The sequence below is a fragment of the Gopherus flavomarginatus genome, chromosome 3 (assembly GCF_025201925.1).
Source record: "Gopherus flavomarginatus isolate rGopFla2 chromosome 3, rGopFla2.mat.asm, whole genome shotgun sequence".
NCBI classification, from domain to species: Eukaryota; Metazoa; Chordata; order Testudines; family Testudinidae; genus Gopherus; species Gopherus flavomarginatus.
This window is the reverse complement of record NC_066619.1, coordinates 182,129,022-182,201,110: the sequence shown is the minus strand read 5'-3', so window position 1 is coordinate 182,201,110 and position 72,089 is coordinate 182,129,022. Positions and strand designations below refer to the sequence as shown.

Here is a 72,089-nt window from a genome sequence, read left to right as displayed (position 1 = left end):
TCCCCTTCCTGTTTGCTCAGCCAGGTGTGGAGTGCAATCAATCATTCAATCAATCAGCGACCATGCCTCCACGCACCAAACGAGCCCCAGCATGGAACAATTCAGAGCTGCAGGACCTCATCAGTGTTTGGGGTGAGGAGGCTGTGCAAGCACAGCTGCGCTCCAGAAGAAGAAATTATGATACCTATGGGCAGATATCGCAGTCCTTGCTGAGAAGGGGCCATGAACGGGACGCGTTGCAGTGCAGGGTCAAAATAAAAGAGCTGAGGAGTGCTTACTGCAAAGCCAGTGAGGGAAATCGCCGCTCAGGAGCTGCCCGCACAACCTGCCGTTTTTACAAGGAGCTGGATGCCATACTTGGGTGTGACCCCACTGCCAATCCGAGGACCACGATGGAGAGTTCACAGCAGGGAGAAGTGGGGGAGGGTGTAGAGGAAGCCGACAGTGAGGCTACTGGCGTGGAGGGAGACACCCTGGAGTCCCAGGAGGCATGCAGCCAGGAGCTCTTCTCAAGCCAGGAGGAGGCTAGCCAGTAGCAGCAGCTGGAAGTTGCTGGTGAGGAAGAAAATGAGGATCGTGCTCGGGGTAAGTAGATTTTTATGTTTTGGGAGAGGAAGGTTGGGGTTATGGCTGCCTGCATGCATGCCTAAACGTGGAATAGCCCATTGATTTGCTCTATCACGTCTCTGTAACCTGCCTCGGTAATCTCTTGAAAAGTTGCAGCCAGAGCATTTGCAATTTGCTTTCTCAAATTGATCGGGAGAGCCACCGTGGTCCTTGTCCCGGTCAGGCTAACTCGTCCGATCCACTGTGCAGCGAGGGGTGGGGGGACCATGGCTGCACACAGGCAAGCTGCATAGGGGCCAGGGCGGAATCCACATTGCTGTAGAAGACCCTCCCTCTCTTCCCAGGTAACACGCAGCAGTGATATATCTGGCAGTAGGAAACCCTGTTGAGAATTTAGGGATACTTGAGTGCAGGGCGCCAGGTTCACGGTCCCCCCCCCCCCAGCCCCGCGGTGCGCTCTGGTAACCCCCCCCCCTTTCCCAGCACGTAGCTAGCCCAGCGGTGCCCTCCGGTCTCCCCTCCCCCTTCCCAGCAGGCATCCAGCCCCGCGGTGCGCTCCGGTGTTCCAAGCACGTTGGTAGCCCCGCGGTGCGCTCCAGTGTTCACCCCCCACTCCCAGCAGGCATCCAGCACCGCAGTGCGCTCAGGTGTTCCCCCACCCTTCCCAGCAGGCAGCCAGCACAGCTGTGCGTTTCCCCCCCCTCACCAGCAGGACGGCATTAACGTGGGCCCTCCCCCGCCAGCAGCTCGCCACATTCCTGTTCACTACTGTCCCCTGTGCAGGACACCAGCTACGTCCTGTACCCAGTGCAGATAAACCCCAGTGACTCATCGGTCAATTCCCCCTCCCAAGGGGAACTCGGGGGAAAAACACTCACCCCATTGCTCGCCATGACTTAGCTTCCCTGGCCTCTCTGTGTTATGTGAGGTATGTGAGAAGGATGCTACCAAAAGTCTAAAAAGTCCTTCACTGTGTGATAATAAACAAGGTAGCCTCTGTGTATTACATGGTTCTATCTTTCTTTTTTCTAGTGACCTTGACTAATGCAGCCGGATCACCGGCCTCACGTAGATTGCAGAACTTGAGAAGAAATCCCAGAAAATCAAAAGAGGAATTGATCAAATCAGTTATGAATTACTACAACAGAGAAAGTAGGAAGACACAGGAATGGAAAGAGAAAATGTATGAATGGAGAGAGAAAATGCATGAATGGAGGCAAACAGAAAGCAGGAGAAAGGAATCGGCTGCCAAAAAAACCTTAAAGTAGATGATAAGCCTCCTGGCTCGCCAAACTGAGTCTTTCGAGTCTCTCGTAGCCATGCAGGCAGATATGTACTGTGGTAAGCCACAGCCCTCCCAAAGCTCTCTTTCTTGTTCCCCAGTATTTCCACAAAACACCTTTCTCCAGTTTCTTATTACCCCAATCTGCCCCCAACACCTGTACGATCACCTACCAGCCCTGATAACTATAATTCTTACCCTGTGCACTCCACCCCCATTACCCTGCAGCATAGTAATCCTGAAGTGCAGCAGACATTGAACAGTAATCAAAATAGGACTTATTCAAACCTCTGAATGTACAGTCCACTACCCTAACCCCCCTTGCCTTTTATGTACTGTATGTTGAATAAAGGATTTTATGTCTTTTTCAATACGTTATATTATTGCAGGAAGTGGTAAATATTGTACCCCAAGGTAGAACAAAGCACAGCAAAGGCACCAAACATTACTGTTGGCTCTCAGCATCAAATTGCTCCCTTAAAGCATCCCTAATCCTTGAAGCCCTTTCCTGGGCCTCCCTAGTAGCCCTGCTCTCTGGCTGAGCAAATTCATCCTCTAGGCGTCGAACCTCGGAGGTCCATTCCTCACTGAATCTTTCACCTTTCCCTTCACAAATATTATGGAGGGTACAGCACGCGGATATAACAGCGGAGATGCTGCTTTCCCCCAAATCTAGCTTCCCATAAAGACAACGCCAGCGGGCTTTCAAATGGCCAAAAGCACACTCCACAGTCATTCTGCACCGGCTCAGCCTGTAGTTGAACCGGTCCCTGCTCCTGTCAAGCTTCCCTGTATACGGTTTCATGAGCCATGGCATTAAGGGGTAAGCGGGGTCTCCAAGGATCACAGTGGGCATTTCGACATCCCCTACTGTGATCTTGCGGTCTGGGAAAAAAGTCCCAGCCCTCAGCCTCCTGAACAGGGAACTGTTCCGAAAGATGCGTGCATCGTGCACCTTTCCAGGCCATCCTGAGTAAATGTCAGTGAAACGCCCATGGTGATCCATAAGCGCTTGCAGAACCACAGAGAAATACCCCTTGCGATTAATGTACTCTGATGCCAGGTGGGGTGGTGACAGAATAGGAATATGCGTCCCATCTATTGCCCCTCCACAGTTAGGGAAACCCATTTCTGCAAAGCCATTCACAATGTCCTGCACGTTCCCAAGAGTCACAGTTCTTCTTAGCAGGGTGCCATTAATCGCTGTGCAAACTTGCATCAGCACCATTCCAACGGTGGACTTTCCCACTCCAAACTGGTTCGCCACCGATCGGAAGCTGTCTGGAGTTGCCAGCTTCCAGATTGCAATAGCCACTTGCTTCTCCACTGGCAGGGAAGCTCTCAATCTCGTGTCCCTGCGCCGCAGGGTAGGGGCGAGCTCAGCACACAGTGACATGAAAGTGACTTTTCTCATCCGAAAGTTCTGCAGCCACTGCTCATCATCCCAGGATTGCAGGACGATGTGATCCCACCACTGAGTGCTGGTTTCCCGAGCCCAAAGGCGCCGTTCCACGGTGCTGAGCACGTCTGTTACTGCCACAAGCGATTGAGTGTCTTCAGCGCCAGGCGTTTCAATATCATCGTCTGACTCCTCACTGTCACTTTGCAGCTGAAGGAATAGCTCCACTGCCATGCGTGATGTGCTGGCAACATTCATCAGCAAGGTCCTCAGCAGCTCAGGCTCCATTTATAACAAAAATCTCAGAAATAGCGCTGCAGAATCACAATGCCGCCAAACTGCTCGGAATGTGTAGCAAAGCACCACGGGGCGTTGGAACAGGAAGCGGAAAGACCCGCACACTTCCTTCCCCATCCCACAAGCCACAGCGCCAAAATGGGACGAGGTGCTCTGTGGGATAGCTGCCCACAATGCACCACTCCCAACAGCGCTGCAAGTGCTGTAAATGTGGCCACACTGCAGCGCTGGCAGCTGTCAGTGTGGCCCTACACAGCTGTACGAACACAGCTGTAACTACCAGCGCTGCAAAACTGTATGTGTAGCCATACCCTAGTCAAAATCCAAGCTGTGCCTAGTCTGTTTTAATTGGACATATAGCTTCCATAAGGATGATTTTATTTTCTGATTAGATGATGGGGAACTCTCAGAAATTGGTTTCAAGCTGCAGATAACAACATTTACAAGTTCAACATTTGTTTTCCACTATTATTTTCAAATAGATGCTTAAAGGTCACTGTTTTTTTCCAAATATTTGTCAGTGAACTTGTTTACTGGAATACTGGCAGAAAAGTGAACAACAAACGCATAGTTAGCCAGATTCAATTTTTTATTTCAGTGAACATTTGCAGGATTTCTTTTTAAAGAAAAGAAATAGACAGTACATTTTCAAAAATATTTTCACAACTCTCATTTTAGATCTATGAGGCTTGCCATTTTCCAACTCTCAAATCCTCTGATAGGTTTTCTTACATTAAAATTTATATAATTCCTTGTGATGGGTTGAATCACAGAACCCCCCTTGGGAGCTGCCACCTGATGTGCCAAGACTACTTCTGCCCCTGCTTTCCCTGCCAGCTTGGGACCCCAGCATTCTATCTTGCTGAGCCAGACATGCCCATCTGCTCCAACACAGACCCAGGGTCTGAATCACTTGCCTCAAAGTTGCAGACTTAACTGAAAGCAGCTGACAGAAGTTTTTTTTTTTGTTTTTAACACTTAGATGCCCAACTCCTACTGGGGTTTAAACCCAAATAAATTCATTTTACCCTGCATAAAGATTATACAGGGTAAACTCATAAACTGTTCGCCCTCTATAACACTGATAGATATGCACAGCTGTTTGCCCTCGCACATGTATTAATACATACTTTGAGTTAATTAATAAGTAAAAAGTGATTTTATTAAATACAGAAAGTAGAATTTAAGTGGTTCCAAGTAGTAACAGACAGAACAAAGTGAGTTACCAAGCAAAATAAAATAAATCACTCAAATCTAAGCCTAATACAGTAATACAATTGAGTACAGATAATATCTCACCCTGAAAGATGTTTTAATACATTTCTTTTACAGACTGGATGCCTTCCTACTCTGGGCACAATCCTTTCCCCTGGTACAGCCCTTGTTCCAGCTCAGGTGGTAGCTAGGGGATTCCTCATGATGGCTCTCTTTTTTCTCTGTTCCACCCATTTATATATCTTTTGCATAAGGTGGGAATCCTTTGTCCCTCTGGGTTCCCATCCCACAGTGGAAAAGCACCAGGTTAAAGATGGATTCCAGTTCAGGTGACATGACAATCACTGTAAAACTTCATTACCCACTTGCCAGCACACACGTATACAGGAAGACTTACAGCTAAAACAGAGCCATATGCAGTCAATTGTCCTGGTTAATGGGAGTCATCAAGATTTCAAACCACCACTTTGCATAATTACAATAGGCCCTCAGACTTGTATTTCATATTTCTAGGTTCAGATACAAGAGTGGTACATTTATACAAATAGGATGATCAGACTCAGTAGATTATAAGCTTTGTAGAGACCTTCTGCACGAAGTATATTCCAGTTACATTAGCATATTTTCATAAAATCATATAGAGTGCAATGTCATATTCCTATCTTAACCACCCCAAACTTTATTTATATTGTCCAAAATCTCATTTAGTTAGAAGGTGTGAAATTAGGCATACCTATAACATTCCACTGCCCAGCAAAGTCAACACCTAGGTAGCTGTGATATCATCCTACATATGACAGAGTGAAATGCTGAAGCCAAATAAAAAGGTGTTTTCCTTACTATTTTGAGGAAAATTCTATCTCCCACTTCATCTCAATGAACAGAGCTGTTGATCCCCCTCTTTTCTCCAACTCAGAGGTAATACTTCAATAAAATGGAATAGATATGAGTAAAATCTCAAGCACAATAATGCTAATAGCTTTGAAAGTCGTACACCATTATTGCTGCAATTATGAAAACATCACTCAGCATTAACTTCCTACACAAGGCATCATCTGATTTTCCTTCTCATTTCAACAGTAGTGCCTACCCAGCTAAAAACTGATATAGACAGTAAGTTGAATCAATGCCTCACCAACCCTCCCTAAAATTGTAACAAGTCCATAATAGTAAAGGGAGAACGTTGGATAATGTTAGCACTTGTCAGTTTCTTTTAATTTTTTTATAGACATTAAGCCCACAAGATATAAGACAAGAAGTTGCCAGTGTTTCTTTTTTAGAATGTTCTGTGATCATGTATACTACACCACCTGCACATTCCTAAATTCTTTCATATCAGCTATTTCTGCTCTGATCTAAGCTTCTACTGAGTTAGAGTGAATTAGAAAGCAGTTAAAGCCCAGTACCCTCAAAACTGCAAAGAGATATTTCTGGCATAGAACTCTTTTTTGCTCACATATACATGCCCACTAACAGTTCTGGAAGCTCTGGATTCAATTTTACCATCAACTACCCACTCCAAAATAAAAGGTCTTCCAAACCAACTGAGAATAGACATGTTACTTGTGACACTGGCACCATCTACTGGAATGTGAATACAAGGGAACATACGAAAGGACCCAGAAATGAAACATTCAAGGAACATTTCCCTCATTTCTTCCAATATAATATTGCACCTTGAAAAATTTTTAAATAATTTTCTCATCTCCTAAAAACTTTCCATTTACATCCTTACAAAGTTTTTTGTTTAGAATTTTGTTACTGTTGACATTCAACTGCATGCAGCGATAGGTTTTAGGATCTTTCCAAATGTATAAGATTGCCTTTTTGGTTTTGTACCGGTTCTGATTTGGCACATAACTATTCACCACCCACACACTGAGGAGGAGCAAGACTGTCAGCCATGTTCTCAACTGTGCAAAATCCATTCAACTATGGTCACACATTAGGAAGAAATATGACCAGAAAACCAGAGTATGTAGCTTTAGTTCAAAAGGAAAATTTCCTATTTTTGCTTTTCTAGATATTTTATCCCCTAGATAAAACACATTTGCTATGCAGACATCATAATTAACCAAATAGTAAATTGTAGAATTTGTGATGAAAAATGAAGTGGAAAACTTTTGTACATAAAAAAACTTACAGGATTGGAGCTTTCCACTAGGTTTGCGTATATGTAGGAAATCACTAAATGGAGCTTTGCAAATTTTTACCACTAATGGAAAGTCAGTTTCCCAGAAAGGAAACAATTTGCAGCAACATTTTACAACAGTACTTGAAAAGGGCTGTGAAAATGAAGGTAAGATTGTGAAATCCATGACAACCAGCAACATTTCACACTGCATATTGTTGCATTTATTCTTTTCAATCTACACAAATTTTCTGCAGCAAAAGGTCAAGTAGCTCACAAGAGACACTGTATGGTATCTCTGTCGCATCTTGTTTCATTTGTGGTAATACAGAATCCTGAGAAACATCCAGAAGAAACTAAAAAGATCAAAGTGTATTTAGAAAAAGTAAGTAGGAGAAAATATTAAGAAAATTTGCCTAGGACCAAAATCTACACACAATAATTTCACATCAGAGGGAAAAAGAATTCACCCTGTTACACAAATCAGTGCTGACCAGTTATGGTTTTGTCCACATTAAGGCGGTGAAAGCACTCTAAGAAGATAGTAAATACAATTCCAATTATTATTCTGGAACAATAACAAGAATTGGTCATTTGCAGCTCTGAGCAAAGAAATGAAGTGAAGGGAAGGGATATGGATATTGTCTGAAGCCTGCTGGACACTGGAAAGTACAGAGTTGTCATTGCCACTAGGGTTTGCTGATTAATGGTTGGCTTGAGCATAAGATTTATTGTATTAGACCTGCAGTGGATAATTGGATAATCCCTCTAAAATGCAATAATTTCCATAAAGTTCATAAAGTTAATATACTCCAAACCTCCAAGCAGCAGAATAAAGACAGCTAAGAATTTGGTTTCAAAAGTCATTGGCAGAAGTGTATAAATGAGCATATTTCTGTTAAAGGAAGCTTGTATCAGGATTATATTAACACACGAAGAAAAAAAGAAAAAGAATTTTAAAATACTTCCTCCACATGTGCATGCGCTGGATCTGATTGAATGGGCAAGGGGCAGTTTCTGATCTCATCATTTTTGCACCAGAGTAATTCCACTGATTTCATTGAATTATACTGTGGGATCACTGGTTTAAGATCAGAAGCAAAGCCAAAGTCAGGTCTAACAAGAATATTGCTGGTGTTTTCAATTTGGCGAACAATATATCTAACTGTTGTGTAATCTGGAGGCAAATTTTTGATGTAATGCTAAGGCTTTGTGGCTCTTATTAAAGTCAACAGGAGTTGTGTGGCTTACACCTGACCCCACACTTCTAAAAAAGACCACCTAAATAATGTTAGAGATGCTAATGCCAGAAAACTCAAAAGTTTAAAAGAAACTAAATCACACCATGTTCTTCACTCTCCAAGTTATCAGGTGAGAAGGAAGGTACAGTTGGGTTAGATAACAATAAAATTATTATTTGCATTACAATAGCACTTATGATCCCTAATCATGGACCAGTGCCCCATTGTGCTAGGTGCTATACAAAAACAGAACAAGCAAGTAGTCTCTGCCCCACAGAGCTTGTAGTCTATGCACTTGATCTTTTTCCTGGCCTTTGTCAAATTTGTGTCACATACTTTAACTTAAGAAATGCAATTTCTTTGCATTGTGGTCATTGAGAGTATTCTTCAGAAATTTCCCTTTACCTATGTTAATATCTATGTACAGAAAATAGTTTCTAAATGAAATACTTTTAAAAATTTCTCTTTTTTCCTTCATTCCCAATACCCAAGGGCTTTAAGGCCACATCATCTCAAACCCCAAAGCAGTTAAAACATCACCAGGCTTCATGTAAATTTGTCATATTTAACATGATTTCAATGCCAACTTTAAAGTTGTCCCCTATTTGCTCAAGGAGGGCAACATGTTTGATGGAAAAGTCCGTGACTTCCACTGAAGACGGTGTAAGAATGGGCAGAGTTTGTTGAAAATATTTTGCAGTGTCATAGTTCAACCTGGATGGTTGTCACAGACTGTGGAATGTGTTATGGTATATGAAACAATCCAAATACAGGAGGAGATGCTGTGCGCTGGATCTTTAAATATATAACACTGCCCATGGGGGAAGAGAGAAGAAGGCTCTGAATCAATTTCAGATGGCTGTTCCTAGAGAGATACTCTCCATTTTCTATCCAGATGTAACTGTTAGAGAGTGAATAACAAATGCTTCTGGTTTTTTTTCCTGTTAAAAATAAAACAAATAAATAATTTTATTTGTTGTCTCTGTTTGTCTTAATTCAAAAGAAGTCATTCAGACTGATAGCACATCATTTGCTCCTGGTATGTACAGCTGTAACAATGAATCAGATTATCCTTTCACAATCCCTGATCCAACTCTCAAAGTCAATGGGGGTCTATTTACTTTACTAGGAGTTGGATTGGGCTCATAACACACATTTTATAATCCCTAATATAGTATGATGTCAGTTTTATATTTGGCATGATATGTCATCTGATGACACTGCCCAGATTTCTTCATGAAAATCATTTCTGGCACCACCACCCCAAACACCATTATACTGATTAAGACGAGGAGTCCGGTGGCACCTTAAAGACTAACCGATTTATTTGGGCATAAGCTTTCATGGATAAAAAACCCACTTCTTCAGATGCATGAAGTGAAAATTACAGATGCAGGCATTATTATACTGACACATGAAGAGAAGCAACTTTGCATCTCTTGGTATTGACATTTCCTCATCAATTATTGGGAGTGGACTACATCCACCCTGATTGAATTGGCCCTGTCAACAATGGTTCTCCACTTCTCTTCATGTGTCAGTATAATAATGCCTGCATCTGTAATTTTCACTCCACACATCTGAAGAAGTGTGTTTTTTACCCACAAAAACTTATGCCTAAATAAATGTTAGTCTTTAAGGTGCTACCAGACTCTTCATTGTTTTTGTATCTTGTGGATATAAACCCCCCGATACCTGACATTATACTAGTAAGTACTCAAGTATGTTAGTTTTCTCAGTAGGGATTTACTCTGTGTTTACAAACAAGAAAGCTTCCTAGGTTTATAATAGCTCACTTATGACTGAACAAAAAATGCCATGGTAGAGCATCTTTAAGTGAATTATCTCATGACTCTCACTCTGTGAGTCTTTGCCTTTTGGCTTCCCAGGGATTTGACAGACTTCTAATAGAAGGGATGGGTTATCCCATCCCACTAGAGACTGATTCACATGATTACAAGAGAGGACACTCCACTGAAAGTAGCACACTGTTACCACACTGAACCACGAGTACTTAGACTTGTCTCATCAGAAGAGAAAAGCATTAGAGATTAAGCATATCTGAATGCATTAAACGACGACACCAACTAAAAAATAGTGGCAGTTGCATTGTGATCCATTTTTTAATCACTATCCTTTTGTATACTTGAGAGCGGGCATAAGAATGATTTTTGGTGTGTCTTTTTAGAAGGTAGATTCTTCTTTCTCTATTATCCTTCTTCCACACAGAGAGCATTAGTTACAACATAAGGAGTAATCTTACATTTGGTGGAAGTCACAAAGCTGTTCGTGATTTGTTGCTGGATCAGTTCCAAAAGGTGCTATGAATCAGCTGGGAATTTGTCCAGACAAATCACAGAAGACTTTATAAAACAAATAGACCATCAAATATAGTCTGTAGTGTAATCAAGCTTCAAGGTTTACGATGAAGAAATGGCCCCAAATATGTCAAATGATAATCCCTGGCTAAAGGATTCCCTGTATTCTACCTTGAATGGAGAAGTAATGAGACTATCTTTGTTTACTTTGAGAGTAATTGTTTCACAGTTGGGTTCATTATCTACAGACTGATTGAAAATCCCTACAGAAATTCCCTTGAACTATAGTTATGCAGTTGGAAAGGGGGGGGGGGGGTCACTTCTGCAAAACTTGTTACTTTAATCTCTTTCAGAACATTTGTAAAGAAGAAGTAGCTAGAGTAAAACCTGGAGTCTTCTACTATATATCATAGCTATTCTCTAAACAGTGAATCCTTTTGCTGCAATATCCCTTTAACTGTGCATGCTTCCAGTCTCTTCTAATTGTAGCCAGTGCAGATGAAAGGCTAAAAGGTCCAGTGGCCAGAAATGAGACATGGGGCTCCAAGAGGCGCAGGCAAGGGTTTAAATTAATGAGGAGGGAGCGAGGAGCCAATCCACTTCCATCTCCCTCTGTCTGGTCAATAAGAAAGCCAAGGAGAGGAGGGGCCTGAGACAGGAGGAGCAACCCTTGTATCCTGGTGGCTTTTGCTCCCCTTTCTCTCTGAATATTCATTTCCACCCATTGAAGTGGCACTCTAGGTCTGATTATTCAAACTGTAAGCTCTTCAAGGCAAGGAATATCTTTATGTCTTGTACAGCACTAAGGGTGAGACAGTAACTTTGTGCCCACTCAGGGGTGTAAGGTGTACTGTCACTCACCTGTGCTGGATAGCTGTACCCCAGGTTGAGTATGGGGTGGGGAGGGCAGGAGGAGGGAAGAGAGCAGTTTCTATAGGGCTGCAATTCCCCAAGCCCATGCAGATGAGTTTGGAGGGGGTGGAGCCATCCACATCTCCCTACACCGGAGCTCCAGCCAGCAGTGCAGAGCGGGAGAACTGGTGCAGATTACTTTTCCCCTGGAGCAAAGGGTAGTGCACAGTTGCAATGCCCCAGGAGCAAGTAATAAAAACCACTATATAAGAGCTACCTGTCAGTAGATCTCAAACTTCTTTACAAACGATGTCCATGTTATCCCCTGTTTTACAAATGAGAAATGGAATCATAGAGAGGAGAAGTGACTTGCTCAAGGTCATCCAGCAGGCTAGTAGGAAAGGTGGGGATAGAATCCAATTCTTCTATCAATGTCCACAATTGTTTGTATTGTGGTAGCACTGAGCCCTAAACACAAGTAAGCAGAGTTTGGTCCCAAACCTGTATTTCTTTCACGCCCAATTAACTGAAGGGTATTTTGGAGTTCACAAGATATATGAAATCAGACCTTTTATTTGTGATACTAACTGATATTTCTTAAAATGTACAGCATTATCTGAAATAAACTACAATTATTTTCATAATTTTAAGGTTTTCAGTGTTTGGATCCTACATACACAAATTCCTCTCTTGTACTGTAAATGTGTGTTGTGTATAGCACAAACTTCTGAAATAAAAACCATAGACGCTAAAAAATAGCAAAGCCACTATATTCTGTCATATTGATAGATATCATCTGTTTTAAAAGCATTTCACATATACAAGGAGATAGATGAGAACAAGAATACGGGAGTCTAGCCATATGTTATATATTTTTTAAAATGGAGATCACACTAGGAAAAAAGAGCCATCTAAATGCTACTATAGGGAAAACAAACTTCTCTATTTGTACTGTGCCTTCTGGGATGCATCAGTCCCTAAAATACTACAAGGGAAGTTGGCAGTGATTGCTGCTCTATGAAAAACAGTACTGCTAATTCTGAACTGTGGGGGATGGCTGCTCCTTTAGAGATATCATTGTATGAAACAGCCTGTGCTTGCAAACCAAGCAGCTAGCTGCACCTGAAAGACAGTTTGTTTGGTTCAAGGAAAGAGATCAATCTCCCTTTTCTGAAAGTGACCTTAGAGATGCAGCCTGCCTGCCACAAATCACTTCCAAAAAGTCAGAGTTTGTTTGAGGTCTTAGTGAACCAGCTGTCTAAAAAGTGGAAAAAATGATGCCAGAAATGAAAGGCAATTTACACTGAAGACCGGTTCAATGATTTGAGAGACTTCAGATCTAGGAAGATATTTCGGCTTGGGTTTGATCTGGAATGCTGGTCTGTGCATCATCTGCATCTTCTCTCCAGGCTAAACTTAATCCCAGTGTTAACAGATGCAATCCCATTGACTGATTTATAGTTGAGCTCGATACAGTACCTGGAACCAAATGCAGCTGGTTGGTTGAATGGTTCCAAAAATACAAATACTGGAAAATACGACCCTGGTGTTAGTGGACATAACTCCACTACAGTCAATGAAATTGTACTCATTTCAACTACATTGCAGAGTTGTAAAGTGTTTATTTGTGTTGAACAAATAGAGAAAGGTAACAGTCTCAGGCTTTAAGAGTTCTTAAAAATATTGAAAGAGCCATAGAATAAGAAGAGTTAATCAGTAAGAGCCTAGAAACAGAATAATTTGTAACAAAATCAATAAAACCTCACCCAAAAAACAAAGTTCCCATCTCTCAACATCCCTGAATACCTCTCCTCTCATCACCACACATCGCAACCCTCTCCCAATGACTGCAATGTTGGCCTTTGTAAAGTGAACTGAAGATCAACAGATTCAAGGCATTTGGACCAAGGACAGAAGACTGAATTCCAGAGCTGAGGAACTCTTAGAGAATGCTCTGCCAGCAACCCCCAGCCGTTAAATGGAAGGTCTACGTCTCAAGCACCTTCACTGATGCCAATGTCATTGAAGAGAGAAGCAATCCCTCAAACAGGCAGGTTCCAGACCATATTATGTCTATACTGTCACTATTTTAGTAGGTTTTTCTGTGAAACTGCCTTAACGTGACACTTAAGAGATCCTCAAATGTATTTCTAGGGCCAAATCTTCAGCTGGTGTAAATCAACATTCCACTAGAGTCAATGGAACTATGACTATTTACATCAGCTGGGGATTTGGTCCTTGGTTTTAAATCTTTATTTTTCACCCGGCACTGACAACAAAATGGCTTTCTGGCTGGGACGTGCAACTCACACTTTTAATATTACCCTCCAAGGATCAGAGTTGAAAATGCTGTGATTCCATTTTCATTAGTGAAAAATTTCTCAGTCTGGGCTGCTAGTGATGCAATACATTTCAGGCATTCTTATTCTCTGAATTAATGCACGTGGGAGCAGCTAATGTTGTTCTTTTCACATAAAAGAGATAGTTATAGAACAAAAAGCACAGCAAAACTACACTAGCAATGCCACTGGAAAACTGGAATTCTGCATTCATCGATAGCTTTTGTACTGAACCACCTGGTGTTTTCAACTTTGTACCACTCTAAAATGTGCACAGAATTATGGTACTCCAATATACATTCAGGATGCAGAAGTGAATTTTGAAAATCCCAGACAAAAGCATTCTTAAACAATGAGGAATATTTACATTTAGAATTTGAATAAATTATAGATGACACATGCAGATAGAGCAATGAAGAATGAGGCCATGCTTTTTGTATTGGAGTTTACTGATGTAGACTGTAGGGCTACTGGTGGGTATGTCTACACTACAAAATTAGGTTGATTTTATAGAAGTCCATTTTTTAGAAATTGATTTTATACAGTCGATTGTGTGTGTCCACACTAAGTGCATTAAGTTGGCAGAGCGCGTCCACAGTAGCGAGGCTAGTGTCGACCTTCGGAGCTGTCATAAACAGATGGTTAAGGGTTAATGCCTCTTTTACCTGTAAAGGGTTAAAAAGTTCACCTAGCCTAGCTAACACCTGACCAGAGGAACCAATGAGGGAACAAGATGTTTCAAAAGGAAGGAGGGAAGTTTTTCCTTTGTTGAGAGTTTCAGTTTCAGCCGGAGTGAAAAAGATCAAGGAACCAGCCTCTTATCAGAGTAGTAAGTTTTAGAAAGGAATAAATAGGTTTATGTTTATTTCTTTGTTACCTGTCTTATGCAATGAGAGGTAGAATCAAATTTGGTATTTGGGTATTTTTTTGTGTAACTAAATTTTTGCCCAGGGGAACATCCTCTGTGTTTTGAATCTGTTGTCTGTGAGAGTAGCTGGTATGCTAATCTCTCCCAGAGGGTTTTCTTTTACCTTTCTTTTCTTTAATTAAATGCCTTTTTCTTAATACCTGATTGATTTTTTCCCTGTTTTTAGATCCAAGGGGGTTGGATCTGGATCCACCAGGAGTTGGTGGAAGAAAGGAAGGGGGATGGTTAATTTCTCCTTGTTTTAAGATCCAAAGGATTGGATCTGGATTCACCAGGGAATTGGTGAACGAGTCTCTCAAGGCTATCCAGGGAGGGGAAGGTTTTGGGGGGGAAAGGGAGTGATCCAGACACTGAAAATTCTGGATGGTGGCAGCGATACCAGATCTAAGCTAGTAATTAAGCTTAACAGTGTCCATGCAGGTCCCCACATCTGTACCCTAAAGTTCAGAGTGGAAAAGGAACCTTGACAGGAGCATTGCACTGTGGGTAGCTATCCCACAGCTCCTGCAGTCTCTGCTGCCCATTGGAATTCTGGGTTGAGCTCCCAATGCCTGATGGGACAAAAACATTGTCGCAGGTGGTTCTGGGTACATGTTGTCAGGCTTCCCTCGCTCCTTCCCTCTGTGCAAGCAACAACAAACAATCGTTTCTCACCTTTTTTCCTGGGTTACCTGTGCAGACGACATACCCTGGCAAGCATGGAGCCCGCTCAGCTCACTGTATGTCTCCTAGGTGCTGCTGGCAGACATGGTACTGCATTGCTACACAGCAGTGGGTCCTTGCCTTCCCGGCAGCAGAGGGTGCAGTACAACTGCTCGCTGTCGTCGTCTCCTGGGTGCTCCTGGCTGACCTCGGTGAGGTCTGTCGGGGCAACTGGGTAGACATAGGTGCTCCTGGCAGAGCTCGGTGAGGTCAGTCAGGAGCACCTGGACATAAATGGAAGTGACTCCAGGTCATTCTCTTCTTTAAGTTTCTTCTCATGGAGATTCAATCCTGCCTGGAATATCATGCGAGCTGGAGGCTTCTGCCTCAGACTGCTCTCCCAGCCGGAAGCACTGCACGGTCGCACCTACCCCAGCCTACCCCTTGCTCCCATGGCTCATGAAACCTGGACAGTAGTAAGGAACAGTTCAACTATAGGCTGAGTAAGTGCATAATGGTGGTAGAATGTGCCTTTGGACATTTAAAAGGTCACTGGCGCAGTTTACTGATGCTGTTAGACCTCTGCGAAACCAATATTCCCATTGTTATTACTGCTTCCTGTGTGCTTCACAATATCTGTGAGAGTAAGGGGGAGATGTTTATGGCAGGATGGGAGATTGAGGCAAATTGCCTGGCCACTAATTACGCATAGCCAGACACCAGGGCAGTTAGAAGAGCAGAGCAGGGTATACTGCGCATCAGAGAAGCTTTGAAAACCAGTTTCATGACTGGCCAGGCTACGGTGTGAAAGTTCTGTTTGTTTCTCCTTGATGAAACTCCGCCCCCTTGGTTCACTCTACTTCCCTGTAAACCAACTGCCCTTCCCTTCCCCCTTTGATCACCGCTTGCAGAGGCAATAAAGTCATTGTTGTTTCAAATTCATACATTCTTTATTAATTCATCACACTAATGGGGAGATAACTGCCAAGGTAGCCTGGGAGGGGTGGGGGAGGATGGAAGCACTGGGTGGGGTGGTGGAGGAGGGAAGGACAAGGCCACACTGTACTTCAAAACTTACTGAATCCCAGCTTTCTGTTGCTTGGGCAGTCCTCTGGGGTGGAGTGTAGTTCTGATAGCATGGACTCCTCTCCCCATATAGCAATCAGATCCAGTACCTTCTGTTTGGTCCATGCTGGAGTTCTTTTGCAGTTCTGGGAGTCCATGGTCACTTCTGCTGATGACACCTGCATGGTCACCTATGAGCTTGCCATGCTGACCAAACAGGAAATGAAATTCAAAAGTTCACAGGGCTTTTGGCCAGTGCATCTGAGTTGAGAGTGCTGTCCAGAGCGGTCACAATGGAGCACTCTGGGACAGCTCCTGGAGGCCAACACTGTCAAATTGTTTCCACACTACCCCAAATTTGACCCAGCAAGGTTGATTTCAGCACTAATCCTCTCATCGGGGATGAATACAGAAATTGATTTTAAGAGCCCTTTACGCTGACAAAAATGGCTTTGTCATGTGTACAGGTGCAGGGTTAAATTGATCTAATGCTGCTAAAGTCGACCTAAACTCGTAGTGTAGATGTGGCATGTTTACAGTCATTTTGCCTGGGGTGTTCCATACAAAAGACCATTTAAATTCTGAGATATTGTTCCAAACTAGATCGCTGGATGAACTGTTCATTGTGGCTCCATCAGAGTAGACCATTAGCACTATTCTAGTAAATGTGAGTGTGTGGCTGACCTAAGCCAGAGAGAGGTGGAGGAGAGAGGTCATAGGGAAGCAACAGGGCCTTCAACATAACTCACGGACTTCTTTTATTTTGAATAAAGTGTTGGTCTGCGAAGCCCCAGATGTGTTTCAGAGAAAATTGAGGTTTAAAAAAAAACAAAAGAAAAAGGGAGCTCTTTACAGGAAGGACAGCCATACCCAGAGAAGTTAACATGCACCAGGAGATGGTATACTCAGTGACTGAGTCTTACTGTAATGAAAATCTATTCCACTTCTCAAGTGGGCATTTCTTTGCCTGAATATTCCTCCCAGTTCTTCCATCTGAAAAGCAACACGTTCTAGGTCAAATTCTGCTCTCAGTTAGGCCCCAGTTCAGTAAAAGATAAAAGTATGTGCATATCCTTAAGCACCTTGTGGAATCAGGCCCTGAGATCAGGCTAACTCAGGAGGAATTAAACTAATGGAATTAATGTAGAGCTAGAGAGAGATCAGAATTAGACCCAAGAAAGGCAAGATGAGGATTTCTGGAACAGACACACATCTTAACAGTACAGCCCTGTGGAGTATAGTCATCATCCAGCCAGAAAGTAGGAGAGACTTCTTTTTTAAAAAAGAGTGAACATTTGTTGAAATTGTACAAGAATTGTAATTCCTTAAACTAATAAAATGAAACAAACTGGTGGCTAATAAAAATATGGACAGAGGTAGTTTGGAACTAACTGAATGTTGCACACTTGTCCTACTAACATTGCATTCTGCGTTAAGCCAGCAAATACGAAATCTACCATCAAAAACGGAGAACTTTGTAACACATTGTGTTATGTAGTAAGAAGTTCTATCACGACAGACACTAGCAGACAAGAAAATGGAAAAAGGAAGTGCAGACATGGGAAGCAAGTTACAATGAGCCACATGGGGAATTATATAATAGGATGGAAGTTAGTAATGGCTGATTTTTTTTGCAGAAACTTATGTAAAAAAATAAAAAAAACCTGAGGAGATGTGAGATACCAAGTCTTGCCAAAATTTATTTACCTCTGAACTAAGCAGGAGAGATCTTCAAATGAAAAACTGTTCGTAACAGTGTTGGCTAATAAAAAGTAAAATTTATGGCCTTCTCATTGTAAATGTTGCCCCAGATGTTCAACCACAAAGTACATAGATTAATCACCCAAACTAAAGAAGCGTTTTATTGATCTTTCTTCCAATGTCAAAGATATTCTTTTAGCAAAGAAAGCATAATATTCAACCAAAGAGCAAGCAGCATATGGGATCTCAGCTGACACAAATATCTTGCTATAGAATTATTTAAGCAGTTGGTATGAGAATTGTAACAAGACCAAGGTCTATTTCATACTTTTCTTTTACAAGAGCAGAAACAGAGCAGTTTTCAGAAACTGGATTGGATGCTGATACTATCACTAATATGAGCAATATGGAAAGTTCACATAATATAAAATCCTAAAACATGAAAGTCCTAATCTGTGAGCATCCTTCCACAGAATTCTACTGTACTTGTATTTTATCAGATACAATTTAAAGTGGAGTTATGTTAATGTTATAACAGTAGCCTATTTTCTGAGTTTCTAGCTAGTTAAGACAATAATAGAATTATTAATATTCAGTGCTGCACACGGGAAGGCATTAAAGTGCAATCCTTCACATCATCCAATCAGTTGCTTTCAAGACACACAGCTGCATTTTGATACATCTTCTTCATTTCTATGTAACACTTGTGCTCTATAACCAAGTGCATCCCAGTGCTGAAGTTGTTGACATGAAATCCCATGCTGTTAGCTCAATAAGCTTGATAAAGCCTAAGCGCTCATCTCAAAATGCCTGTTATCAGTTGTAAATTGGATTTTTGCTGTGATTTATAGGGTTTAAGCTAGAAGGGATCATTACAATAACCCTCATGGTAACATACTATAAAATGGAATCTAGTAAAGATGAATGGAACCCACAAAGGAAGATTTTTGGATGCTTATAGAAACTGAACAGTCAACTTTTTCATTGCCCCCCCACCCCCAGTAGTTTTATATGTAGCTCTTCAGTGTTGTGGCCTGTTTCCTGTGTGCTTTTACATCTATCTCAGTTTTAACGCTAAAGTTTGCACATCATTTAAAAATTATATCACCCTTGCAGACCTAGAAATAAGGCAAGAATTATGTAAAAGAGAAAAGACTTATTTTACTCCAGGGGTCACACTTGAACAAGGAAAATGTGGAGAGTATAAGATAGGCCTATAGACCAGGAGTCAAAAGCCAACATTTTTTCACCTCATCCCAGCTCTAGTTTTTGTATCTGGCAGCTACGTAAAAAAAACCCAGAACATGATTGGGCAGTAGTTGCCTCATTAATTTCATTTTATATATATATTGTCTCTGATAAAGGTGCTCTACACTTGATGGCATCTACTTTGGTGGCCCTTCTCCTTTGGTGGGGCACAGGGCTGGGCATGTAGGTGTAAGGCAGAACACACCTTTCTGTACATTACAGTAGTTCTGGTGTGTGAGTCAACGCCACAGCTAATCTCCTGCCTACCTTCTGTGCATTAAGAGTAATATGTGGAGAGGCAGTGTCGAGGGCACCAGAATGGACGTCAGGAGAGCTAGTTTTAGTCCCAGCTCTGCCATTGACCTGCGGAGAAACACTGGGTAAGTCACTTAATTTCTGTGCCTCTGTTTTCTCCACACCCACTGTTTGTGCAGTGCCCAGCACAATGGAGTTAGGGCGCTATACACTACTGTAATGCAAATAAACATGCTCCATTCCTCATCCAAGGAAGACTTCGAAACCGGAAGATCTCTGCCTCATTGTGCTCTTCTCTCAGCTATCATCTGCGTCCTCCTCTGCTGTCTTCCTTCTTTCTGGCAACTCATCCCTGCCCCCCAACTTCTTCCTTTCTTCTTCTCAGTCTTGTTATACCTTTACACTGAATAATACTTAACACCATGAACAGATCAGAGATCACATCCCTCATGTTTTATTTTGTTTACATGACAGTATACGTCCAAACTAGAAAGATGATGGATTGCAGCATTTAACACAGACCAAATAAGGATTCATCACCATTGATTTTTAAGTTCTAGCAATATTGGTGCTGGTAAACATTTAAAGATAAATATTGCTACTTATAATGGACAATGTAGGTTCCTAGTGTGATTTTTTTTCTTTTTCAATAAACATTTTTGGTGCTGTAAATAAGTTCCACACAATTGTTTTGAATCTGACAATATAAGGTCATGTAATTTAGACTTTATGGACTCAAATTAAAACATATAGCCAGCCTACCACCTACTGTGTTTTCCTGCAAGATTATTCTATGACATTTGTAACAATAAAACTGTTAGCAACAGTAAATACAATCCAAATTTCACTTCCTTTCACATTCTATTTTTGTTAAAGGAAAATAGCTGAGAAAAATACTGAAACTTTAATAGGAATAATCTTATGCAGATGGAGGAGGTCCAGATACATTTAAGCAAAGCAATTCTTTGCCAGTCAGGAGGAGTCCAGTGGACAGATGGGTTGTTTGCTAGTCATTCAGAACATCCTTGGGACAAGAATCTCTTAGATCTGACAAAGCAAGCCAACAGAAAAAAGATGCACAATACACCAGGACCATGGTGTTCCCTTAGGGAAAAGAAGAGCTTCCTCAGCCAGAAATCAGTAAGAACAATGTAAATGAGATTATGCATAAGAGTCATATAGGCTACACTGGGGATGGAAAGATTTAAGTCCCATAAATCAAAGAGGAAGACCTGGTAAAGGGCAATATTCAACTATCTTACAAGTTAACAAGGCTGGAAGAAAAGCAATGAGAGAATTTCCTTTAAACTCTTACCCATGGAAAACAGAGATTGAGGCTTGGTCCTACACTAGCAACTTATGTCAGTATAACTGCATCGCTCAAGGGGGTGACATATTTATACCATCCTAACCCCCGGTATAGACAGCATTATGTTGATGGGAGGGCTTCTCCCACTGATATAGCTATCGCCACTCGGGGAGGCGGATTACCTGCACCGATGGAAGAACCTTTCCCGTTCGTGTAGGTAGCATCTTCACAGCTGTATCGGTGCCGCTGCACCTTTTGAAGTGTAGAAAAGCCCTTAGAACTAAGCTAGTAAGTTTTGACTCCAGATAAAACACAAGTGGAAGACAGCAGCACCAGAACCCCATAAAAGTCATGTTATAACCTCAACAGAAACTACTAATGAAATGAGTACCAGGGAGCAGGATAAATAGTGAGTATACAATCAGAACTGACATTAGTGATAGGCAAAGATTATGTGGAATGTGGAAATTGCTGAGCATGTACTGAAATATCACACTTGCCCAGTTTTCACTAAAATACCTGCACTTAACATGAGTCTGAAAATGGTTATGGTTAGAGAAGGCTGTTTTTTTTAAACCCAGCATCATGATTACAGTAGCAAAACAGCACATGTTCCTCATAGTTCTGAATGCTAAAAAGGCAATGTTTAGTCTAACCACCATACAATAGCTTTCAAGTCATTTCTTCAAATATTGAAAACCTAACTTTCTCCTTCCCTGCTATCTTGCTAATTTGCTTTCAATAACTAGTTCCATGGGATGGATGAGACTTCAACACGCACCTCTTATATTCATCCCTTGCTGAAGGGAATACCTAGCCTCCCGAGAACAACAGGTCAAGCCCAGTGAGGTTAACTCACTCCTTTATTGTTCTGAGGTATGTAAGTAATTTTACTTATTCTCCAATGTGAACAAAATCATTTTTCATCCACTAATTGCCATTTGATACAGAGTTCTGGTGCAATGAGTAAAGTAAATGTAGATCAAGTATTCAGAAAGGAAGTGTAAGTTATTAGGTGACCACTGGGAATAAAAGCAGAAGATTGCACTCAAACAAAGTTAAAATTGGATTGATTCCTTGCTACTCATCCCAACATTTTGGTTCTCATTCATTTGACACACTGTTTGTAACAGCAATTATACATGCCAGGAACACACCACCACCAAATAATTTTATGCCAATAATGTATATTTTGTTATATTGGCTAACAAGTAAATTAATTTACATTTCTATCGCTTTATTGTGATATTGTTAATACACTGTAGTGGACAATAAACACAAAGTAAGCCAATATGATGATCCTGGAACAAAATATATCTTGGAAACAGGACGAAAATATCAATACACTTAAGCCAACATTTAGCTCTCACTTTTGGTTTTAACCAGCAGTGTTGCCAGCTGTCTCAAAATGTATAAACAGTTCATAAAGTGTAATAGTTCTTTTAGGCAGCTGTAAGTCCATTTTTCTTTCTCAAAAGCCTTTGTGAAACATCACGGTTTCCAGAGTGAGTATATAATTCACAAAGGACATACAAGAAATGCAGAAAAAACATATTTTCTCTCTGTTGGATTAAATTTGGGTTTGTAGAACATATCTGCCATATATTCCCAGAAATCAGTCCTAAAAAGGGCATATTTGCTAGATATATAAGGCTAGATTCTAAGGTAGTATAAAACAAAGTAGTCCCATTGCCTTTAATGGAGCCACGTCAATTTTCACCAGCTGAAGATCTGGCCTGTAGCCTTTTAGGTATTTGGCTTTTTTCCTTTTTCAGAAATGCAGCACTGAATCCAGACCCATACGTTTTTTTAAATATATCATTTCTTTTATTAAAAAAATAAGAGTAAAAATATTGATTAATTACAAGTGGGCGAAACAGTACCAGTTTTCAAAGTCTATTTGTCCATAAAAACAGTACCATTTATACTTGGAAAGAGGTTCAGTCCTTTTATCCTTCATGTCATTGATGTTCATTACAAAGGGCTATATTTTACTTCCCCCAACTGCCTTCAGAGGAGGGAAGCATATGGATATAAATGACTCCAAAAACCATAGCCACAATGATTTCTATATATAAATTATAGAGCATAATTTATGCCATGTGGGGAAAATGGATAGTGGACCAGTAGCAGTGGGGAGGAGCAAAGGAATAGAAGGTCTATATGGCATGCGCCCGTGGCAAACTAATAGCAAAAAGATATTCAGACGTTCGTTCTGCTCTATGTAGCATTTACTTCCTCCTTACAAGTCATGTGACTCCATCAAAGGAGACATGAGTGTATGTCACAGAACTACTAAGGCAGCAACAGCATCAGCCAGATCCTAGCATCTGGGGGAAGGGGAGAAAAGGAGAAGGGGAACTGGAGAGATGCCTGAGGGCAAGACATCTGGCCTGGGATCCATTGTTTTGGGGCCTTTTTCACCTTTGGGTCTTCATCTCCTCAGACTCACGAGACCATGCCTCCGCACCTTGCTAGTGATGATACTTCCTTACAGATAGGAAGATCTGACAAACCTTGGAGACCGCAAAGCTATAAGTGAGTTAATTCTTCCCTGGCATGTATTTTTCCCATATAAAGTGATATACAAATATTAGTGCAGAATCAAGGGGTTACAATCTCAGATCCTCTCCTGATTCTATAAAGCAGTGAATTCATAATGATAAATGTATGATATAAGAATAAAGTTAATTGCCTCCATATTATATAATTTCTTTTTCCAAGTTTACTGCTGCTTCAGATTCTGCTGTAATCGATATATCTAAGTGTAATATCTCAAGCTGCTCATAACAAGTTTTCACCTTGAGGATTCTAATGCGTCAGATTTTATCACTATTATAATGCAGTAGTTTCTAAAACTCACCTATTCAGTAAATTACAGGGCAATAAAGTAAACTGCAGCATATACCACCCTAAATCAGATAAACAGTAGCATACAAACACACAGCTAAAGATTCAAAACTGACTAATGAATGAGGGCCTTTTTTTGGCTGCCCAACTAAAGACACCTTGAAGGATTTTGATTTTCAGAAGCGGTGGGTGTTTGTCCTCTAAAAAAATCAAGTCCAATAAGATGTCCAAAGTTGGACACCTAAAAAGACAAGCCCCCAAAACACTAGCCTTTTTTGAAAGTTAGGCCTACATTGACAATCCTGGTAACACGTACAACAGAAAACCTAATAGGTAGATTTATGAAGCTTCTCTATCTAGTTATTACATGTTTTAAAGCACTCAGATGCTTTTAGGTATCTGACTACAACTTTATTCATTAAAGAAAGATTTAAAATATCACCTAGAAACTGAGCAAATAGTCTCTGCAGTTCACAGTCAGAAGACTCAGGTCTGAAGGAAAGACCACCATAATAGCCAGAGTCCCTTTGGCCTTTTCTGTAGGAAGATCAGCCTGCCATTCCCTAGGTTCCTGCCTGACATAAATCCTGCAGCTAATACTAAGGCCCTCTTTCTGTAAAAAGATAACCAAAATCTTTGTCCCCTCTTTTGTCCCACTCCAGGGCAAAAAGGAACCCTTATCTTATTATATACTAAGAACCATGTCAAGTTTAAATATAATTGTCATGGGGTCACCTTAGCCAGTGGAACATCTCACAATGCTCACCTAACCTTACAGCAGTCCAAATAATCAACTCAGAATGGCCCACCTGGGCCTTACAACCCACAAAGCAAATAAAACACTCCCATTGATTCAAACAAAAAGGTGCAGCCAGAATTAAACCCTGACCAGGTTAGGCTTTTTAGGCTAAGACAGATAAAAGATCTTTCCTCCCCTGCCCCAGCTTCATACAGAACTAACCCCTTTAAGAAGCAGTCAGCCATTTTTATCCTACCTACTGGGCCCTGATTGATTTATGCCTGCTCTGTAGCCTTCTAGCCAGTGGAGAGGATCAGTACTCATTGGTTCTACCCACAGCTGATCCTGGCACTTCTAGACACCTCCTGGAAGACTCAACTTAGTGCTCTTTCCCCCCAAAGACTTTGAGGCAGAAGGTGACAGGGAGCTTATAGACAATATTTAGAGGATGCAACAGAGCCATGTCAAACTTGGTAGTTTTACTTTGCAGGGCTTGTGTGAACACTTTCTTTTGTTTCATATTCCTGAGATTTTTGCATCTCCTGAGTTTCAATTGAGATGCACAATTGAACAATCCCAAATTCCCATACAAAAACTTAGTCAAAACTGCCAAGTCCCACCTATCTTTCACATCGCTACCAAGCAAAACACAACTTTTTCATGACTTGGATGCAAAATCAGTGGCCCCGATTAGCTTGAATGGCTTATCAACCATAATGATTCTTTGACCAACACAATTTCAGCATCAAGTTTTCAACAAAATGTGAAACCTACTAAGATTCAATGAGTTTCAGAATCTCTTGTGATTCTTTGCGTGGCCCTAGTTCTGAGAGAAAGTGAACATGAGAATAGGATTTGTTTGGTGACTCTGGTATAACATGCTCCCCTTTTGTAGTATAATATAAATATGAATTCCTCCACATTCGTCCCTTCTAGATACATTAATTAAGGTCATTAATGGAGGACATAATGTTATGAATGTTCTGCTTCTAAGAGCCTATTCCAGCTTCTACATGGCATGCATCAAAACAGATTTGTGGAATATCAAGCTGTTGATACTGTGCCTCATTTAATTTGATGGCTTTCTTTGCAGTAATAAAGGTACTTAAAATTTATAGATGAAGCCAAACTTTATAGCCTCCGAAGTTCAGGTTTCAACCTATAATAGGTGTTCAATTTCAGGTATTAAAATTTCTACTTTATTTTTCAGTAGCACACTCTCAATGGCACATTTTTATGGCTACAAATGTACTATTAACTTCAAATTAAATACCTTTCTCTTTTAAAATCATCATTATTATATAATCAGTGCCAGAGAAGAATTAATAGAAGTCTGCTAGGAAAATCATGACTGAAATGTGCATGTTTTTACTAAGATGCAAACAGATTAGAGGAAATAAATTATGAAACTATGTGCATCAAGTGGAAAAGTGTTTGGTGACACCTATTAAAATTGTTGCTGCAGGAGATGGCTTAGTCATGTTTGAACAGCCTACACTCTCTGAAACTGCAGGTCCAACACCCAACAGTCACCTCAGCATTTCATCCTTCTAAGATACAGAAGATACACTGATACTATGTTTCTTTCAGCAGAGACTTTGATAGAGGCGGTTTTGTTTGTTATGCAACAGAAGTTTGCCCAGCCTTAGACTGTCTTAGAAGGTCATTTAGAAATTACAATTGATTACATAGCTGTGAGCCTGCTACGTGGAGTAATGAGATGGTAGAGCACAACACAATAGTGCTCCATGCTCTACAAAAGCTACCAATGCAATTCTGGAACCAATTAAAGGTTCCGTTTCTTGTCAAGAAAGTACTCACAGGCTAACGTTCGGATACTGAAGAGACTGCAAATGCTTCTCTACTCCAGGTCGACAGCTCCACTCAGTACAGATGATAGTGTTGACTGAGCCCAGGTCAGAAAGGTGGAGGTCAGTGACGAGGCTTTCCCAATGAGGAGTCCCCAGCTGTGGAACTCACTACCACTAGAAATCATGCAAAGCCTGAGACTGTCAACCTGCTGAACATATTGCAAAGCTAATTTAATTCTACCTTTATAGGCCCCTTGATGTAGAAAAGTGAAAAACTGTGCCCTGGCAGTATGTGGTTCTAGTCTGAGTAAGAAGGGAAAAGTTCAGTTTATTTCCTAGAAGGAAATGCCTTTCTAAAGTTATAGAATGAAGCCTAAAGAAGGGGTGAATGTGAAAAATCATAAGTGAAAAAATGAAAGTCTCATGGTACTTCCAATGAGAGTTTTTTCTTCTGATGTCCTGGGGCAAAACTACTCTGCTCACCACTGCTGTCCAATACCTGGTGCATTAATTAGCTCCCACACACAGGTGGTGAATTTTGGCAGTTCTGCTTGTATACTGGTACAGGCAAAGATTCTCTAGGCTGTTCTTTAGGGACTGTTCTAACTCCCACCAGTCAAGCATAGGTGAGGTACATAAATCTCAGCCACATTCTCTGCACTAGGGCCAAGCAGAGGGCTAGGGGTGCATGGGCTGTATGTCCAGGGAGACTGAAGTGTTCTACTGGCTTTTTATGTTACAATTTCCGATGTCTGATTTGTGTCCATTTATTCCTTTACGTAGAGACTGTCCAGTTTGCTCAATGTACATGGCCAATGTACATGGACGAGAGGCATTGCTGGCACATGATGGCATATATCGCATTAGTAGACGTGCAGGTGAATGAGTCCCTGATGATGTGGTTCATGTGGCTGGATCTTCTGATGGTGTCGCTAGAGTAGATATGGGGACAGAGTAGGCAACGGGGTTTGTTACAGGGATTGGTTGCTGGGTTAGTGTTTCTGTGGTGTGGTGTGTAGTTGCTGGTGAGTATTTGCTTCAGGTTGTGAGGCTGTCTGTAAGCGAGGACTGGCCTGCCTCCCAAGGTCTGTGAGAGTGAGGAATCATTTTCCAGGATAGGTTGTAGATTGCTGATGATGTGCTGGAGAGGTTTTGGCTGGGGGCTGTACGTGTTGGCTAGTGGTGTTCTGTTATTTTCCTTGTTGGGCCTGTCCTGTATTAGGTGACTTCTGAGTACATGTCTCGCTCTGTCAATCTGTTTCCTCACTTCCCGAGGTGGGTATTGTAGTTTTAAGAACGCTTGATAAAGATCTTGTAGGTGTTTGTCTCTGTCTGAGGGATTGGAGCAAATGCGGTTGTATCTTAGGGCTTGGCTATAAACAATGGATCATGTGATGTGTCCTGGATGGAAGCTAGAGGCATGTAGGTATGTATAGTGGTCAGTAGATTTCTGGTATAGGGTGGTGTTTATGTGACCATCACTTATTCGCACTGTAGTGTCCAGGAAGTGGATCTCTTGTGTGGACTGTTCCAGGCTGAGATTGATGGTGGGGTGGAAATTGTTGAAATACAGGTGGAATTCTTCAAGGGCCTCCTTCCCGTGGGTCCACAAGATGAAGATGTCACCACTCTAGAGCATGTAGAGGAGGGGAGCTAACAGATGAGAGCTGAGGAAGCACTGTTCTAGGTCATCCATAAAAATGTTGGCATACTGTGGAGCGATGCAGGAACCCATAGCAGTGCCACTGACTTGAAAGTATAAGTTGTCCCCAAATATGAAACGTGGGTGAGGACAAAGTTACAAAGCTCAGCCACCAGGGATACTGTTCCTGACAGCTTGTAGTCCATCCTTGTGTGGAATATTGGTGTAAAGAGCTTCTACATCCGTGGTGGCCAGGATGCTGTTTTCAGGAAGATCACCAATGCATTGTAGTTTCTTCAGGAAGTCGTTGGTGTCTCGAAGATAGCTAGGAGTGCTGGTAGCATAGGGTCTGAGGAGAGAGTCCAAATAGCCAGATAATCCTGCTGTTAGGGTGCCAATGACTGAGATGATAGGGCATCCAGGATTTCCAAGTTTATGAATCTTGAGTAGCAGATAGAATACCCTTGGTCAGGGGTCTGGGGGTGTGTCCATGTAGATTTGTTCCTGAGCTATAGCAGGGAGTTTCTTGATCAGACGGCGTAGTTTCTTTTGGTATTCCTCTGTGAGATCGGAGGATAGTGGTCTGTAGAATGTGGTGTTGGAGAGTTGCCTGGAAGCCTCCTGTTCATAATCTGTCCTGTTCATGAGGACTACAGCACCTCCTTTGTCAGCCCCTTTGATTATAATGTCAGTTGTTTCTGAGGCTGTGGATGGCGTTGCATTCTGTATGGCTGAGATTATGGGGCAAGTTATGCTGTTTGTTCACAATTTCAGCCTGTGCACATCTGCAGAAGCACTCTATGTAGAAGTTCAGTCTGTCATTTCGACTGTCAGGAGGAGTCCACGCAGAATTCTTCTTCTTGCAGAGTTGGTAGGAGGGTTCCTGTGGGTCAGTACACTGTTCAGTGGTGTGTTGAAAATATTCCTTGAGTCGAAGATGGTGAAAGTAGGCTTCCAGATCACTGCAGAACTGTATCATGTGCAAGGTGGTAGTGGGGCAGAGAGTCCCCGAGATAGGACAGACTCTTCTGCTGGGCTAAGTGTGTGGTTGGATATATTAACAATATTGTTGGGTGAGTTAAGGGTACCACTGTTGTAGCCCCCTGTGGCATGGAGGAGTTTGGATAGTTTACTGTCCTTTTTCCTCTGTAGAGAAGTAAAGTGTGCATTGTAAATGGCTCGTCTCCTTTTTGTAAAGTCCAGCCATGTGAAAGTTTGTGTGGTAAAGTGTACATCTCTAAAGAACTCCCTTGGTCTATCAATATTAGGACTCTGCAAGTTCAAAACTAGGTAGCTGAAGCTGAAGTTTGCCAGAAACGGTCTACAATCCCAAGGCAGCCACAGTGGCAAAGTAGTCATACCTACCAGATGAGATACAGTCAGACTGAAAGAAGCTAGGTAAATAGGAGAGATGAATGAGAAGTAGTGAAGAGGAAAAGTTTTTTTCCCCTCTCTCTGCATGTTTTCTTTTGGGCCATGGTTTGTGAAGCCTCTCTAGACTACCAGAAAACTTCAAATGTTCATAAGGGTTGTGATGAAGGCCCCACAGAGTTTACAGAGGTTGGTGACATTCTTTTCCATCTTGGGCTTCATGGAGTTTCCTGCTCATGCAGAAAGTCAAATCATTCAAGGATATGGAAAACTGCCTTTGTGCTTCATGCAATGAAGCCTGTCATAGGTAATCACTCAAGCAACCAACAGGGGTCAGCTGTTTAATGGAGATGGTCTTGCTATGAAAATGAAACAGATATATGTTTGGGAAATAAGTTAGAACTGAGTCTTAAGACAGAAATTTAGCTAATAAGGATGGCTTGTTATACAGGTCTTTTTTGGGATTCATATTTTGGTCCAAATTACAAAACCAGTCTTAGTATTTTGTTTACCATGAGTCTGTTAAAAATGGGTCTAGGTGTAGTCTTATTCAGCCAAACTAGAATTTCCTGTTGACACCATCAAGATCAAAAGAATCCTTTTGTCCATGCTGAAATTCATTCACCTCTGCCTGCGTCACTATGTGTGCGTATATCAACGTACGGCATCAGACTTGCCATTTTCTATTGTCAATGTGAATTGCGTATTTCAAACGCAACCATAAATATTTCATGAGGGACAAAAGAAGGAAATGGCTATAAAGAGCACAACTCTTCCAAGCTATCATTATTTTACAAACCAATGAGTTTGTGATTCTTTATTTATGAAACCAATAGAATGACAAATGGCCTATCACAATTTCAGCCAATACCCTAAAGCAATGTGTTCTTGGCTCACTCCTAGCAATCTGAGGAGTTCAGGCCTCCTGGTTCCAGCCTATATATATTTACCTTTCCCTCGTGCCCCCTCTTCTTTTTTTCCTCTCTTTAAAAAACTTAAGTACCCATGTCTTGACATACTGAACTCTGCACTGCAGGCTCCTTTTGATTTGTGAGGAGAGTTACAATAATTAATTACAAAGCATGGTCTTCTGTGACTAAACTTTTTGCATTTATAGGTTCTTGATGTAATCCAGAGCAGGAGGCTAAACCATATTTAATTTGTCCAACACGTTTTTGGTTAAAGCTCCATCAAATGAGTGACTGGATTCCCTCCGATTTAGCTGGAAGAGTCACTTTGAAGAAAGCGTTTATTAGCAACATTTTCCTTGTCACAACAAGAGGCCCCGAGGGCCATGTGGAGGAATCAGTTGTTGCTTGTAATAGTCAAATTTGGCTAATTCCCTGCTGGATAATGTGTTAATAATAGGTTAGATATTATCTGGACCTGGTTTTACAGGGAGCACACAATTAAAGAAAACAGTCAATTTCTATAGCTTGTAAAAGTCTATTGTTTGAAATGTCCTCAAGTTAGACCTTTACATCTGTGGTACTATAGAAACATTTTTGAGCTACAGCAGAGGTTTACCTACTGATCAGCATGTGGAATCTTTACACAGCTGTTATTGGTGGAATAGGGGATACATAACTGAAGGCTCAAGGCACTTAACACAATTAAATCAACACTCTATAGCTCATTCCTCCAATCTGACAGAAAAAGATCAAACATGATCAGATTTCCTTTTTTTCCCTAGCCTACTATTTTTACCCTGACTTTTGTATCCTGCTCAGCATCATAGCACATTAACATGAAGAGTCAGTGGACATGTGGCTTAGACTGAAAAATCATAAGTTTAGAATATCACTCTTTTAAATACCATTCTTTTGAAATGCCTCATTTGATATTTCATTACTTTTCTTTATTTTCAGAACAAAGCAAGGAGGGCATGGCATAGAACAGCAGCAAAGTCCAATAAGCAGCAAGACCCACTTCAAAGGAGTTTTATAAAGAACAACACCTAGATTTATTTTAAATCAATCAAAAAGAAGAAACAAGGAATACCTCCCATAACCGGGAAGAGCAAACTACAGTCCGTGGGCCGGATCCGGCCCGTCAGGGTTTTCAATCCAACCCACGGGATTGTTAGCCCCATGGCACAGCAGGGCTAAGGCAGGCTCCCTGCCTGCCCTGGCCCCGCACTGCTCCCGGAAGCGGCTGGCACCACATCCCTGTGGCCCCTGGGGGAGGGGGAGGCAGAGGGCTCCAAGCGCTGCCCTTGCCTGCAGGCACTGCTCCCAACAGCTCCTGGCCGGGAATGGGGAACTGCGGCCAATGGGAGCTTCGGGGGTGGTACCTGCAGGCAGGGGCAGCACATGGCGGAAGTGCCTGCCCCACTCCACTCCCAGGAGCCACTGCCAAACATGATGGCCACTTCTGGGAGCGGCGCAGGGTCAGGGCAGGCAGGGAGCCTGCCTTAGCCCTGCTGCACACTGCTGCCACCTCGGAGTTGCTAAAGGTAAGCACACCCCAAACCCTTCCTGCACCCAGCACTCCAACTCCCTTCCCTGAGCCCCCTGCCACACCCCCTCCTACACCCCAACCCCCTGCCCTGAGCCCCTCACTGCACCCTGCATCCCTCCTGCATCCCAACCTCTTGCCCTGAGCCCCTTCCTGCACACTGCACCTCCTCCCACACCTCACACTCCCTCCCGCACCCCAACCCCATGCCCCAGCCTTACATTCATGGCCCTGCATACAATTTCCCCACCCAGATGTGGCCTTGGGCCAAAATGTTTGCTCATCCGTTCCATAACTTAACTCCAACAGGCCAAATTCCTCTAAATAAGTCCTCCATCCACACTGTAACTCTCAAGTGCAAGCCAGGAAGTTTTATAGTGGGCTTCCTTACCCAGAATCCTTGGGAGTTAGGAAAGTCCAATCCTGAGCTCTCCAAATAATTGATAGCCCAGCTAGTCAATCAACTCTATTCTCACTCACTCTGGGCTCTACAAGAACTTCATCCCATCACGGAAAGTTTCTAACAGTTTGTCCATATGCTGGAACTTCTTGTGCAGTCTATAATCACATATCTATTTCCATTCTTATAAATGGATCCCCAACCATGGTATCTGAGCATCTCCACAAAAAAACAACAAAAATCACATGGCAAAGGTCTCATGCTAAGATTGTTCTCAAATTTCAGGAAGATTCTCTGACTTAGGCACATGTCCTCAGTTACTTAAGCTCCTAACTTCCACTGAAATGGTTTCAGTAGAAATTAGGAGCACAAATACTTGTGAGGAGTTGGGCCTTAGTGCCTATGTCACTTTAAAAAAAGATTTAGGATAACATTTTCAAAAGTACCTATGTGATGCCTAAGTCACTTCTAAAAAATGGGACTTAAGCTGATAAATTTCTGAAAATTTTACTCAATGAGCTAAATTCAACCCTGGTGTAATCAGGTCCAACTCTATTAGCGTATCTGAACTTACTCCCAATTGCATCAGATCTGAATTTGGCCTAATAAATTTAGAAACTTGAACAAATAAAATATCATTTAATTCCTTTAAACTTGGGCTGTCATTTTACTCTTTTACCCAGAAGTTTTCCTACCTTTATTCCCTTATCTTCTTTCAAACTCTCCTTTTCATTCCTCTGTTTTGCTTGTTTTTCTATCCCCTTAGTGCCCCTTCACCATCTTTCTTTCAGCCTGGTTAAAAACCAGACAGTTTCCGGGCATGTCTACACTAGAAAAAATAGAAAGGAGTCTTAGGGTGAGCACAATCCACTTTAATGGTGCTAAATTCTGTCTACAGGAAGAACTAAGTGTTGTTGTTTTTTTAATTGTGTTAGCCATTATGTTCAAAATGCTATTTAAAATGCTAATCTAGACAGGGCCTCTGACTCAGAAGATGGTGGCTGCTGCTTTGTTATTGAATAAGGTGTAAAAACTTGCACAGCTATAGTGTATAATAAGGTGAGGGGAAACTCTCTCTGCCCATGTCAAAGTACATAGTGTCTACCAAAATATACTTAGATTTTGGTAAGCAGCTGATGTATCCTGGAGGACCTATTTATTTTTGTAAATATATTTTATAATTTTCTCACATGAAGTGCCAGCAATTACAATTAAAACAACATTCATATACAGGGTACATTTAAATTAATTAAACAGCTCTGGCAGAGTATCTGCACTTTTGCAATTGATTACCCTGGGCTGAATCCTGATTTTCTGTTTAACATGGCAGCAAGACGTGTGGTAACTTCTTATAGCCATAGCTGCATAGCCTGGTTCCACAGTGGGCTGACCAATCCTAAAACGGTTGGGCCCAGGCACAGAAGAAAATCAGGGAGTTCTGTATTCATTCTATATTCAAAAGCCATGGAGTTGGTGGGCTACGCAAATGAATTCTGTTCCCTGAAGCACCCCTCTGAAGATCCTGTTGTGCCTATGGAAGGAGCCAGGGACACTGCAGTAGTTTCCCTCCATTTATGAATCTCAAAGTAACTGTTTATCTTTTGGGGCAAATGAGATCTTATCCTCAATGTTGGGGGGAGAGAGAGAGACAGCTGGCCCAGTGATGCCCTAGGTTCTCTCCAAGCCATCACCGGAGTGTGATTTTTCACATGTGAGACCTCTAAGTTTTCCTCACTAAGTGGATCATCCTCCCCTCAAGAAAGCAATACACGTGCCCAGTGCCTGTCTGACATCAGCCCAACAGTGCTCAGGTTGGATTGGAACAGAAGGTAGGAAATGGGTAGTTGCATAAGGACCATACATGGCCCTTGAGTAGGGATATTATACCCTTAAATCATAGTCATGGATCCTTGATGCATCATGTAGATTATATATTGTGGAGACATGCAGGGCCAGTATTTGGCCTCATGAAACTCTATTAATATTATTTATAATACTGTTGTGGTTAGAGGCGTCAATAAGGATCAGGGCTTATTATATTAATGCTGAACAAATAATGAGTAGAGACAGTCTCTGCCCTAAGTAGCTTTCATATACAGCCTTCAATAGACTCGTCAATCATATAACCACCTTATCTACAATTTAATTACCCTAATAACTATGTGTGATTTATCAATTTAATTGTAAGCAGGTATTATACCACAACCATTCATCACTAAGCATGCCAAGTTTAAAAAAAAAATATAGAAAACACCATGAGAAAAGGGAGGAGCAAATCAGTCTAATCCATTCACCCCTAAGCTTCCTCTAAGCTGTGTCCCTTTTTTGATTCTTGAAATTAAAATAAATAAATTCCCACATACCCTTGATCTGAGTGAAATCATCATATAATAATCTATATATTAAATAGTTATTGGAGATGATCTTCAGCATGTCCTCATAGCAGTATTTTTTGATGGAGTGTGTAAAGAAAAACCAGTTTGGACTATTAAGCATATGTGCTATTTAGAAATGTGTGAAAGAGGAACAAACAACCATACGTGACAGACAGATGAAAAGGCTAACAGTCAATTCTGTAAACTTAATATGTGCCAAACGTGGGAATCTGATTCTGATCCTACACGTGTGTAAAGCAGAGGTAATTTAACTGAAATCTCTGACTGGTACAAATATGCCAGGAAATCAGTATTAGGGACCAGAGTACTAAATGGTATCTCAAACTGAACCTAAAGTAGTCAGGGTCCTTTTCTTTTAAGAGAAAATTTATTTATTTTATTTATTTAATGTGGCACAGTGAGATTTTTGTATAAGTTTCTGTGCTTTTATGTGCAAACCTGTCCACTTTAAATGAAATATTTGCTATTTTACTGAAAAGTTGCCTTTAATTTTCCTCCTGTGATTAATATCTAAGAATTATTTTTTAAGAAAGTTTTATTTTCATAGCTATCTTGTAAATATTTTGAAGCCTATTTCACTATTTGTATAATTGTAAACAATGAATCAATCATTCTTCAATAAAAAAATGTAGTAACCAAGCTAACACAAAAAATCCCTTAGACTACTTTGGCTAGCTAGATTCATGCTGAAGAAAATAAATTGAAAACACAAATCTTGACTAAGAAAAATTCTTGCCTTTAGGCATCATCAATACTGATATTTAAGACATTCAGTATTTTTATAGCAACACTCAGGTACACCATTTTTAATTTTCTGTTTGGTTTCATTTATAAAATAGTAGGTAATAGTGATAGCCCTGGCAGTAATTACACATGGAAACAGAAAACCTGAAGTAAACCTGGTAGCATTTTAAGAATCCAGTTATTATTAATCCATCTAGCATTTATTGGAGTAGCCCTGTTCGTAATGAATTAATGATGTACTGTTATCAATGTCACATGTACAATCAATGTTGATTTCAATAGAACAACAATATTTAATGAACTCAGTGGTAATGTAAGATCAATTTTGTTTCAACAGTAATGGTCTCTGTAGCTTTTCTGCATGGTACTTCCTGTAATACGAAAAAGGAAGATGTCCTAAGATAAAGTACAGTATAGTATGTTCTTTGAACTTTAGTATACGCTCCTGCTCCCCCACCCCCCCAGCACAAAAGTGGTCATAACTTTAAGTATATACGGGCTATACAAAGTCAAGAGTGACTGAGATGCAGTTAAGTTAATGCGGCACAAGTTACTTCAGCTGAAAAGAAAATGATGGAGTCTCTCTGTACAAAAGACACTGTATAGTGTGTGTCATTTTGGTATATTTGCTTTGTCAGACTGGCTAAAGAAGAAAAAAAGCAGCATTAATATGCAGGTTTCTCAGATACCATGTGCACACTTGGGGCATGACAAATAATGAATTAAACAACAGATTCAGTAGCTTTGTTTGGAAGGGAAAGATGTTCTAACCTACACTGCTATATTCTAGGAGCTGCACTAGAATGAGTAATTTTATTTTAAATATACTATATCCAATTTGCTATAGTAATACACAAGGGAGATGCAAATTACAGGTGTACTGCTGTTTCTTATATAATTCAAGAAATGAGGGTAACTACAAACTGAAGTCATAGAGAAGATTTTCAGCTCTCTATTGAAGATGTTTACATGCTCACTCAAAAATCCTAGTTTTTGAACCTTCTACTTCTAGATGACTTGGTGTTTCAGGTTATGACTCATCATTTTCAACACAATGTATTTTTGCTTGAAATTTTAAAATTCTAACTTTAAAAAATGAGTTATGGCTATGGTGAAATATTACGCATGATGTTTTATTGAACAAGAGTGTCAGATATCAAATATATTAGCCCTTTTTCAACTTAGGTCCTTTATATTTTTGGGCCCAGACTTCCATGAGTTCTTTGGCTGAGTTGATGGCTCAGACCATCAAACTTCCTGGTCTGATATCAAGTGACATCCCTCAACATTGTAACTGGATCAGCACTTCTAGCTTCTTCAGACATAAAACGGAAATGTCTATGAGTTTACTGGCTCAGCACCGGTGGTTAAAGTAGATAAAAAAGGATGGGGGAAATTCACATATTATGATGTTTGGATGTTTTGATTTATAGATTCAAAAGTCAGAGGAGACTATTGTGGTCATCCAGTCTGATCACTTGTATAACACAGGTCATAGAACTTCCCCAAAAATAATTCCTAGAGGATATCTTATAGAAAAACATCCAATCTTGATTTTAAAATTGCCAGTGATGGAGAATGCATAACAACCCACAATAAACTGTTCCAGTGGTTAAGCTCTCACTGTAAATATTTACACCTTATTTCCAGCCTGAATTTGTCTAGCTTCAGCTTCCAGCCATTGGATCGTATTACACCTTCCTCTACTAGATTGATGACCCCATTATCAAATATTTGTTTTCCATGTAGGTACTTATAGACTGGGATCAAATCATTAGTGCCAATATGAACCATCACCAATGGGTCCTTGCCCATGAACTTCAGAAGCCTATTCAATCTTAAGGCTCGTCCACACTAGGGGGGGAATCGATCTTAGATACGCAACTTCAGCTACGTGAATAACGTAGCTGAAGTCGAATATCTAAGATCGGATTACTCACCCGTCCAGATGGTGCGGGATCGATGTCCGCAGCTCTCCGTGTCGATTCCGGAACTCCGTTGGGGTTGATGGAGTTCCGGAATCGATATAAGCGCGCTCGGGGATCGATATATCGCGTCTAGATTAGACACGATATATCGATCCCCGAGCAATCGATTTTAACCCGCCGATACGGCGGGTAGTCTGGACGTACCCTTAGTGTGGCATCTCATGTTCTGGCTCCAGAAAGGCAGCACACTATCCTGTTGTCCAGTTGTCCCTTGCAGAATGTTCTTTCTATTCTTCTGAGTACTAAATGCAAACATAGCTGTTGAAAAGATGCAGTGAAGTGGCATTTATCATCTTGAATGATGAAAAATGGCACAGAGCAAAGAATGAGGACAAGGGAATGTGTATGAAAGAAGCAAGCTTTTAGAAAGTCAAAGTATGTGTATCACTGTGCACATGCACATACAGTGCGGGGCTGTGTAGAGGAACAACTCTTGTGCTCCTAACCACATTCCTTCTGTGGAGAGCCAGAAAAGACGAGGGCCACTGCATTTCCCCTGGATTCTAGGCAGGTGAGGGGAGTTGGATGTGCCACGTTTTCCTTCTTTCCAGGGGATAGCTAGCTTGAACAATATCTCTCCTCCTCGTGCTGTTCCCCAATGAGCGTGTAGGCCTGGAGTCCCAGAAACACCTTACACAACAGCATCTTCTCAGGCTCCCATTTCAGATTCTTCTGCACAATAATTCCTCTCCACTGACCAGTGAGAAAGCAGAAGGGAGGCAGAGCAAAGTTCCTTACATGTGTGTCTTTAGGCTCTGTCTTTAAATAGAAACCATGAAGACCTAAAGGGCATGGAAATGGGATGCAATGTGATTTTTTTCCTTTTATCTCATTTTCAGATTTATATGAGGCACTAAACACTATGCTTTCACAGGTATCTCTCTCTTTCACAGGTTTTTTCAATTTTACTTATCATATGATCTGATACTATTATTTCTATTACTACTTCCAGTTTTCAGCCATAGAAATTAATCTTCAACTTTAGTTCCTGTACTCTGCCTACTTCTATTTGCAGTTAGTATTTCTTTGGTTTAAAGACACATTTCATTGCTCTTTCTTTTAAATGACAACTCAGCTGGAAAAATTGTATCTACTTTTCTCTAGTTAATAAACTTGTTTTATTGTTTTATCTAAACCAGTGTGTTTGAACTGAAGTGTTTGGGAATCCCAACTTAGGATAAGAAGGCTGGTGCATAATCATTACCCAGTGTTGGAATGATGGACTTACTATGAGCTTGCACTATCCAGGACAATACTGAGCAGTGCAAGATGCACATTTCTTGGGAACAAGACTGGGACTGAATAATTTGTGGGTGTTGCCCTATATGTAGTTCATGAGTGGCTGGGAGAACATTCATGTATTTAGCTGAGAGTGAATTTACTGGCTGAAGACTGCATGAGCAGACCAGGAGTGGCTGTTCTGGCAGTAAAGCAATGTAAAAGGCACCTCAGGGTAGAGTGTTCAGGGCACAACACTGTTGAACAGTCCAGATTGTACCCTGGGGAATGTCACAACGTCATGCATGTCTTTAACTTATTTCATCAGAGATTTCACCCACCTACTTCATATTCTCTATAGTGGTTTTACCATCTTCAGCTGGATTACATTTCACTTTAAATTGTTCTTCAATGTCATCCTGCAGAATAAAAATATTGGTCAGTAACAGAACCACATTGCTTCAGTTTAATAAGAACAGAAACATTCATAGACCTTCACATCCCATTTTCATAATATTTTGGTTTCATTCATTTTGTCCTTGATGAGATACTTGCTGACAGCTAACATTTCTCAGAATACCACTAGACAGACAAGCACATATTGTGGCTATTGATGATGTCTTCTCATTACAGTATTATATATTCCCTTGAAAATATGAAACTGACAATAAGCACTACATTGGCTTTTGATCAAGCTCTTGATCCTGTAACCTATCTGTCTGTTTTAATACCTACCTCAAGCTCCTCCTATATAGGATCAAAAAGTACCACTCCCTTCATCTATATACTGGACAGTACACTGACTTTCCTCAAGCAACCATGGAATTAATGTTCCTTTTCAAAGCGGGTGCATTGCCTTCATCAAGCCCAGCCACAAAGTGTTTATAATGCTTTAAATGCAGTCTTTAATTAGCAATGGTAAGATCAGCAGGTGTGCTGATGAAAATGGCATGCAACACAGCCTATCACTTTTAGATGTGTAAATAAATGCCCAGTGGATGTGATTTTTTTTAAATTTCATGGGACACAAGAATGTCTCCATAAAATTGTCACTTCAAGGGAGGAAGTGTTAATTTCATGCAAGTGTAGGTGAAAAATATATTTATTTAAATTTAGTGGCATGAAGTTCATGAAATATATAGTAAGCATAGAAAAATGACAGCCCTGTTATATGGATGAAAATAGAAAGGCACAGTCTTCGAGTTTTCCTGCACAGTCCTCATGAAACAATGAGTTTGCTGAGTCAAACTGGTAAAAATGAATGCAAATATAAAACTATGCCTCAAAAAAATGAAAATATCCCAGTATTTCATTTTAAATTAATATTAATATTTTAATACAGTTGCTCTAAGATTTTCATATATTCCTGCTAAACTTCTCTAGAATTTGCTATTATACACCAAAGGATCTTTCTCAATTATTATTTGTATTACCATGGTGCCTAAGATCCCCAGTCATGGACCAGGACCCAATTGTCTGTACAAACAGAACAAAAAATGGACCCTGCCCTCTTTTCTAGGTGGATCAACAGTTTCTCCAATTCAGGCCCCCCATCCCTTTCTTGTATAATGCTGTGTATAAAACAAGAAACAATGTACTGCTTAGCCCAGATCTTTGATTTTTAGCAGAATATGCCGTGGAATATGAACAGCTTCCCAGCTCTAGGCTCTATATATTACTTGAATTCACCAAAACTGAAGAAGTCTGTTTCCTCTCCCTCTTTGCCCACCACCAATACACTCTGACCTTTTTATACATACTGGTATACCATGTGCACTCAGATCATTTCATTAACATGTTAGTTGGAGGTATCAGGGTTTGTTCCATAAGCTTGTGGTCAGTATTAATAGAAAGTAAGCCCAGGGATCTTCCTAATTGAATGGATGTGTTATTTTAGGTATTAATAGGCAAACAGATTTATCAACGAGCTGATCATCTATATAATGAAATACATTGAGAAGTCATAGCATAACTGAACATGAAAGGGGAAAGAGAAATCTGCTCTCTGCAGGAAATACATTATGCAGCATTTACAATATTTATTGTAAATAAACTGATATGTTGGGCCGGTTTACTAAAAAACAAAGGCTACAAATAAATTATTTGTAAGCAGGAATAATATAAGCAACAGAATAATTATTGCAAAGTATGTGTGTGTAACCAGGGAGTCCATTTTCGATAACTTAATAAAAGTAAGAGAAGCATCAGGTTATAAATATCTTCTACAATTCTTGTTGCTACTTGTGAGTTGTAGAAAGACACCTGGCTTTTACGGGAAAGTTTGTTGTCCTTTACACAAGTGCAAATTTGGAGTAAATCTATTGGTTTAACAGGTTAGCTGAGCTTTCCTTGCCGAGATTTCCCATTAGAGGGTGTTAGGATATTAGTAAGCATTCCTGAGGGCATTCCCACATGGGGTCTGTCATGTCATGACCATTGCTGAAACTTGTAAGGGGTGTTTTCTCACATGCTCAAAAGCTTTAACTCCTCAATCATCACACAGGATCTGAAGCTTTCTATATTTATTGACTTAAGTGCACAGAGGGAAATTGCAAGATACAAAGCAAAGTTAGTTTTCTAAAAGGAACAAACAAGACACGTCAAACTTTACTATTGCCCTTTCCCTCCATTGGTGCTTAAAGCTATAAAAGCAACAGAACCACTGTACTTCCACTGCGGGGGGTCCACAGAGAGGCTGGGTAAGAAGATCCACACACACTGCATGCTACAGAGCCTCTCTCTGCAGCAGCTTGCAGGGGGTGTGTTGTGAGAAGAGCATAGAAATAGTCCAGGTACTCAACCTCTGTGTAGATCCACAGGCTTTATCCTCCCTCCCTCCCCACCCAGTTCTGTAAGAGAAGTGCAGCAACCCCAGCTCTTAGTACAGTTTGTAGGCTAGAAGTGGGGCTGCACATTCTGTGCACGCCAAACTCCCAGGGAGATAGAAAGGATTCATGCCCCACGCCCAATCTACCCTAGATCCCCCGCACAAAACTCTGTCACAAGGATGATCAAATTTGGCCTTGAGAAGGAGAGAGAAACAATCACAAGTACCAAATGTACTTACTTATAAATATAAACAAATGCTGGTAATACAATTGCTCACTCAAACTTTGCATTTCCTTCAAAGGGTGAGAAGGAAATATATTATGAATATAAATCATTTACTCTTCTATTATCTGCAACAAGTATCACAGGAAAAGGAGATCAAAACCATCAAAGCAAAAAGAAAACTGTCTAAAGTGGAATTAGTATATGCAAAATACATCATGGTGAATTCAAATGAATAATACTTAAATATGACTTGCTAATGGCTGCGTTTCATTCCATCACACCTAAATTTTTATTTTATTTTATTTTTAGATAGATCAATCCATCTTATTCCTTTTATTGGTTCTTTATATGAACTCAGGACAATTCTGTTTTTCACTTTACTCAGATATGGATAAATTTGGTGATTTATAAAATCTGCCCACAAGCTGTTGCAAATTTTAATATATCCCTGATTTAGACATGTTTTCATTTTAATTGACATTTTCTTATTTGAAACTGTCATAAACAGATAAGTAAGAGTTAATAGAACAGAAGTACTTCATCTCTCTTTTGCCTGTAAAGGGTTAACAAGATCAGTGAGCCAGACTGTCACCTGACCAGAGGACCAATCAGGGGACAGGATAATTTCAAATCTTGAGGGAGGGAAATTTTTATGTGTGCTGTTAGTGTTTGGTTGTTGTTCTCTCTGGGTTCTGAGAGTGACCAGACGTGCAACCAGGTTTCTCTCCAGTCCCTCTGATACAGTCTCTTATATGTCCAGACTAGTAAGTACTAGGTAGACAAAGCGAGTTAGGCTTATGTTTATTTTCTTTATTTGCAAATGTGTATTTGGCTGGAAAGAGTTCAAATGTGTATTTTGCTGAAAGGGTTTTAATTTGTACTTGTATACTTAGGCTGGGAGGGTGTTCCCAGTGTCTGTAGCTGAAAGACCCTGTACCTATTCCATCTTAAATTTACAAAGATAATTTTTACTGTTTTTTTCTTCAATTAAAAAGCTTTTCTTATTTAAGAACCTGATTGTTTTTTTATTCTGGTGAGACCCCAGGGGACTGGGTCTGGATTCACCAGGGAATTGGTGGGGAGAAAGGAGGGAAGGGGGAGAGAGAGGCTAATTTCTCTCTGTGTTAGGATTACTGTCTCTCTCAGGGAGAATCTGGGAGGGGAAGAGAGAAGGAGGGGGGAAGGTGCATTTTCCTCTCTGTTTTAAGATTCAAGGAGTTTGAATCACAGTGATCTTCCAGGATAACCCTGGGGGAGAGGCAATTGTGGGGGAAAGGGTTTACTTTCCTTGTGTTAAGATCCAGAGGGACTGGATCTTGGGGGTCCCCAGGCAAGGTTTTGGGGGGGACCAGAGTGTACCAGGCACTGGAATTCCTGGTTGGTGGCAGCGCTACAAGTACTAAGCTGGTAATTGAGCTTAGAGGAATTCATGCTGGTACCCCATCTTTTGGACGCTAAGGTTCAGAGTAGGGAATTATACCATGACAGAAACACAAAAATTTCCATTGAGGGGAGGAAAAAAAAAAATCACATTTTTCACAGGATCATGGCAATATCAGTAACAGCAGACCATAAATCACCAAATACGATTTCTAGATTAAAGAACTTTCCCCATAGAATGAGTTTGATAGAGAAGAAATTTTTTCTGGACACAATTATTTTACTTTACAAAAAATGAGTCCAATTGTAACAGGATTATCACATTCTGAAGGCACCAAAGTTTCTGTTGACCTGTTTAATAATTAAATTAATCAAATGTAACAATTAATTTTCAAGCTAATTAATGAAACCAAAAAAAATTAATAATGGCAACTTCTCCAGACAGAAGGAAAGGCAGAATCCACGAAATCTCACTTTAATGCAGTGAAAGACAGACACTTTTCTACTATAAATCTGGAATGGATAAGACATTCCACACATTTATACTCCTGTAGCCACAGCTTGTCTTGTTCATTCAAAGAGAATGATAGAGGATCTGCAGTTGGGAAAAGAAAAACAGAGGGGCAGAGGAGGTGTGAAGTGCTGGCAACCTTAATGATAAAAAAAACAAACAAACACCACACTAAAAATGTATTGACTTCTGTTGAGGTGAATGTCAATAATTATTGACCCAATAGGTATATTTCAGATGAGAATCTCAGAGATAACACATCAGTAAATATTTTATTTCAGGTCAGTGTGTGGTTGTTTTCATCAATAGACAGGTCTGTTTATTTATTTATTAGTATTTGGTTGGGAGCTGTTTATGAAATATATTGCAGTCACATTTTTCAAAATGTTTTTAAATTATCCCAGTCATTTAAGTGCATCATTAAGCCCTTAGCCACCTATGTGAGATCTTCAAAAGCAACAATTTCTTCTGTACAAGAAAGCCAGTTATTTAATGTAGAAGGAAGCAGATTCTGCCATTAATTATTTTCTGCCTAGTAAAACAGTTGCATACCACTGCAAATTCATGTTTAAGTATTTTTGTGACACTGGTGGAACTCTGTAGGTTGAGTGCTCAGATGTTGTTATCCAGAGACAATATGAGAACTCTCTCAGCAGGGGCTGGCTGTCATGGGTGTATTCCCATTGCCATTGTCTAGCAACTGCAGAACATATCCAAGGATGCAAAGTTCTTTACAAACATAAGTTAATCATGGTAATTCTAACTGATAACACCCCATGTTATAGACAACGAAACTGAAGCACAGATGGGGTAAGTAACACACAGCAACTCAGAGAAATGAGTGGGAATAGATCCTATGATTCCTGAATCCCTGTCCTGTTTTAATCATTAGACCACACACCTGTATGGACGTAATCTCCCCTTGTATCAAATTAATTTTGTTTATCACATATTTTAAGGGCATCACATTTTTTTTATTTCCTCTAATAAACCATTTGAACCAGGATGGGTATTGCTCTGGTTATGCTGGTTTGTGCAGTCCTGTAGAATTTTTACCAAGCTGTGAGGTTTCTTTCCTTCAGCTTTTTGGTTAATCTAGACAATTTTTTGATCCAATTTCGCTGCCATCAGTCATTTTTACATCCTGACTAGTGAATTAGTGTACCTGTACTAGTGTACCAATATCTTACTGAAATATCAATTCAGTTTTCACTGGAGATGGAACTCTGGTCTCAAGCTACATACATTCCATATCTGTGGAACCTTGGCTAAATTTTCATTTGCCCTTTCATTAATAATTATGGTGCTTGTCTGGTCAAGATAACACAAAATCATTCAGCTGGGGGAGTCTATAGAAACCTGAAGATCACAAAGAGATATTATTGCTTTTAAATCTATATGCAATATGATATGTCAAAATGCGCAAAAGGATAAACTAAAATTAAGATGGCTACAGAGATGAAGTCTAAACATCATTAATCTAATGTAAAACAGTTGTATGGCAGCAATCAGAGAACTGAAGCACTCAGCAGAGGAAGGTCAGCAAATTGGTAATTTTTTAGAAGGGGAAAAACTGCTCACAGCTTTTGAAGAGTTTAGGAGTCCTAAAAATACACTAGGGGCCCCATAAGCTACTATCAGCTACCAACATTTCAAATATTTAAGGTTTTACTTGTCAAACAACTTCTGTTCATTACTACATAGGCACCAACGAGGTGCACTGAATTAATGTCTTAGAGCATTTCTGGAAACGATTCAAGTAATACAAAAAAATGGTAAGTTTCCAATTACAAAACACTCTTAAGCATTTGTATTGCTGCTAAAGTGGCATGCTCTTGTCATTTTCTGCCCATATGTCATTCTGAAAAAAGGGGCTGATTTTCTTAGTTTTGAGAACTGTCGTGAAAATATTGCATAAAACACACTATCACCTACTTATAGAAAAGCACAGGTTAAAAAGAGATTAAACAAAAAAATGGTTTAATTTAGAATGTGACATGTCAGTCACTTTGGATTCATCTTATGTTCAAGACTCACTGTGACATAAAGGAAAACGAACCCGCAGTGGAATACATGCAGCTCCTTTAGAAAGGATCAAGCATACTGCTAAGTAGCTGCAGCACTGAGTGAAACCCTAATGTGCCTTATCTGTGTGTTTCAGGATCTAGATGTTTCAAATTCAGCCACTTTATTGGTACTAAATTCAGCAAACACTAAACTTAAGGGAGGCACAGCTGTCAATAGTCATTGGGACTTGGCCTTTGAAGGAAAGGGAAATTATAGAAAATGTAGTCCCCAAAAAGATGGGGTTGATGGGAGGTGAAGGCTCAGATGGGTCACATGACAGAGGGATCACATGACAAGGTTAAGTAATTAGCCCAAATTCATATTACAAGTCACTCCCAGAAATGGGAACACAACACAACAGTACTGATTCCCATTTCCCTGATCTACTCACTAAAAGATACATTTCATCCTATTTTAAGGAACTTCCCTCTTATTTGTATTACAGTAGCTGTATCATTGATCAGGGCTCCACTTTACTAGGCACTGTACAAACAAATAATAAATAGATGGTCCCTGCGCCCAAAAGCTTACAATTGAAATATAAAGTGAGACAGCAGATGGATGCAACAAACAGATACAGGTGGTGGGAGCGAGCACAAATCAACAAGATAACCCCTAAATGGGATAGTAGTGCTTACTGAATTATTTTCTCTTGTTAAGCAGATAGTCTGTACAGTTTTTCTGTCATATTACAGTAGATCGTCACATTGCAATTACTGAAATTGTTGCAGAAATGCAATGTAACAGCAATACCACATGGGTCAATTTATGATCCCTTTTTGTTCTGTTCTGTTCTACAGTGCATGCCAAGGTCAGGGAAACAGCTAATCTGTATGTCATTGCCTCAGGCTGCTGTTTTGTTTTGTTGCCTCCCCTGCCCGCACCCCCAAACACTGTCTTTAACATATTTAGGACACTTAAAGGAACTAATCATGTCAAAGTTGTGGCAAATCAGTCAGAATAACTACAAATGAGGTACAATATTGCTTTAGATAGCCCAATTTTCCTTGGTATTAAGAGTGATCTTAACCTTGAAGAGTTTGGTGTAAATATCTATCCTTGAACAAAGTGATTCCATTCGCCCACCAGCTTGGCTATTTTGAAAACAAAAATCACCACCAAGAAAAATAATGCCATATTTTTACTCAAATTAGATTTCAAAGAAGGGGAGAAATGGGGGAACAATTAATGTCAAACTGCTTCTCACATTACTGACCCATCTGGTTTCAATTTTTTCCTTCTGGCAACATCTCATCAGGAGGCTTGGATGATGCCATCGTTGCAGAGAGAAGTTGCTGGTAACTAGTATGAACTTTCAAAAGATTAGACAAGATTGAAGAATTTTCCCTAACAACATTGGCAGCACTGACTATTATGCAACAAGTTTCAGTAGACTGTTCTCCAAGGCCGAGTTATGACTTAACAATGAAGTGGTGGTAATCAAATTGTCCCAGTAAGCCCCTTCTTCATTTATTTTTTCTTGGCTACCTTGCAAAAGGGTCCACTGATTATCTTTAATTGCCTTTTTTGGTCTTCAAAGGAAAAAGAAAATCCAAAAAGAGCCTTCCCAAGTTTTCTTACAGCATAAAAAACGGGAAATGTGTCAAGAACTAAAACTTCAAGAAAATTCTGCATATAGCACCAAGTATTATTTATGCCTTAAGTTCCTGTCTCTTATCACTTGTGTTCTGTCTCTTATCACTTGTACATTGCCATTAAAAATATATAGGAACTTAAAAAGATTTGTTCTTTACTTTCCCTGTGAGCTGCAGGATGAATTCTGATGTAACTCCATAGTTAAAGTTGCAACTGAGTTTTGTGAGCTTGATTTGTGCCCCATCCCCTCCACAGCACACCAACTCATTCAGCACATAGGAGTTTTCCTTACACAAAGACAGCATCTTTTCTCACTTTCAAGTTACTGATGTAAACCAAATATTTCTTGACCATATTATCAAACATATGCACTTCCTGGCATAACAATCCAGATAATCCCTATGTTTCCTAAGCTTTCTTCCACTATTAACCAACACAGCAGAAAAATATGACAAAGTATTCCTGTAAAATTAAGAAGTTGCTAGTTATATAGGGCTAGATTCCATGATGCAGCAAAATTGCACTGAGAGAGACAGGGCAGGATGGAAGATGGAGAATACTGGTCAAAACTGTCAATTATTTCCCACGATCCCAAAGTCTGTCTCTGCCTGAGTTAGATCAGTGCAACTCAGCTCATAGACCCAGAACATCTGACTTGAGCAACACAAAAAAGTGGCCAGGCCAACCCTGCCATCACTCCTGCTCACCCAGCCACATAACAAGCAAAGAGGTCCACATGATACACTGAGATTGGGAGCAGTAAACAGGATTGGAAGGCAAATTAAGTAGAAAAATGCCTGCAAAGCTTCTCAAATTACTGTAAGGACAGAATGGATGCAAGACCCTGGCCAGTGCCACAGTGGGTACTGAGTGCTGGTCATAATGCAAGTGTAACACATATGCTGACATAGACAGAATTCATAAAATGAGGAAAGGTGGTTGGTGCTAAATTGCACCAGGCTCTTATGGTCAGTCTGTATTCCCCAAGACACTGAGGATGAGCAAAGAATACTGGCAGGCTAACCAACCATCCTCTTCTCCTGGGACTTGATGCATAATTGATTCAATCAGCAGACCGATGGCAATCAAATTGCTTTTGGTCAGATGTGAACTCCACACTCCTACCTCTGGTTTACATTAATTTTAGCAGCCATATTTGTTACTGAGGTGATAATATTTGTCTCTGTCATCCTTACAAAGAAGAATGAGCCCACATCCCAAACCTGCGTGTATGGACATGCAACCACAGCATAATAATCCATTGGACAACAAGCACACTGTTTGGTTGGACTCTGAGTGCAAACCATGCAAGTGTCCTGCCACAGCAAAACAGGCCTGTTCTTGGACAACTCACGCCCCAACGCATTCTCTAACCATTCATTCTGGCACAGCCCAGGTTGTTGTCTCATACATTTGTGTGAAGAGAATCTAGGATTTTGTATGGATTTAATCTGGTTATTCATGTTAAACAGGATTTGGCCCTGATTTTGCAGATGTTCCAGGGGATTTGCCTCATAGTTGCAGCAATTTGACTATACAGAAGGTGGGAGGGAAACATTCATCTTAGTTGCTGGTTTCTAATCAGCACGTGCCCAGTCTTGGAGTGGTGGCATTGACCTGGACCCAGTATATTTGCACAGCAAGGAGACAGCTTTCCTGTCTGTCAAAGATTGAGGAAGCCCTCACCTGTATCCTTAACCATCACACAAGGAGAGGGCAATAGGGATCTCAGCTGTGGAGGTAGATTGTACAACAGTTCATACGTGGAGGTGAAGCCATGGAGCCTTCAAGGCCATTGTCTGCAATCCCAGTTCTGTTATAATAGCGGTAGGATTATGGTTACACAAGCACATCTGTTTGTTGTCATTAACATGTTAATAATGTTGCATCCACTCGCTTTAACTTATACGGAGTGTCTGTGTCTCATTCCTTGTTGTTAGTCATTTCAGGAGGTTGCTTTGAAATTAGCCCAAGTAATACATTACTTGCAGAGTCGTTACAAAATATTTAGAAGAGGGCCACATGTACAGAGAAAATGGGATGGGAAAAAAGATCTCTCTCTTTCATAAAAAGTTCTCTGGTATTTCCTCTATGTCATGGGGGTATAGCTCTTGCAGCATATCCCATTTAGAATTCTAGTTGGCATTTCTCAGCATTTTACAATAGACGTTTATTGTATTAACCACTCTCCAACTCAAATCATCTGTCTAGAACATGAAAAGGGATTCAGTTCCTGAATAAATTATGCTCTCCAAACTTACTGCTCTTTCCAGACTGAAATGGACATATCTATATATTACTCTTTCCTTGTTTTCTCAGTTTGATTCTATATGTTAAGGGTGTATTATTCTAAGAACAGAGCACATGATGTGTGTGTGACTGTAGATCCAGCCTGGAAAAATCTATTTTGGTTAATAAGATGCAGGCTATAACAATTCAAAACAAAGACTTAACAAAACAAAAACAGCGTGGTTTTACTGTTCACTAGCACAGACCTGGTATCAAAGGTCTAGGGAAAAGAACAAACATTCTGAGATTGTGTTTGCACCAAAAAGTTTTCTTCTCTCTCTCTTTGTCTAACACTTTACTTTGTAGGTGAGAACTGTGGAGTGACACCCAATTTTTGCTTCCAGATTTTTTTGTGATGTATTTTGTACCACCCATTCATCTACATGCTAGTTATTTATATAGCACCAGTCACATATATTATCTAGATGTGGCTATCTCATGCAAGTTCCAATCTTAGTCCTTCTAGAGTCACTGGGAGTGTCAAGCTGCCTGAAGCGGCTCAGGAGCATGAGTACCAACCCCGGGACATATTGTTAAGAAGCAGGGCACAAACCCCAAACTCTGTGTGAGTTCTATACTTAGATTTCACCAAAGTATCAAGTGTGAACTTCTCAAGCACTGCAACAGCCTTAACATGGAGTCACAGACCATCCCCTTGGCACTCCTGTCTATCTTGCCACCCAGACAAGCTTGCTTTTGTGATAGATAGTCCCTCAATATTCAGGTTACTCCTAGTCCCAAAGGACCAGTCACTTACCCAAGTTCAATTGCACCTTAGACCCTATACACCAAAGACAGTGCTTGTGGCCAATCCTATAATAAATTAACTAAAAAAAAAAAAAAAGTTTTTTACAAGGTTAAAGCAAGTAAACATACAGACACAAATGAGTGGTTGCCCCATCTCAAAAAAAGATACATTGGATTTGGAAAAGGTTCAGAAAAGGGCAACAAAAATGAATGGGGTATGGAACGGCTTCCGTATGAGGAGAGATTAATAAGACTGGGACTTTTCATCTTGGAAAAGAGATGGATAAGAGGAGATACGACTGAGGTCTATAAAATCAGAACTGGTATAGAGAAAGTAGATAAGGAAGGGTTGTTAATTACTCCTCATAACAGAAGAACTAGGGTCATCAAATGAAATTAATAGGCAACAGGTATAAAACAAATAAAAGGAAGTATTTCTTCACACAATGCACAGTCAACCTGTGGAACTCCTTGCCAGAGGATGTTGTGATAGCCAAGACCATAACAGGGTTCAAAAAAGAACTAGATAAATTCATGGAGGATAGGTCCATCAAAGGCTATTAGCCAGGATGGGCAGGGATGGTGTCCCTAGCTTTTGTTTGCCAGAAGCTGGGGATGAGCAACAGAGGATGGATCACCTGATGATTACTTGTTCTGTTCATTCCCTCTAGGGCACCTGGCACTGGCCACTGTCAGAAGACAGGATATTGGGCAAGATGGATCTTTGGTCTGACCCAGTAGGGCCATTCTTATGTTCTTATGAGTTACGGTCTTAGGTTCCAAAAGGTAATAGAAGCTGCTGTAATATGCAAGCTCTATAGTCCCCCTAGAGATAACCCAAGATAAGCAGCTGGGGATCTCTTGCTGATGCTTAGAAATTTTGCCATCCCAAACTCCAAGCAGCATAGAGATCCAGTTTCTTCCTGTCAGGGATTTTTATTTCCCTTTCCTCATGGTTTCAAATTGATGGGACAAGACCACATGTACATCTCCTTTTATTCTTTGATATTTCACAATGGTTCATTTGCCTTTAGTGGGCCTTCGTGGTGGGCGGGACCTAATACCTTCTGTAGAAAGACAGCATTTCACATCTGATGACCTGTTTGATGACTTACACAATTACAAAGTTTTACAGTGCCAACACTCAGTATAAACTAACAACATGAGGTACAGATGTTATAAGTGAGATTACTACATGAAGCATCCTACAAGCATTTTATAAAGTCTAAACACTAAACACATTTTTATAAACCTAACATCTATTTAACAATGCTAACACATAGATGAGCCAGACTAATTTCCAGCTATGGATTGTCAGTGTTCAGTTGAGGCCTAGGGGCCTTGGCATGAGCTGGCACCTCATCTGCCAGCATCACAGGGAGTACTATCAATGAGTTGGGGAAGGATCAAGGATCATCTTACTTCAACAATCCCATCATGATTATGTATCAGAAGTAACAGATTAAAATTTAAGTGGCAATAAAATGTTAAGCACAAGAAAATGCCTCACCCAAAAGGCAATATATTAATTAAAACATACTTAGCATACTTAGCCTCTCTTCTCCTTCCCACTGTTGGTATTTAATAACAGAACAGGTATGCTAACCATCTCATCACATGGTCTGTCTGGACATTTCGATTTCTAGCATTCTTCTGAAAAGTTCTGAGCAATTTTGAATTAAATGATAGATTGAAATACACCAAATTGTCATGCCTAAATGATTTCAGAGCAGCCCAATCTTATTTTAATATAAAAATAAGAAAACTTCTAACCTGAGATTACCTTGGGAGCCAACATGAAGATTAGCACCCAAATTACAACCTTTTCAGCTGTTTAATTGTGGTTATTAAAGAATCTTGGTCTAAAGGATGTAACATTACCCATTACACTGTGACACGACATCATACAACACTGCAATCTTGTCAATTTAGAAAAGCCCGTTAATGTTTTGCTTTTCCAGACTCTGAAATATGATTCCTGTACTAGCTGACAGTTCTCTTCAGAACTGCCAACGTGTAACTTGGTTTTAGTGTGATAGAAACCAAGGTTTAAAATAAAAATCCGACATCTTTTGCATACAGTTCATTAACTAACCGTCATTAGGCTAACATGGAATAGCATTTTTTAGCATCATTAAACTGCTTTATATTTTCATCCATCACAAACAGAACTGCCTTTCCCCTTATCGTTCTCTGTAAAACACAACTGCTGAAAGAAATATTATTTAAATAATATAGGCAGCATTTATTTTATACCATATACTTCATACTTCATTAAATGCACAAACTAAACAGGAAATGGTGACCCAACAAAGATCTTATGCTAACAACTGAATAAACCTGCAATAATATAACAGGCATGTTGATATAATTTATGCCACTTCATCCTCAGTTTGCAAAACTCTGCCTTTTTCTTGTGCACTACACGAAATTTGTACGTTACTTTTCTATAATGTATATAGTGAAAAACATTTACCCAAAGGTCAACACTTGGAGTTCTGGAATACTTTGAAAAGTTTATAAAATTGTAAAAGCCAGTATCACACATGACACTTGCATTCTTGTCAGTAGTCTCAACGGAGACCACAGAAAGAATGGGCTTGTACACTGATCTAGGCTCTTGCCCTTACCGAAAAAGACAGACTGTGAGCGAAGTTCATGGTGTACTTGTTAAATGGATAGAGTGTTGACCCCTATTTGAAGCAGTAAATTCATTTTACAAAATCAAGTAAATTTGAATGCAGGGGAAGAACTTCATAACTATTTTATAAGTTTTATGGAAATTAGAGTGACAACAATTTATACTATTGAAAAATATTTCCTTGTGGAAAAAAGTAATGTTAGATGTTGTGTATGAAACAAACGGTTAAACAGCTATAAAGTCTAAAAGTAGATTATTTCCCTTGGGATGAATTTTTAGTTTCCAATTTTAAATTAAATGTCTCCTTGACATTCTTATGTTTTTAAAATTGGCAAAAAATCTACCTAGAACTGGGTTTGAATTAAATATTTTTAAAGCCCATGAAGATTCCTGAAATAAATCTATTTCATGAGCTAAACAAAAAGGCACCGATTTCATATGTAAACAGTGCCATCTTCTGGTAGTCCAGATGCAAAGCTAGCATAAAAATTCCTCCTAATTTATTTGCATAAATATAATTTTGAAATAGTCAGGGTCTTTGTAATGAAATTCGCCAATCGTTGTTCCATAATAATTACTAAATTCTTCAAAATTAGTATATGAAGTAAGGAGTTGATCTGCTCCATTCAAGTCAGTGGGTGTTTTCCCTTTGACTTTGATGGGGCTGTAGCAAGCCCCAAATCAGTTTCTTCTTCCAAGAAAGAGTCATCTGAATAAGTACAGTTTACAAAACACATGGAGTACTATTTACATTATTCAAAATGAAAAGTAAACCTTAAAAAAAATCCTACAGGTTTATACATTTTGATTTTTAATTTAAAAAACTCCACTAAAAAGAAATTGACTTAAATTTCCAGATGATTTTTTTTCCAATTTGCATCACTGAGCATTCAGGTTTTTGGGGATCTTTGTCAAGAAAAAAACTGAACTTCAAACAACCATGTCTGATTCCTCTCATCAGAGTTATTGGGAGAGGAAGAAAGAAGCCTAGGGTGTCCTAATAGCTCTCAACAATTACTTGACGTTCCCTTTTTTCCCCTTATGATTTTACAGTACTTATCTGAAGCATATAATTAATCTTTGAATATGTAAAACTGTAGGTGAAAGAACACTGGATTAAATTAGTTATACTACTAGCCCATGGTTTACATTATTAAAGATGGCTATAGCCAACCAAAACAGAAATAATTGTTTAAAGTATTTTGATTGTTGATATTAAGTGCCAGTGTATATCCTGTAAATCCAATACTAGATACAAAACTACAAAGGGAACCTTTTAAAAACAAACTACATCAACAAGAAAGAAACTGAAGTGAGCCAAACTGCACCAGTATATAAGACATGTCAAGAAGTTCAGAATTTCACAAAAACAATTTTCTTGGCACTTATTTCAAGAGTAAAATGTTCTATCAATTATTTATGTAACTTGTGATGGCTGAGTACAGGACCTTCACTTGTAACACAGAAATGCCCAGACACTGGTGGACTGTCACACTTTCTGTGCTTTACTCTAGCCAAAAGTGATTTAATACTGATGCCATCTACTTCCCAAGAAACAATACATTTACTAAAAAGAAAGCCAATTTCATGCATTTTTCACATTTTATTTCTATTGCACACTGACAACTCCTGACCTATTTTAAGTATTTTCATAACACGCAGAAGCACTTCAATGCACAATAGCTAAACCTGCCATGCTTAGGGTGACCATATGTCCTGTTTTGGCTGGGACAGTCTCTTTTCAGCTCTCTTCTGGTCACCCCTATATTTTCACTAAAACGGGGCATTTGTCCCTGATTTGTTCAGGCAGCGCTGCTTTCAGAGATGTCCCCCTAGGTAGCAGCCCCCGCTCTCCAGCTGCAAGGCTGAGCAGAGAGCGGCAGCTGCTGCCTGGGAGTCAGTTCTGAAGGCAGTGCTACCCACTAGCAGCTTGATGGGAGAAGTTTGCTGCTGGCAGGCAGCACTGCTTTCAAACCTGTCCCTCCGGGCAGCAGCCCCTACTCTCCAGCTGGACACTACAGGTAGTTCTTATGTCTGGATCAAACTGGGACAGTTGTCCACTGCTTGCATCACATGATAGTGAGGAATTTACTTAAAGGATTGTGCCTCAGAGATGTATAATCCCTTCCCAAGCAGCCTAGTGTTCTGGTAAAATGAGTGTGCTGCACACATTAGAATGGTGCACTCCTTTCTGAGTTCAGTGACTGCAGCCACTGGTTTTTGAGCAGGATGCACCAAGAATACAGTGACAAAGTGGAGAGCTGTGGCTGCTGCCAGAGGCGAGGTTAGGTCTGAAGGCAATGATGCCTGCCAGTAGCAGCAGAGAAATTTTCTGCTAGCAGGCATCACTGCTTTCAGAGCTGACCCCTGGCCAGCAGCCCTACTTGGTTGCAAGGCAGAGCAGAGAAGTAAGGGTGACCTGGTATTCCCATCCTTACTTCTGCACTGCCTCAGAGTCTGGGCCTTCCTTACTGTGAGGTTCAATATAGAATGCAATGGCCAACTTGACAAAAGGCTGTATAGAAGCACAAAATCAATTGTCTCTTGTTGTCTTTCAGACTGGAACCATCAAAGAACACCCATCACTGAAAGGTGGCAGAAGAGTTTTCGAGAGATGGACCGTAATGCAGTACAATACATAGATCTAGCCAAGGCTGCAGAATTTGTGCTGTACCTGCCAGGTAAGACAGCACCTGTTGAACGCGTCTTTTCAATTATGAATGGTGTGTGGTCTACTGAAAAAATCGCGTCTCAATGTCTCCACCATGAAGGCTGTCTTGTCTGAGCGAGTTACCTTTTCTCTAGACTATACTGCATTATACGACAAGGTGCTGAAAGGCAAGCAAATTCTCAGAAAAATAGCATCATCAGAGAAATACAACTGGTATCAAGCAGCTTCACACCCTGAACAGCAGCAAGACAAGGAACAGTGCCAGTAACTAATGAGTTTTAAGTAAAATAAAACCATGTATAAAATAGATGAAACTGCAAGTAAACTCCCCTGAGCACTCACCATCTCTTATCCAGTGTCCAATTTTCAGTTTAGGGAAATATGGTCACCCTATCTATGCTGTAGATACAGATCTGGAAGAGGCACACCTCGATGAGAGAAGAGTCAGTGGCAGAAGAAGCCAGTATTGAAGTCAGAAGAACCTCTGGATGAAAGCTGTGGGGCCAGAGGTGAACAGAGAACTCATGTATAGTAACAATTATTTAAATTGCTAAATATTAAAAAAAGATATTAAATGAGGGAAATAGCGAAGTTACCCAGCAGGAATGGCAACCTACTCTGTACTCAGGAAAAGCAGCAACAAAATCTGTGTTCATCAACTACCCAAACTTGCACCCCAAAACCCCACAAAGTTGCTTAGTGGAAGGCTAACAGTCACACCTAAGAGAAAAAGAAGTGAGAATTTTGCCATGCCAGGAGGAACTCTCTCAGTCCAGTGAAGGAGACAAATTGGTATCTGTGACGTGGTGTATAAACTCCAGTCAGAGCAAGGAGGGATTAAAAGCGTAACCTTCAGACAGAACATCTTCAACGCCTGCCATAAATGTTGAGCTTGGAAGATATTTAGAGACTATGGTGGTGAGCTGCACTGTAAAATCTTAAGGAGACTTCAGGAGTGGAACAAGAAATAAAAGGAAGAATAGCAAGTTTTAGACTGCTGGCTGCCTCAATAGAAAGAGGATCTCTCTCTTCTAAGCCTGGAAAGAACTGGATCTAAAAGCCATGAAAACTACAGGGAAAGCAGCAGCAATAAGGCTATCCTGCCAATGAGATGACTTGCTTTTCCAGCTGGATGTACAAAGCCTGAGGGCTGCAGTTGGCCAGTAAGATGCAAGGGTTTTCTTTTCCTAGGGAAGAGAAGTTTCATTGTACAGACCACTTATCCTTGGAACCAGATCCATCTTTTCAGCTCCTGCTGAAACCTTTTTGGGTTGACACTGAGCTACCATGCATTCTCTAAATCAAAGTAGATGGAAAAGGAAAAAAAGTTATGTTAGCCACCAAGGCCAATACTAATGAACTTTTGTTGGAATTTCAAACATAAGAACAGATACACACGCATAATTACTGTCTATAAAGAAAAGCAGCTAATCAGGAAGAAAGGGTAAGTACATCAGGAACTGGAGCAAACTCTGATGTGATGCTGAACATGTAGACATGGAACAAAAGACCACAAAGAGTTCCAGAACATTTAGAAAATGAGAAATCCTGTTCTACTAATGCCAAAAGACCTTTTAGGAATTATTTCACAGAAGTGGTGATAGATATGGTGCATGGAGACCTTTTTCCTTTCTCCCTAGAGTTGGCAACTGCCCAAGGAACATAATTGTAATATACTATTTCCAACAGAAAGAAGTAATTATGAGAAAAGCCAAGGAGGATAAATGATATCTTATGACCTGCCGTGGATCAGCAGTTAAAGTAATCTTTGAGACAAATCAAGAAAATACAATTTAGAGCTGTATGGGATTATGATAACAGAAGGTCTAAATCGGTTCGTAAATACACCAAAATGGTCATATAAATAATAAAGTTTCAAGGCAATTATATTGAGACAACATGAGAGGGATTCTGCATCACCAAAATACAGTTAGTTGCCATGGGACTCATTGGGGATGTAAAGGAGCTAAGTTTGTATGAGATGACATCTTACCCCACACTTGTGATTTTGCTTTTGCTATAGGGCGATTAAAGAACCCAAGCAGTCAGACAGCTTTAGTGACTGAAGGCAACTTACTGATTGTTGGGTTTAGGCATATAATTTGTTCCAGCTGGACCCAATGTTTTTCCGTGTTAAAGTGTACCCAGTCAACTAGAGCAGAAATACGGAAAGCTTGATAACAAAAGTGTCATTTCTCCTAGTCCAACTGGTCAATACAGTGCATTTGCTTTTTCCCTTTATTCCTAAACTATACAGCCAGAGAATCCAATTAAAATATGTGGAAAGCCAGCTGGAGGGAACAGAAGCTAGGGACTATAATAGAGAAGAACATGCTGATGCCTGAGAGCTAGAAGAAAGAAAAACAACCACTGGGCCAATTTGTAACCAAACTGTATCCATTTAGCTATTACTGCACACATAAATTTACAGTCAGGCACACTTTGATATGAAGCAGGCATCAGCAAATTAAAGCATTGTTGCTGTTACCTTTTGTTTCAGTAGCCAAACTGGCAGACCTGACAGGCACCAGCAATCAGGTGAATCAGCAGTGGAGAAAGCATGCACTGTGGAGACATTCCATCCAAACTGCCACAGTAGTGGGTGTAACAGGTCCTGGCTCCCCCTGGAACTGGGGTACTACTGAGCCCTCTGACCAGCTAGCCTGGGCTCTCTCTCACACTGTGCTGCTGTGACAAGCTGCAGACTCGCTCCCAGTCCTACACTTCCACCAGCACTCACACAGATAGGGACACACACAGCTGCAGTTACATGCTGGCTCTCTGATCAGCCACTGCATGTGAACCAACAATAGAGAGGCTACAGCCAAAATAACCACCAGCTTCCCAGCCTAGGACACCAGAGTTGTACCATCCTGCCCTGGTCCAAATCCCAACCAGTATGAATTTATCATCCAGTTTGCCTCCCCTTCAATGTGGGGAGGAATATGCAACAGCCTTTGCCCTTTGAGCTATGATTCCCAAGCACTTCACTCCAAACTCACTGGGCCTCATCCTCCCTGATTGAACTACCTCATTATCTCTAGCTTGCCTGCATATATATACCTGCCCCTGGAAATTTCCACTACATGCATCTGACGAAGTGGGTATTCACTCACGAAAGCTCATGCTCCAAAACATCTGTTAGTCTATAAGGTGGCACAGGACTCTTTGATGCTTTTACAGATCCAGACTAACACAGCTACCCCTCTGATACATGGTTTAGTTTAAAACTTAAAATAAATTTATTGACTACAAAAGATAGATTTAAGTGACAGCAAACAAAGCAAAGCAGATTACCTAGCAAATAAATACCAACTACACCTAAGATACTAGAAAGACAGGATATGAACTAGCAAATTCTCACCCTAACTGATTATACAAGCAGCCTGCAGATTCTTAACGGAGAAGCTGTAGTGGCTTTACAGCTTGGAATCCCCAGGTGTGTCACATACACACTAGAAATTCTTTAGCCTGGGTTCAGCACTTCCCCCAGTTCAGGCTTTGTTTCTCAGGTGTTTCCAGGAGTCTTTTTGTGTGGGGAGTGAAGAACAACAGATGATGTCACTTGCTGCCTTATATAGCTTTACCATATAGCAGCAACCCTTTATTTCAAATTTTGGTTCCCAGACCAGTTTGCGGACATCCCAAGATGGAGTCCAATCCAGAGAAATGTGGGCTGGTCACATGCCCTTCAGTATATCAGACGGGCCATTGCTTGCAGGCTGGCCAAAACACCCACAGGAAGGTCAAGCTATTCCACAGTTCATTGTCTTTGCTGATGGGCCATCAGCCCTGTCTGGCTTCTTCATTGTGTACTTGAAAGGCTGTGTTTTCCAGAGTAAGGCATTTGAAATACAGATTCCCTAGTCAACATTCATAACTTCAGATATGAGGAATGGAAATGTATTTCAACATGACTGGAAACATGTTCCTTAATTTTCCTGTCATTTTAAGGGCTGTACTTTTACTTCTCATGAATAGAAACAAATTCTGAGCCTTGCAGATAAAAAAGGAGATGACCTGGATGTATTCTAGCTATACTGAAAACAGGGATGTAAAATGTTAACCTAAGGACTCCCCCCGTCCCGCTCCAAAGTATTAAAATACTTCAACCACGTGCCCAGCTAGGGCTTGCAGTCCCACTGCTGGGCCCTGGTGGGGGTGGCGTTGCAACACACCAGACTGCACTTTATCAGCCATTTCAACTCTCTCCCCATGGAGCAGTGGCCCCAGCCCTCGGGATCACACATTTGGCAGCAGCAGCAGCAGCAGCAGCAGCAGCAGCAGCTCCTCCCCCCCCCCCCTCGGCTGATGCAGCTGCAGACTCTCTTCCCACCTTGCTTGCAGCTAACGTTTGCTTTTAGAAACACGGGGGTTCCCGGGATGGAGACCCCCCCACCCCCTTTGCAGTCACTCGCAGCCCTTCCCCCCGTGCATGCGCGGGGACTCCTAATCAGCGCAGTCCCAGCGCGTTTGCAATTTCAAACCTCCCCGCCAACCTCCGTAGCTCGACGCGAGGCGACGCAGTCTCGCGCACAGCACGCTGCGGGCGCGGAGGAAGGCACAGGTCAGCGCCTTCGGAGGAGCCGCCCCCGAAATAGATAGAACGTGCAGCTCCCCAATCCCTGCCAGGCAACGCTGACAACTCGGGCTGGCCGGCCGAAGCAGAAAAAGTTACTGCGCCTGCGCAAGAAGGGAGGTTCCGGGAGAGACGGCGCGTGCTGGAACTGTTATTGTCAGCGGGCAACGCGCATGCGTCAGTGGGACCGCTAAAGAGACTAGGGTCGGCGAGAGCCTATGAGGTGCTTTTGTGGCGGCGGTGCAGGAGGCGGCGCCTGATTTGAACGGGCCGGCGGCGGGGTCGGGGACTGCGGGCGCCGCCTACCTGCGCCATGGCCAAGCAGCAGAGCCGGGAGCAGGGCATCACCCTGCGGGGCAGCGCCGAGATCGTAGCTGAGTTCTTCTGTGAGTGAGCGGGGCGGGGCGGGGCGGGGCGGGGCTGCCCCCGTGCCCTGGGGGTGACGGACCCCGCCCGAGGGTCCCTGCAGCGCACCGGCCTGCGCGCTGCCCCCGTGCCCTGGGGGTGACGGACCCCGCCCGAGGGTCCCTGCAGCGCACCGGCCTGCGCGCTGCCCCCGTGCCCTGGGGGTGACGGACCCCGCCCGAGGGTCCCTGCAGCGCACCGGCCTGCGCGCTGCCCCCGTGCCCTGGGGGTGACGGACCCCGCCCGAGGGTCCCTGCAGCGCACCGGCCTGCGCGCTGCCCCCGTGCCCTGGGGGTGACGGACCCCGCCCGAGGGTCCCTGCAGCGCACCGGCCTGCGCGCTGCCCCCGTGCCCTGGGGGTGACGGACCCCGCCCGAGGGTCCCTGCAGCGCACCGGCCTGCGCGCTGCCCCCGTGCCCTGGGGGTGACGGACCCCGCCCGAGGGTCCCTGCAGCGCACCGGCCTGCGCGCTGCCCCCGTGCCCTGGGGGTGACGGACCCCGCCCGAGGGTCCCTGCAGCGCACCGGCCTGCGCGCTGCCCCCGTGCCCTGGGGGTGACGGACCCCGCCCGAGGGTCCCTGCAGCGCACCGGCCTGCGCGCTGCCCCCGTGCCCTGGGGGTGACGGACCCCGCCCGAGGGTCCCTGCAGCGCACCGGCCTGCGCGCTTCCCCGGGGAGGGAGCCCGAGGCAATGCGGTGACCCGGACATCGCTCGGGGAGTCCCGGGAGCTGCATCTCCGCTTAGCTACTCGCGGCTGCGGAGTTTTGTTCTCTTCCCATCCCGGTAATGAGGCGGAGGGAAGGGATCGCCGAGTGTGTGGCTGCACGTGGGGGTGCCGGCTGGGAGAGTCCAGTGACCAGGCCACTCTACCTGCCTTTCAGCTTATGGCATCAACAGCATTTTATATCAGCGTGGGATCTATCCCTCGGAGACCTTCACACGTGTGCAGAAATACGGGCTCACTCTGCTGGTAACTACAGATCCTGAACTTAAAAACTACCTGAACAACGTGGTAGAACAGCTAAAAGGTACCGCAGCTCAAATGCACCTAGATGGTAGCTCACACTATTTTATGAACTTTGAACTCCCATGTATTCATCACCTTGCATAATTCTTTAGAATCATGACGTGTTTTTAGAGAGTGGCTTGCATATAAACTGATGTTTCACGTTGTGACAACACAGGCTATCTGTTTTATTTATATTTACCTATTCTATTTATTTCTATTAGGGAGAGCCTTAGTCTAGCAAACACTTATACATTCTGACCAGTCTTCTCTGAGGGGCAGAGCAATGTATTCAATCTCTTCACCATTCAGAGCTCAAAAGTGAATTTTTTAATTGCTAGGAGGTTATATTAGTCTTAACATGTCTGTTCAGTGTGCTCATTTACATAGCCAATTTCTCTCTACCATATTGTTTTTATATTTCTGGATTAGCTATTAGTATTGGAGAGAATGTACACCTTGGAGCTTGTCACTAATTTAGTATGCTATGCAGTCTTCAGTTTGATGATATTAACTGCTTTTCCATAAACAGTGATATTACTAGTGTAGACAGTAAATGTAGCATTAATGAAGACTCTCTCTCTACATTATCTGTATCTTCTGACTTTGGGGAAGTTATTTTTCTCTTGCTTCTTTCAGACTGGTTATACAAGTGCTTAGTGCAGCGGCTGGTGGTGGTAATCTCTAGTATTGAAAGCAGTGATGTTCTTGAAAGGTGGCAGTTTGACATTGAATGTGACAAGACTGCAAAGGATGAGAGGTAATGTAGTCAAAATTACACAGTTATAAACCCTTTCTGTTGACTACTGCTAGTAGTTGATTAGGTGCAAGTATTAAAGGCCTTTGTTTTGTATTTATGAACTGCCACACAAAAATAATCTGGGTCAATCGTTTAAAAAAAATAAACTCAGGTACAGAAGGAACCTGAGCTGGTGTGTTTTATCTTTGACAGCATTTTGTAGCTTTTAGTCTACTAGTGTGCTTCACTCTAAATCAAATGGGGGGAAAAAATTGATCGATGAATATGCAACTCTCATTTACTTTAAAAGGAGCTGCATAGAAAAGGTAAAATTTTCCCTTGGTACATGTGTGGTTTTTGGTTTTTTCCACCACTGTTCTAATTCTTGATTTCTCATATTGAGAAGCAGTTGTTTTGGTAACAGTATTACTCCATGAACTCCAGATCACAGGGAAATCAAGACAGAGATTGGTATCCTTAAGCATTGAGGGGCTTCATGGGAGAACAATGAACTGAAATTTTAAACAAACAGTCATTTTTGGTTATGTTTTCCAAACCTTGATCATCCATCTTGTATTTTACCATATAATAATTGAGACTTACATTTCTTGAGTGAGGGATAATATGTCCCTTTATTGTATAGGAAGAACAATAACCACATCTAAATAATGAAGAGAGGTAGATTTGGAGAAACTTCTCATCATAACAAAAACGTCATTTTCCTTCCTATATTGACAACTACTTCTTCTCTTGCAGTGTACCAAGAGAGAAATCTCAGAAAGCTATCCAGGAGGAAATTCGATCTGTTATCAGACAAATAACAGCCACAGTAACATTTCTGCCTTTATTGGAAACATCCTGTGAGTATTCCAAACCTTTGTGTCTAATGAAACACTACAAACTTTGTGTAGAAGACAATACCTTAAACCTGAGCTGAAATTTCAATCAGAATGAGACTACCACCTTTCTAATTATGAGCAGTATACTGCTTATGTAGATTTAAATGACAGTCTACTTCATAATGAAGGATTTAAGTATGACACCTGACCTAATGTCTATTCTGCAATTATATAACATTCTATGTGCGAGTTGTCTGCTTTTGTAAAGAGGTACAGTTAAACGTGAATACTGTAAGTCTAAAACTATATGCTATTCCTGGTTTGGAATCTAACTTCAATTGAGAAGCATTTATTTAAATGTGCTAATAGTTCTAAACATGTTCTCTTTCTCCCACTTAACCAGGAATAGCTGTACAAATACTTAAGTGACCCTCTTCAAAAAAGAGATGAACCCTGCTACTGAATTAAAATTATTCAACTTTGAGTTTAGGCATACATATTTGGCAAAAAAAAAAGTTTGTATACTATGTATAGCAGAAATGTTCTCCAATAAATTACTATAGAATAACAAATTACTAGTTTATTTGAGCATAGCTGCGAACTAACTTTTATAAAGTCATTGCTCAAGTGGATATTTAAGCCCTGGTACTGCAAACATACAAGTAACTTTCGTACAACATGTCCTGGTTATACTATAGAACTACTGAACTGCATAAATGAAGTAAAAACTGAAAGGTAAGCACTTACTTGCAAGTGTGTTTTTTAGGTGATCTTTTAGGAGGCTAAACAAGATTGAAAATATGTTTCAAACTTAAAGCTCAGTGTTTTTAACTTGGCTATACATGGTGTGTATGCGAGGCTATGTGTAGCATATATGTGAGCTGGTTTTTGTGGGGGCTTTTGGTCAATGGTTTGGAATCAGGTTATGCATTTGCACAATCTGAAAGGTATACATAACTATTGACAACTCTCTTTTGCCTGCAGGTGCCTTTGACTTACTTATTTACACAGACAAAGATTTGGCAGTACCAGAAAAATGGGAAGAGTCAGGACCACAGTTTATTGCCAACTCTGAAGAAGTCCGTCTTCGTTCCTTCACTACCACCATTCACAAAGTAAATAGCATGGTGGCCTACAAAAGGGATTCTTTTCCCTGACGGAATGAATAATGTGGTCAGTATCCATAAACTGCCTTCTTGTAAAGCTGACACTATGAACTGTAGTTTCATCCTGAACAGAATTTCGTGTGGGTGGCTTTTTTTTTCTGTATCTTTTACTGGAGTTTGGATCAAAATAATAGCAAAAAAAGCAGTTCCCTTGTTTCACATCAGACTATGCTGCGCTGAGTCCTTGTTGATCTATTATTGTCACTCTGAGACACAAAGGATTTACTTAGGAAAATATGGCAGTATGCCAAATCCATTCTAGATTGGAGCACCAAGAGCAATATGAAACACTTAACCCCTCTAAAACCTGGCTTAGAAAGGCTGCCTAGAGATATTTACAATTGCCCTGGAATACTCTTTAAATGGCAATTGTAACCTAATCTTCAATATGATCTCATAATGAATACATATGAGGTGCACACTAACATACTTCTAAAAATATACTGTTACGTTGAAAAAAAAATGGTTCTGACAAATCGAGGTTGTTCTTGATCACAATTTAGGTGGATAGTGATGTTAATGAAGATGATCCTGGGATTAATCCACTACTGAAGTCTCCTCTGTTCCTCCCACCTCTCTGCTCCAGGGCAGAAATTATAAAATCAGTCCTTTCCCCTGTGTAATGAAAGGTCTAGATATAATGAATGATTGATTTGTACTCTGACCTATAAAAGATTTTGGGTATCATTTTACTCTGTAAACATTTTCTTGTTAATATTTGTCTTATTTTCTATTCTTGTTTTATAGAATAAAGCTCTAAAACCTTTAATGAAAACTTACATTTGTGCAGTATCTGAATTACACGTTTCATGCTTCTTGGACAATGTCCTTACATTTTTGTGCAAGTCAAATACTATTCCCTCAGAAAGGCTTATCACTATCACAGCTTCCATTACTTGTTTCACCTGGTCTAAGTTTTGTAACTGAAGATTGCAGAAGTGCGACTTTATTCGATAGGCTTATAGGATTTGTGCACAGGATAAGATAAAATGATTGTTTAATGGTACTTGGTGTATAGATTCCCCTGCTCGGTGTAGGTTTTTATATAAAAGAATAGAGTGAGGGTACTTAAAGGCAAAAGTAGTACCTGAAACTGCTTCTATTTCAACTCAACAATATCCCTTTTAAGTAGACTTAGAAAATGACAAAGTTGCATGAACAATTCTAAAGCTGCACACCTTACACCTATACAAATTTCTAAACAGTTAAGATCATATGTAACTTTCTTCAACTGAGCATATTACAATCTTAAAAACACTCAAACATACTTTGGGGGGTAGAGTGCTAATTTCAAGTCTCTGATCTAATAACTTCAGAGGAAGGCTAAATAGCTCTTCTGATTGAAGAGCACTTCATACTTCCAGTCATTTTGGCAATAAGGCCCTTTTGAAGAAAGATCTCGCTGTTAAAAACTTAGATTTAACTTTTCATTTTTAAAAAAAGCCAGAACTTTAGCTAAAGAGGTTTCAGTCCAGAAAGTGAAATGAAAAGTGAGTGTAAATGATAAAATTTAGAATGGAAAAACTTATGCAGTCATTCTTGATTACCTGTTTGCAGAAAAATAAGGTTTTGTTTTGTTTAAATAAGCTGTGTATTGCCAAAATACATTTTATGGGCAGAGCTACCAGCTCTGCCTATAAGTTGCCTGACTCTTATAATAAGATGCTGTCTTTAGTCCAGGGATTCTTGCAACAAATTTTTTGGTGGCCTGTGATGGGGTGGATTGGCCCTGCACTGGCACTGGGGTGGTTAACCCTTCCCTCCTAGCAGAGGAAGCCCCACCCCTAAAGCTCTGCTCCAGCTGATATAGAAGCCTGCAGAGCTGCTCAGTCAGGGCTGGCTGCCAAGGAGGAAGGATGCTTGGAAGAGGCTTCAGCCCAGGAGCCGCTACAGCCCTTGCCTACAAGAGCTGAAGGTCTAGAAACCTGGACCAGAGGCTTGCGGCTATCAGAACCCCAGGGAATGTCTGGTGCTGGGGAACCTGGAGACCGTGATGCCATATGAACTACTGCTGTTCGAGAACTGGTAGGAAGTGACCCAGGGAATGGTTCCTCCCATGGTTATGAGGTCAGTGTGTTTCAGTTAGATTCCCCACTGACCCTATGGTGGACTGCTCTGCCACTGTCAGGGCCTGGGCCCCCTTACTAGAGGCCACTGCTCCCCTGTGGCAGCCCCAGTTACCTGACCCCCATTTTGCCTTCAAAAGGGGGCAACATGGACCCCAGCCACTAGGCTGCACTCTCCCACTCGGGGAGGGGGAGTTAGATGGACTCCGGCCATCGGACTGCACTGCTCTAGGGACACGCTGCAAACTCCAGCTGCTAGGCTGCATTATCCCACTTGGGGAGAGGCAATATACAGACCTTGGCCATTAGGCCACACTGTGCTGACTACTGGGGGGGGGGGGGTTAAAAACAGACATAGGAGTAGAGAGGTGGAGTTACTACTCATCCCTCCCCCACTCAAGGGGTTGATGAGGTACAAAACCAACCACATGGCCTCAGAGTGCAGCCACCAACTCTTGGTGGTGGCCACGCTGACAATTTTACCTAAAATACTTAACTATGTGCATATTTTTGTTTTCCTAATGTCCAAATCATTGTAATTTATTTATGTGGGGGTTTTCAGACTAATATACATACAATTATCTCTTTTTTCCTGGACCAAACAGAATAGAAACACAAAAGGTATTTTGCATGTTCTTGTCTGACTGTTTTGCTTTTTTCAGTGCTTTCTAAAAAAAAAAAAAACACACAACTTGCTAGCTAGTAAGTCTTCTGCTGTGAAAAGCCCCAGGAAAAATTAAGCCCTGGATGGGGAGGTATGCAGGGGGAAATGGGGGGTGAGTCTGGGACCAGAGCTAGGTATCATGTGGATGGAGCCTAAGCCATGTTGGTTCTGGCAGCTGTTGGTCATGCTTGGGGAGTGTATCTCCTGTGCCCTGTAACTGCAGGAAGATTCAAACCTGGACCTCACCATTTGTAAACAACTCAATTTGCTCAGCTGACAATTACTCTGCTTTCTTTAGATGCTGTGGCAGTTCCTTTTCACAATAGTTCTTTCTCCTTCATATAAGTGACTGAGTCATGATAAATCCTGTCATGTTTCAATGTTCCAAAATATAGATGTAAAGGATATTCTTCTACTAGGAAATTAGCCAGATTGAGAATTTATGCCTGCAGTGACCCACTGGTTCAATCAGAGTCCCATTGATTGACCTGTGGCTAAGAATATGGAGGATCAAGCTGTATTGAAATACACAGTAAAATTTGAATGCTGGGTAAGATTTTGTTAATTACATTTTATCTAAAAAATCATTCTTGCTTGGTTTCTCTGTTGGCATTCTCTACATGTGTGGTATAAGTATGCATTCCTCTAGACTAAGAATTTTACTGAAAACTTTATAGTCCAAGGAAAATCCAGATAACCTCTTAAAGGTGATTTGCAAAGCTTTTCTGCATTTGTTCACTTTAGTTTACAATACCCATGGTCTAGGAAGATCCACTTCTGCTTGATTTTTGTCAAACACCCTGCTTTCATGATTTAAAAATAAAGTAGCTTCAATACTTGCCCTAGGGAATCCCAAGACAACGGTTCTCAGGCTCAGCTCCCTGCTTTCATCACTGCTGTTTGCATAATAATCAGATGCAAACACCATTGCCTTGTCTCACTCTTTAATGCTTTACTGCCTTCGACCCAAGGGTGGGAGGCAAAAAGCCTCAGACTAAGGGCATGTCTAAGGGTATGGCTACACTTACAGTTGTACAGCGCTGGGAGTTACCGCTGTCTTCGTACGGCTGTGTAAGGAAAGCGCTGCAGTGTGGCCACACTGACAGTTACCAGCACTGCAGTGTGGCCACATTTGCAGCACTGTTGGGAGTGGTGCATTGTGGGCAGCTATCCCAGCATTCAAGTGGCTGCAACGTGCTTTTCAAAACAGGGGTGGGGTGGAGTGTGACAGGGAGCGTGGAGGAGACAGAGTGGATTTTTGGAGCTGACACTGTTCTCAGCTCCCTGCCTTGCAAGTTCTAAGGACTGGAAGATACACAGCACCTACCTTCAATCATTTTAAAAGTTTTGACCCTTTCCCCCACCGCTCTCTTATTCACTAAAAATGCAAATTATGCACTCCTAAATCGCCTTCAGACCACATAAGCAGCTGCTCAACACGGACTCCCCTCTCTCCTCAAGCAAACAGCTGTGAACATTCCAAAGCAATTCCCCTGCCTCTGCTCATCATTGCTAGAGCAAAGAACAGCTGTGTTTGTTTTTTGGATAAGTAGCTCCAGGGAGCTTGGGAGCTCCCAGTTCAGCCATTCTTCCGGTTTGTTGTGGACAGAAATTCTGGGATACCTCCTAATACCCTGGAGACCAATAACAGCACTTTTGGTGGCCACACTTGACAAGCAGCACTGCATCACCAGCGCTGCAATCGTTACACCCCAAGCAGACCAGGTGTACAGCCAGCGCTGCAGCCAGGGAGTTGCAGCACTGGATGTGCCTTGCAGGTGTGGACAGTTACTAAGCTGCAGCGCTGTAAACCCACCACCAGCACTGCAACTCTCCAGTATAGCCAAGCCCTAAGCTGCAATGCTTTAACCGATATAATTTTAAATCAATGTAGATAAATCAGTGCAAAAAGCCTGCATGGACCCTTTATTTTGTTTTATCCTAAACTGATACACCACTCAATGTGAAAGAACATCCACCCAGGAATTTGCATGAGTTTAAGAACTAATTTAAGTTAAACTCATGCAAATTCCCCCTGTGGACATGTTTAGAGCAGTTATTATAGCTTACTAATTTAACACATCCATGAGATTTCTGATGGAACTATAACAGAAAATGAAGTTACAAGTGCCTAAGGCCTATGTCATGTGTGGAAGAAGAAATAAAACAAAAGTTTGTCTTTAAAGAAGTTACATGCTATATGACAGTAATAGAAAAATTCAAAAGCTTTACAGGTCACCTTTAACACTTCAAGTAGAAGAAATTTGCATTATAGGAGTAAAGCATACCAAAAAAAGGGTCAAATTTCTTCACTTGTTATGCAGCCATAGCAATACTCCAGTGTTTTTATCCATATATCTCAAATATAATTTTCTCATTTTACATATTGGGAAACTGAGGCACAGAGGAACCAAATTACCCAAGACTACAAAGTCAGAGATGGGAGAAAATACAGTTCTTACTCTGAGTCTAGTGTACACTGACCAATGCTGTTCCCTAAGATCTTGCAAGACTTAAGTCAAACCCAAGAGTTGAATTACTTACTGTCCAATACAAGTCTTCAATAAGATCTGCACAAGAACTGTTTTCTATTAGAGGGAGAAAAAATGAACACATCCACTTTGAGACGAACTGAAAACATATGTACTACCAATATCACTTCATTTTCAGCCTATTACAAATCTATTCATACTCTAATATTTGTTCCCAAAGTTATGTGAAAAGGTCATTTTTACTGAAGTGCAGCGGTCTCTTCCCTCCTCTTTTTCACACACTTTAACACCATCATTTGCTTCCCTTCCAAATGGCAATTGCAGCAGCAAGACTGGGTCAGAAGCACTTCCTTTGCAAATGACTGCAAAACAGCATAGGTACTCCTCTCCAAGGAGTGTAATCCCACTTAATTTCATACTGCAATCAGAGCACCACTTTCCAATTTCTTCTGCCACTACTAGTTAGGTTTAAGGATATTCAATTCTCATGTTCAGTATAGGCAGCAGCTCAGTTTTACTAAAGAAAACTGCCCTCCTGCTTGTTGATTTATTACACATACACTAATCTCAAATTACAGCGGAGTATGATAATTTATTTGAAAGTCACTGAGTAAGAAAGGACTTCTTTACAGATTTAATCAATGAGGTAAAGGTCAAACAAGATTTCCCTTCCCGGAAACAGTGAGTCCCTGTAAAGTCTGATTTAGGAGAATCTAAAAGGCATCATGTGATCAAGCAGCAGCAGATCACCACTTTTGCAGTGGGCTAAACATGGTCTGGATATTTCAGAAATTATAGAACCTCTGAGTTTGTTTACTGCCAGCAGCTTGCTCAGCAACAGTGACTGAGGGATGTATTTACAATACACTCCTCGGCCTTAACTGTGCATCAGGAAGGATAAACTTCTTATCAGGTGACTGTGACTATGATACTAAGGGAAACTGGGAGCTGGAGGAAAGTTCAGCATCACTAGAGACAAACTGATTCAGTTTGAGAGGGCTGAACCACAAGATCCTTAGGCACAAGTCAGCTGCAATGAAGGATTAAATAATGGTAAAGGACCCCCCCATCTTCCAAATTCCTTGTTTGCAGGTACAAGTTCATTCCGAAGGACAGATCCTTCAAAAGAAAGATGGTATAAAACCAACAATAGTAAAAATTTGTCTTAGTGATGTGTTTCATCAGATGTACAGGAAAGCTCTGCTCCCCGCAAGTTCAAGTCACTTTTTGCTCATATTTGATAGCAATTTGACTTCTTCCTGGAGAAGGAACAGTACTCAATCCATCTCCTTCATGCATGATTATCTCCTTGAAGGCCGAAGAAGTTAGCAGACAGGAGATGTAATGTCACATTGCTCAGTTCCAACAGTCTGCAAGAACAAACGTACAGCATGGAGCAGGAGACAAACCTAAAATCCTTATATGGACCCTAGATGACAAGAAGGAAAAGAGATATCAGCTTTAAGTGCATCATAAGTACAAAACGTGTCTGGCTTCTAAGGAAGCATTCAGTGAGACTGCTGATGTCTAAAGGAAAATACAGTGGCAAACCTAAGAAATATCAATCCAGTGCTGTCTTATTTATAGGGTACCCTGAAGAGTTGTAAGTGCTTTGCATGCAATCTAAATATCTCCACATTGATAAGCTGCTAGCTTTTCACTCCAAGAACTCCGATTTCCCACTGCTCTGACAGCCACTTCTGTACAATCAACAATCAAGTATGAGGCCAGTGCACGATACTTTTAAGAAATAGATGGTATAATAATTTGCAGAACGCACAGCAATCAACACTCTGGTACATGAAGGAAATAACCACTCCTCACCTGACTAGTTCAGCTGACGTATGAGCTTGTTGATTCCCTCGCCTCGGTACCCAGGTTCACCTATCTCCTTGACGAAACCGACCTTGTTACATGCAGCATGGCGAGCAACAGAGAGATGAAACGGCCATAAGAAGTTAGTGATTTCTCGGAAATGCTTCCCAGCTGAATAAATTTCATGAATAAGATCTTCCAGGCAAATAATATCAAACTTCCCTGGGGGAGCAAGGGCATAAATAAATAAGGAGATGCACAACTATAAAATCCTTCTGCACCTCACCAGTCTCCTCTCACATTTCCACACAAATATTTTCATCTTCTCTCAGTGTCGCAGTCTCTCCATGTATCACAAACCATTTAAGTCACAGACCCCCACCTAAGTCCCATATAAGCTGCACAGCAGCCTATTTAGCATTGTGCACGTGCTCAATGAACCCTCCCGGGGACCAGCTGGGGAAGGGGCACCCCTCCCCCAGGCCCCAACCTGCCGCGGCTGAGGCAGCCCAGACCTGCTGTGGCCAGGGCACCCCTCCTGGGGCCAGGAAAGGGGCACCTATCTTGCAGCTCCAGCCCCAGCGCTGCAGTGGGGAGAGAGAGCTGGGGTGAGTCCTCTCTCCCCACTGTAGCCCCAGAGCACTCTCCTGTACCCCAAACCCTTCATCCCTGGTTCCACTTCAGAGCCCACACCCAATCAGAGCCCTCACACCCCCGCAACCCAACCCTGTGCCCTAGCCCTGAGCCCCTCCCACACTCAGATCCCCTCGACCCCATCCCCACCACATTAATTTGAAGGTTGTGTGTCACACATCGCCTCCATATTGGTGCATGTAACAAAATTCATTCTTCATACAAGTGGAAAAATTAGAGGGAAAAACTAATCCCCACTTCCCTAAGTTCACTGCCTTTAGGTCCTCTTCCTCACCTAGATGCTTCTCTATCAGAGTGTTGTC

General features: G+C 41.3%; 2 protein-coding genes and 1 long non-coding RNA gene across 4 annotated transcripts in view; 1 reads left to right on the top strand and 2 right to left on the bottom strand.

The window, feature by feature from the left end:
* Positions 1-32,482: 32,482 nt before the first annotated feature.
* Positions 32,483-59,952, bottom strand: LOC127047866 (uncharacterized). Of its 2 annotated transcripts, none has more exons than XR_007773490.1 (4): positions 59,861-59,952; positions 58,726-59,396; positions 38,747-38,824; positions 32,483-32,888 (listed from the first exon to the last, which is right to left on the bottom strand). It is a non-coding gene; the product is annotated as an uncharacterized LOC127047866 (long non-coding RNA). The 2 variants fall into 2 exon arrangements; XR_007773491.1 differs by lacking the exon at positions 32,483-32,888 and adding an exon at positions 35,469-35,570.
* Positions 59,953-60,235: 283 nt separating this feature from the next.
* On the top strand, positions 60,236-64,875 carry MAD2L1 (mitotic arrest deficient 2 like 1). Its single transcript, XM_050946697.1, has 5 exons — positions 60,236-60,326; positions 61,228-61,374; positions 61,992-62,112; positions 62,848-62,951; positions 63,915-64,875. Exons 1-5 carry the CDS (start codon positions 60,254-60,256, stop codon positions 64,085-64,087), a joined length of 618 nt encoding a protein of 205 aa, XP_050802654.1. The 5' UTR covers positions 60,236-60,253; the 3' UTR covers positions 64,088-64,875.
* A 5,807-nt stretch (positions 64,876-70,682) lies between these two features.
* Positions 70,683-72,089, bottom strand: part of RPL7L1 (ribosomal protein L7 like 1) — a 4,950-nt gene continuing 3,543 nt past the window's right edge. The window contains 3 exon segments of the mRNA XM_050946619.1: positions 70,683-70,747; positions 71,143-71,355; positions 72,062-72,089. The exon segment at positions 72,062-72,089 is cut by the window's right edge and continues 82 nt beyond it. Of these exon segments, the coding sequence (XP_050802576.1) occupies positions 71,147-71,355; positions 72,062-72,089 (237 nt within the window). The 3' untranslated portion in view covers positions 70,683-70,747; positions 71,143-71,146.

Bases quoted from the DNA above. Each gene is read 5' to 3' on its own strand.
- MAD2L1 (XM_050946697.1), top strand. From the start codon at position 60,254: ATGGCCAAGCAGCAGAGCCGGGAGCAGGGCATCACCCTGCGGGGCAGC. The intron at 61,375-61,991 runs GTACCGCAGCTC...TGCTTCTTTCAG, and splicing joins CGTGGTAGAACAGCTAAAAG to ACTGGTTATACAAGTGCTTA. The intron at 62,952-63,914 runs GTGAGTATTCCA...TTTTGCCTGCAG, and splicing joins GCCTTTATTGGAAACATCCT to GTGCCTTTGACTTACTTATT.